Here is a 72089-nt window from a genome sequence, read left to right on the forward strand (position 1 = left end):
TCGAGCTTCACTTATATCTTTTGGTAGACAATTCAGCTCACATGTGCTTCACTTATATCTTTTGAGCTAGATACTTTTGCTCTATGTGCTTCACTTATATCTTTTAGAGCGCAGCGGTGCGTGGATTTGTAGTTGATCTATGCTTTTAAAGTAGTCTCAAAAGGGGTAGTTATCCAAAGGGATACGAAAACTTCCACCTTCATGTGCATTGAATAGTTAGAGAAGTTTGATTCATCTCAATTAGTTTTGAGTTGTGGTTTTGGTAATATTGAAGTCATGCTAGTAAGGTGTTGTGGATCTAGAAATACTTGTGTTGAAGTTAGTGATTCCCGTAGCATGCACATATGGTGAACCGATATGTGATGAAATCTGAGCATGATTAGTATATTGATGGTCATCCTTTGCGTGGCGGTCGGGATCGCGCGATGGTTTATACCTACCAATCCTTCTCCTAGGAGTATGCGTTGAATGCTTTGTTTCGATTACTAATAAAACTTTTGCAACAAGTATATGAGTTCTTCATGACTAATGATGAGTCCATGGTTTAGATGCACTTTCACCTTCCACCATCACTATCTTCTTAGTGCCGCGCAACTTTCGCCGGTGCACAAAACCCACAATTATCCTCCCTCAAAACAACCACCATACCTACCTACTATGGCTTTTTCAAAGTCATTCCGAGATATATTGCCATGCAACTACCACCATGTTATGTGCCACCAAGTCTACATTGCCTTTGCATGATCCTAAGATAGCTAGCATGATGTTTCCATTGATATCTATGTCATGCTAGATCATTGCCATGGTACACTACCGAAGGCATTCCATATAGAGTCATAATTGCTCTAAGTTTTGAGTTGAAAGTGTGATGATCATCATTATTGGAGCATTGTCCCATGTGAGGAAATAAAAGAGGCCAAAGAGCCCACCAAAAAAAAGAGAAAAAGAGAGAAGGGACAATGCTACCACTTTTTCCACACTTGTGCATATTGAGCACCATGATCTTCCTGATTGAGAGTCTCTCGTTTTGTCACCACCATATAGCTAGTGGGAAATTCTCATTATATAACTTGGCTTGTATATTCCAATGATAGGCTTCCTCAAAATTGCCTTAGGTCTTCGTGAGCAAGCAAGTTGGATGCACACCCACTAGTTTTCTTTAAGAGCTTTCACATACTTGTAGCTCTAGTGCATCATTTGTATGGCAATCCCTACTCATTCACATTGATATCTATTGATGAGCATCTCCACACCTCATTGATATGCCTAGTTAATGTGACTATCTTCTCCTTTTTGTCTTGCAACCTCCACCACATTCCACACCATCTATAGTGCTTGTCGTGGGTATAAGTCTGACAGTAGATGTATGGGGTACGAAAGGATGGGCAGAGCCTTAGCTACGGGGAGGATGTATGAGTTCAGGCCCCTCTACGGTGGAGGTAAAAGCCCTACGTCTCAGTGCTCTTGGGAGCTTAGTGTCGAGTGGAATATAGGGTTACAGTAAAAGCCAACCCCTGCACCAGTGGGGAAGGGCGGCTTATATAGAGTGCGCTGCCCTTCATAATGGCCCGGTGGACAGGGGTGGAATAATGGCGAGTAAATGCCCACGTTACAGGCAATGTAAGCCTTAAATGCTAATAATGGTGTATGGAAACGTATGACCGTTGCCCTCCTGGGAGGTTACGATGTAGAGAGTGGATTCCAGTCGGTACGTTAAATATACTCCGAGTGCTAGTCGCCGACTGGATGGTGGGGGAGTCCTTAGTTCAGTCGGAACCGTCTAAGGCTCTTGTCCTCTGTGAAGGGTAGTCCTTGGGTAGGACCTATAGGGCAGGCCTATGACCCTACCCTGGGGCTATAACCCCATCATTAGTCCCCGAATGGATCGGGGTTGGAACGATGAAGTGATGTCTAGAGTATGGATCCGACTGGTATGAAGGTGAATTTGGCGTTGTTTGCCTCGATCCATTTTATCCTTTCAACCAGTGATCCAAGTGAATATATCAGTGAAACAAACCGTCAGAGACCGAGTGCTTCCGCGGAATCTTTCGATGTGACTGGTCAAACTGAGAGCGCCGGATTTTCCGGGATCCTCAAATTTCGGTTGCCGCGCGCTCAGCGGGGATGATGACATCGCCATCGAGTAGGTTTTGCCACCTCGATTACCGCACCTTTATCTTCTCCACTAACATCGCAGCAGCCGGTTGGGGAGATAAGATTTCGGGTCCACCTATTAGTGACCCAGTCGGAAGCTTATTTAAGCCTCTCCGGCGGGATTTCTTGTTGCGCTGCTCATCTTCCTCGCATTAATCCCGCTCCTCCCGCAGCTCTCTGCATGCCTCAAGCCTCCTCCTTCCCCTCCTCCTCTGCGGATCCGTCGCCTTCACCATGACGAAGGGGCAGACCAGCAAACTTGAGTCGCAGAAGAAGAAGAAGAAGGGGGCAGCCCCTACTCAGTGGCGGCAGCGGGCGCTGTCGGCGGGTTGGATCCAGGGGGATTTCCTCCCCTCCTCGGTGACGGAGGACGACTTGCTAGAGCTGGTGGAGCACGGCATGATCGTCAACAAGTCGTAGAGGCTGCCGGAAGGCGAGACGGAGCCGGCGCCGAAAGAGGGGGAGCGCGTCCTGCTGCTCAGCCACGTGTTCAGGGGCTTTTCCTTGCCTCCCCACCCCTTCTTCCGAGGTATCATGACCTACTTCGGGGCGCAGCTCCATCATTTTCCTCCAAACGCAATAGCCCACCTTGCTGCATTCGTCACCCTTTGTGAGTGCTTTATTGGATGTCCCCCTCACCGGGGGCTCTTTAAGTACGTCTTCTCCGCTAGATCCCAAACCGTCAAAAAGCTTAGCCAGTCGGACGATAAGACCCATCTCCTCCAGCTCTGCGGGGGTTTAGGTTTCCAGAAGAAAACAAAGAGTAGCTACCCCCCCCCTCCAGTTGTCTGAGTCAGTTAGGAACTGGCAATCGACCTGGTTCCATTGCCAGGACATTGCTTGTCCGAATGCCTCGAGCGGGCTGCCACCTTTTAGCCTAGACCGTTCGGGCCCTCCCAGGAAGCCTGCGCTCTCTAAGGGGGAAAGGATCCAGATCCAGCCTTTGGTCGACGCGCTGATAGCCGTCGTCCGCAAGGGAGTCACCGGCACGGACCTGCTGGAGACTTTTCTGGGTCGGCGCATCCAGCCGCCGCAGGCCCGACACCACGCCATGTGGCACTATGCGGGGCCTTCGGACTCCACTCGGTCTCATCCAGAGTGCGTGACTGGGGAGACTGTGAGGGCGTGGGTCCGCGGCATCACAGGCGCGTGTGATAACCCCGAAGGAGCCCGGCGGGTGAAGCCCTTCCGCGCCGACAATACTCCTCCGAATGAGGTAAGCGCATCTTGTCGAGTGCTTTTAATCTTCTTAGACTTATTGCTTTTCTTGTCCTGCTGGCTGACGTTGCCGACTGTGTTTTGTGTAGGAGTGGACCAACTGGTATTCTGCTGTCTCGAATGGGAATCCGGCCGAGGAAGAGGAGGGCAGCCAGGAGGGCAGCATGGATAGCGGCGAGTACGTCTCCGACAGTGGGGAGATGGAGGAGGAGACGGAAGAGGAGGAGGAGGAGGAGGGGGGAGCAGAGCTCGCCACCTTCACCACCAGAGCACCGAACTAAGCGCCGTCATGATCCCGCTGCTCCACCGGCTCCTCCAGCGGCCCCGAGTGCTCCGCCAGCTCCTCCCGTGGCTCCGAGTGCTCGAAGTGTGAAGAGGACCAGGGACACTGCTGCCGAGCCCACGGACCAGTCGTCCAAGGTGGCCAAACCTAGCGGGCCTAAGCCTCGGAAAGCTTTGCCTCGGATGAGGATTGTTGTTCTAGTCGCCTCAGCGTAAGTGTCTTGTTCTTCCATCTTCCTTCAGTATCTGATTGAACTCATGCTTATCTGTCGAGTGGATTTCACTCAACAGAGTTGCTACCTCCGCCACCTCTCTGTCGCGCCAGGACGATGATCCCATGGACGAGATAATGCCGCCACGTCCCAGCAAAGTACATTGTCACGACTCCGAGAGTTTTTACTATTGTTTCGCGAGTGTTGTCTTTGATCTTGCCCTTTTTCTGTAATTTCATGTTGTTCAGTCGGGCTTCCTTCGGAGGTGATCCATCTGGAGGATGACGACCAAAGGGGGTCGGAGCCAGCTTTGGCGCCTGTCCTTGAGGTTGTCCCATCTACTGCTGCTCCCACCATGAACGTGTCGCCGACTGAGATGGTGTCCCTCACGGCGGAACCGACTGGAGCAGAGCTCGGGATGCCCAAGGAGTGTACTGTCGCGCCGGGTCCGTCAACCGTTCAATATGATGCCCGACGCCTCCCGGAAGACCAGGTGGGGGCCGCCAAGGACGGCATGGTGCAGGTGGAGCTGATGGTGGGTGACGCCAAGGGAGCGTATGACTCCATCACGTCTTTGTACAAGAAAAGCTTGGAACTCCGGGACGATATCCGAGTAAGTGCGCTAGTAAGTGTTTACTTTCCTCTTGTTACCCGCTGGGGGTTTCAGCGACATACTCGGATACAGTACGATGATTTTGTAGTGGGTTCACTCTGAGTGAACCCAGTGGGTGTAGTCCCCGAGACTTCTGCCGAGTGCTTGCACCGGCAGTTGTCTTTATATGTATTTTCCGTAATCTAAACAGATCAGAGCTGATCTGCCCGAGTGGTACCAGTGGGGGCACTCCGAGTGCACCCACTGGGTGTAGTCCCCGAGAGTAGTGTTACTCAGGTCAGGTAATAGTAGTCTCATAGTGTTGTTTGTTCGCTATGGAGCTCGATAGGGCCGGCCTGTTCGAGCTGCATATCAGTGGGGTCACTCTTAGTGAACCCACTGGGTGTAGTCCCCGAGACCGCTGTCGATTGCTTGCATCGACAGGGGTCTGAAGAATTTTGGACTTTGATTGTTTTGTCATATGTGTCGATACTTTTTCCTTGTTGAATGTGTCTGATCCTCCCTTTGTGCCTATTTGGCAGAAGACTTGGAAAATGGGATCTGCGTACAATGCTCTGAAGGCTGAGAAGATTCAGCTTGCTGCAGACTTGGAGGCGGTTGTGAATGACCTAGCTGGTGTGAAGGAGGCTCTTGCTGACCGAGAGAAGTCTTTGGAGGAGTCTCGGGAGACCAACAAGGCATTGGTAGCCGAAGTTAAAAAATTGAAGAGTCAGAGATCCGAATGGATGAGCCAGCTGAAGGTGATGAATACTCGGTGCATGGTGCAGGAGAATTACGTCAGCGACTCGGCAAGGAAGATGGTTGCACTGCTTGGTGGTAAGTAGTTGTCAAGTGCTTCTTGACTTTGGAGTTCACTCTGCGCTTATTTTCTGCTTGTCTTTTCTTTGCAGACTTCTGTCGGGACGTTGAGGCTGAAGCAGCCGACATTGAACGGTCGGTTGTTCCGAACGTTCCACTCGGTGACGAAGCCAACCGGGACTTGCTCCGAGCGCATATTCGCCTTAGCAGGGCGGGACCTTTCATTGGCCAGCTGAGAGAAGTCATCGGCCGGATCGACAAGGAGCTGTGGCTTGAAGACGATTCCCGGCAAGAAATAGATGGGTTGATGACTCGGCTGGAGGACGTCCCGAGTAGAGTGCAGGCATGGAAGAAGTCTGCCGCTTGTTGTGGTGCGTACGTGGCGCTACCTCTGGTCCGAGTTCACTGCAAGGAAGCTCGCGAAGAAAAACCGAAGACGTTGCAGGTCGCCAACACCAAGAAGCTTAGATTTGAAGACTTCATGGAGACCTTCCTCGACACAGCCACTCGCATTGCAGACGGAATCGACCTTGACACCTTTGTGGAGCCTGCCAGTCCTGGTGACGCTTGAAAAACTTTATGGTGAACGCACATTTACCTCGGTATGCCGAGTGGTATCTGTATTAAACTTTGGCCACTGCTATTGGCCGTCACATTCGTGGTTCGGTGTGGATAAGCTTGATTCACACCGGGCCGACTGATCGTCGATCCAACTTTGAATTCGAATCGGATATTTTGCTCCTCTTTCGCTAAGTTTTTTTTTCTGACACGATTTTGGCTCGTGGTTTTTGTTTGGCGTTTCTTGGTGAAGCCAATGGAAAACATGCGCAACATGTAGTTGTCAGTTGTCTTCACATCCACATGAGCCTCAATGAGGGTCTGCCAAGTCTCCGAGTGCGCGCTCGAAGTGAGCTTTTACTTAGGCGACTCTGGGTCGCGGCTAAGTCTCCCAGTGCGACTATTAGGGCGCACTCGGAGCGAGTTGTTACTTAGGCGACTCTGGGTCGCGGCTAAGTCCCCGAGTGTGACTGTAAGCGCGCACTCGGAGCGAGTTGTTACTCATGTGGTTGTCAGTTGTCTTCACATCCACATGAGCCTCAATGAGGGTCTGCTAAACCTTCGAGTGTATCTCGAGTACACACTCGGAGGAAGCTTTTTACTTAGGCGACTCTGACTCGCAGCTAAGTCCCCGAGTGTGACTTTTCGTGCACACTCAGAGTGAGTTGTTACTCATGTAGTTGTCAGTTGTCTTCACATCCACATGAGCCTCAATGAGGGTCTGCTAAGCCTTCGAGTGTATCTCGAGTACACACTCGGAGGAAGCTTTTTACTTAGGTGACTCTGAGTCGCAGCTAAGTCCCCGAGCGTGTCTTTTAGCGCACACTCGGAGCGAGTTTGTACTTAGGCGACTCTGGGTCGCAACTAAGTCCCCGAGTGTGACTTTTAGTGCGCACTCGGAGCGAGTTTTTTACTTAGGCGACTCTGGGTCGCAGCTAAGTCCCCGAGTGCGACTTTTAGTGCGCACTTGGAGCGACTTTTTACTTAGGCGACTCTGGGTCGCAGCTAAGTCCCCGAGTGCGACTTTTAGTGCGCACTCGGAGCGAGTTTTTACATAGGCGACTCTGGGTCGCAGCTAAGTCCCCGAGTGCGACTTTTAGTGCGCACTCGGAGCGAGTTTTTTACTTAGGCGACTCTGGGTCGCAGCTAAGTCCCCGAGTGCGACTTTTAGTGCGCACTCGGAGCGAGTTTTTACATAGGCGACTCTGGGTCGCAGCTAAGTCCCCGAGTGCGACTTTTAGTGCGCACTCGGAGCGAGTTTTTTACTTAGGCGACTCTGGGTCGCAGCTAAGTCCCCGAGTGCGACTTTTAGTGCGCACTCGGAGCGAGTTTGTACTTAGGCGACTCTGGATCGCAGCTAAGTCCCCCAGTGCGACTTTTAGTGCGCACTTGGGGAGTGTTTGTACTTAGGCGACTCTGGGTCGCAGCTAAGTCCCCGAGTGCGACTTTTAGTGCGCACTCGGAGTGAATTTTTTAGACCGGAGTCTGCAAACGCGAAAGAATTTGGAATTGGCAAGAAATCAATCTGCTTTGTATTACTTCAATGATACTTGTTCTTTACATTGCCCCCGTCGGCGGTTATGTGTAGAAGCGCTTCAGGAGATCTCCATTCCATGCTCGAGTCTCGTCCGTTTCCTTGTCGAGGTTGTAGAGTCGATATGCTCCGTTGTTCAGCACCTTAGAGATGATGAAGGGTCCTTTCCAGGCGGGAGCCAACTTGTGTGGTCTCTGCTGATCCACTCGGAGCACCAGGTCGCCTGCTTGGAATGTGCGACTCCTGACGTGCCGCGCGTGAAATCGCCGCAGATCTTGTTGATAAATTGTTGAGCGAGTCAGTGCCATCTCGCGCTCTTCTTCTAGAAGATCTACTCCGTCTTGCCTCGCTTGCTCTGCTTCGGCTTCGGAGAAGAGTTCGACTCGCGGAGAGTTGTGAAGCAAGTCACTCAGAAGGACTGCCTCTGCTCCATAAACGAGGAAGAACGGGGATCGCCCTGTAGATCTATTCGGAGTTGTGCGGAGGCCCCACAGCACCGAAGGCAACTCGGTGACCCATGCGCCGGCGGCATGTCCAACTTCTTGCAGGATTCGAGGCTTCAACCCTTGAAGAATAAGTCCATTCGCCCGCTCTGCTTGCCCGTTTGTTTGGGGGTGTGCCACGGATGCAAAATCCACTCGGATACCTTGGCCTGTGCAAAAACCTTTGAATCTGTCCGAGTCAAAGTTTGTGCCATTGTCGGTGATTATGCTGTGCGGAACCCCGAATCTGGTGATGATGTCTCTGATAAATTTGATGGCCGTAAGGGCGTCAAGCTTCTTGATGGCCTTGACTTCAATCCACTTGGTAAACTTGTCTACTGCTACCAGCAGATGAGTGAATCCTCCTTGGCCTGTTCTGAATGGTCCGACTGTATCTAATCCCCACACGGCGAATGGCCAAACAAGAGGAATTGTCTTTAGCGCAGACGTTGGCTTCTAGGACTTGTTGGAATAGAACTGGCAGCCTTCGCAACGGTCGACCATATCTTTCGCCATTTCATTTGCCTGCAACCAGAAGAAACCAACTCTGAATGCTTTGGCGACGATTGCCCTTGAGGAGGCATGATGACCGCAGGTTCCCGAGTGGATTTCTTCCAAGATTAACTGTCCCTCCTCAGGGGAGATACACCGTTGAAGGACGCCCGAAACACTTTCCTTGTACAACTGACCATCAATGACGGTGAAGGACTTCGACCTGCGGACGATCTGCCTAGCTTGGACTTCGTCTTCTGGTAACTCTTGCCTCAGGATGTACACAATGAACGGCACAGTCCATTCGGGGACGACAGCAAGAATCCCCATGATCAAATCAACCACAGCGGGGACCTCGACTTCAGTCGGATCTGTTGAACTCTTCGGTTGTACTGGTTCCTCTGTGAAAGGATCTTCTTTCACCGAGGGGAGATGTAGGTGCTCGAGGCAGACATCACTCGGGACTGGTCTCCGAGTGGATCCAAGTTTTGCCAATTCATCAGCTGCTTGGTTTTTCAGTCGGGGAACATGGTGAAGTTCCAGACCTTCAAACTTCTTCTCGAGCTTCCTTACTGCGTTGCAGTATGCAGTCATGGTGGGGTTCCTTACGTCCCATTCCTTCATCACTTGATTAACCACCAGATCTGAGTCGCCATAGACCATCAGGCGACGGACGCCGAGTGTGATGGCCATGCGCAATCCGTAAAGGAGAGCTTCGTACTCTGCCTCATTGTTGGAAGAATCAAAATGTATCTGCAACACATACTTGAGTTTATCACCTTTTGGCGATATGATCACTACGCCGGCGCCGGAGCCATTCAACATCTTGGACCCATCGAAGAACATGGTCCAATGAGCCGAGTAGATGTGAGTCGGTTGATGTTGTTCTACCCATTCAGCTATGAAGTCAGCCAGAGCTTGAGACTTTATAGCTTTCTTGGCTTCGAACTTGATGTCGCAGTATAGCATCTCCATTGCCCACTTTGCCACTCGGCCCGATGCATCCCGATTGTGGAGAATTTCCGACAACGGAGCATCAGATATGACAGACACCGAGTGGTCTTGGAAGTAATGAGCCACCTTCTTTGCAGTCATGTAGATCCCATAAATAAGCTTCTGATAATGGGGATACCTCTGCTTGGAAGGAGTCAGGACTTTGGAGACATAATATACTGGCCGCTGAACCTTGTACGCTTTGCCTTCTTCTTCGCGTTCGACTGTCAGAACGGTGCTGACAACTTGATTTGTAGCCGCGATGTACAGAAGAAGGGGTTCTTTACTGAGCGGGGCAGTAAGAACCGGCTGGGTGGAAAGCAGGGCTTTGAGGTCGTCGAATGCAATTTGGGCTTCGTCTATCCACTCGAAAGTATCTGATTTCTTCATGAGTCGGTACAGAGGTAACGCCTTCTCGCCGAGTCGAGCGAAAAACCTGCTCAAAGCCACTAGGCAACCTGTGAGCCTTTGAACATCATGTATTCTTACCGGCCACTCCATTCGGACGATGATCCCGATCTTTTCGGGGTTGACATCGATCCCTCGTTCGGAAACAAAGAAACCGAGTAACTTCCCGCTGGGAACACCGAATGAACACTTGGCTGGGTTGAGCTTGATATCATACCTACGTAGGTTGGCGAATGTTTCTGCCAAGTCAGTCAGTAGGTCGGAACCTTTGCATGACTTGACTACGATATTGTCCATATATGCCTCCACATTTCGACCGATCTGGTCTAGGAGGCATTTCTGGATCATGCGCATAAAAGTTGCTCCTGCATTCTTCAAACCGAATGGCATAGTGATGTAACAAAAACACCCGAATGGGGTGATGAAGGCTGTTTTAAATTCATCCGGACCATACAGACGGATCTGATGATAGCCCGAATAGGCATCAAGGAAGGATAAACGCTCGCAACCCACAGTCGAATCAACAATTTGATCAATGCGGGGGAGCGGGAAGTGATCTTTCGGACAGACCTTATTGAGAAGTTTGAAATCGATGCACATACGGAGAGACTTGTCCTTCTTGGGCACCATGACAACATTAACGAGCCACTCGGAGTGGTGAACCTCGTGAATGAAGTTGGCTGCCAAAAGTTTAGCCACCTCCTCTCCGATTGCCTTCCTCTTGTGCGCGGCGGACCGACGTAGGCGTTCTCGGACGGGCCGAGCAGCAGGATCCACATGCAGTCGGTGCTCAGCCAACTCCCTGGGTACACCTGGCATGTCAGCGGGCTTCCATGCAAAAATGTCCAAGTTCTCACGGAGGAATTGGATGAGCTCGGCTTCCTATTTTGGATCAAGGGCGGTGGAGATGTTTGTCGGGGCAGCGGCATCGTCCGTCGGGTGGATGCTGACTTTCTTCGTGTCTCCCGCCGACTGGAATGCGGACTCGGAAGCTGGCTTCTTCGAACGCATCAGGTCAGCGGGGTCGGCGATCTTCTTGTACTCATCCAGCTCGAGAATAGCCATCTGCTGATCGGCAATCCTCGACCCTTGCTGCAAACACTCCTCGGCTCGCTGCCGATTGCCTGTGACCGTGATCACACCTTTGGGACCTGGCATCTTCAACTTCAAATACACGTAACATGGACGGGCCATGAAACGCGCATACGCCGGACGGCCCAGAATCGCGTGGTATGCACTCTGGAAGTCCACCACCTCGAATGTTAGCTTCTCCTTGCGGAAGTTCTTGTCAGAGCCGAAGACGACATCCAACGCGATCTGGCCGAGTGACTTGGCCTTTCGTCCTAGGACGACTCCGTGGAACTGCATACTGCTCTCGCTAAGTTTGGACATCGGAATGCCCATTCCCTTGAGAGTGTCGGCGTACATGATGTTCAAACCGCTGTCGCCGTCCATGAGGACTTTGCGCAGTCGGACTCCTTCCACCACCGGGTCGACGACCAGAGCTTGCCTCCCTGGGGTGGGTACGTGTGCTGGATGGTCTGACTGATCAAAGGTGATCGCAGTCTGTGACCACTTGAGGAACGTGGGAGTGGTTGGGGTTGCCATGTTCACCTCCCTGTTCACCAGCTTCAGTCGACTTTTGCTTTCCACATCAGCAAAAATCATCAGCGTTGCATGGACTTGGGGGAACGGATCCCCCTTGTCCTCATCATCCTGCTCGGTGTCCTTTTCACTCGGCTGACCTTCACCGAACCCTTGGATCAGGAGGCGACACTGCCGAGTGGTATGCTTCGGGAATATGGCGTTGCCTTCTTCGTCCATCTTCGTGTGGATTGGACATGGCTGATCCAGGATGGAATTCCCGAACTGTTTCTTCTTGGGGGTGTACTGAGCTTTCCCCTTGCCTTTGAACTTGGCGTTTGTAACAGCAGCTGCCTCTGCCTGCGGAGTGGATTGAGCCTTCTGCTTCTGCTTCCGACTGTTTTTTCCATCTCCATCGGCGACTGTCTTATGCTTGCCGCTATTTATGCGGTCCTCCTCTTCGCCATTTGCATAGCGTGCGGCTATCTCCATCATCTTGCTCATGGAGATGTTGCCAGTCCGACCGAACTTCAAGTACAGATCTCTGTACCGCACGCCTGCCTTGAAGGCGCAGACTGCTTGATGCTCCGTGACGTTCTCTACCGTGTGGTAGAGGGTCGTCCAGCGCTGGATGAAATCACGCAAGGGCTCGTTCTGCTTCTGGACACGGTGCTGGAGCTCCACGAGACCAGCAGGGCGTTTGCACGTGCCCTCGAAGGTCCTGATGAAGATTCGGGACAGATCTACCCAGCTGTAGATGCTTGACGGAGCCAACTGGTTCAGCCAAGCTCGTGGCGAGCCGTTGAGCATCTGGGGGAGATGTTTCATGGCGACCTGGTCATCTCCGCCACCGATTTGGACCGCCACTCTGTAGTCGTCCAACCACGTTTCTGGCTTGGACTCTCCTGTGAACTTGCTGATTCCCGTCGCCAATCGGAAGTTGGGAGGGATGTCAGCTGAATGGATGGCCCGACTGAAGCACTCGGGGCCAGAGACGACGGTCCTGCTTCCACTCGGACGGTCTCTATCGTGACCATCACGGTGGGCTCGACTCCTGTCGACCTTCTTCTGGGCAATGTACCCTCTTGCGTCGGGACTTGGATCATGCGCGTCGCCGACTGAACGACGATAATCGTGATGCCGAGGTCCATAAGGCCCACCCCGCGGAGGGGTGCGTGAACGGCGATGATCTTCGGGATTCCTGGAACGGCTGCCCCCTCTGCGTCGCTGATGAGAGTTGGGGCTGAAAACCGACCGATGCGTGTTCGCGTGAACAGAACTGTTGTGGATCTTGTTGTGCGACTGGGAGACCGCTGAATTTTGCTGTTGCGCCGTATGCAACAGGGCACGGATCTGCTCGATCCCTCCGCCAGCCTCCGAATCAGTCAGCTGGAGAGAATCGGCTATCCTGGCAGCCGCAGCGAGGTTAAGGATGGGTGTGTGGAACACCTTGACGTCGCTCTCGCGAGTGCGTCGACTGGCAGAACGACGGTGTTGACGACGAGCGCCGGATGATTCTCCGACCTCATGCTCGTTCCGACCAGTCCGGAGGGGACTTTCATGGGAATCGGCCATGAGAAATTCGGCTGCAGGCCCGCGACCCAGGTACTCGGAAGGTAGCTCAGTCGAAACTGAGTCCAAGCACTGGGATGGCGGCGCGACCACAACCGATTCGAGCACCGCCACTTGAGAGGACGCGCTCTATCGCGCCTGGGCGTGTCGCACCCAACGCCGGAGCCGGGGGCGACGGGATCGCTTGTTGCGGCGCGTGACGGGGGCGAGGATCGACACCGGGGCCGATGGCTGGAGAAGAAGGATGCCACGGGAACCGGCACGGAAGTGCGTAGCCCCGCGACTGGGGAGCACCTCGACGTCGAGGGGTGCATCCCGAAGCCATGCAGAATCATTGATGACGAAGGAGAGTGCGCCGAAGAGGATCTCATGACCCATGCATAGATCTCCGCCGGACGACATGATGAAAAGATGAAATCGCAAACTCACCGGAAGTCGCTTAGACGCCTGCCCCACGGTGGGCGCCAAATGTCGTGGGTATAAGTCTGACAGTAGATGTATGGGGTACGAAAGGATGGGCAGAGCCTTAGCTACGGGGAGGATGTATGAGTTCAGGCCCCTCTACGGTGGAGGTAAAAGCCCTACGTCTCAGTGCTCTTGGGAGCTTAGTGTCGAGTGGAATATAGGGTTACAGTAAAAGCCAACCCCTGCACCAGTGGGGAAGGGCGGCTTATATAGAGTGCGCTGCCCTTCATAATGCCCGGTGGACAGGGGTGGAATAGTGGCGAGTAAATGCCCACGTTACAGGTAACGTAAGCCTTAAATGCTAATAATGGTGTATGGAAACGTATGACCGTTGCCCTCCTGGGAGGTTACGATGTACAAAGTGGATTCCAGTCGGTATGTTAAATATGCTCCGAGTGCTCGTCGCCGACTGGATGGTGGGGGAGTCCTTAGTTCAGTCGGAACCGTCTAAGGCTCTTGTCCTCTGTGAAGGGTAGTCCTTGGGTAGGACCTATAGGGCAGCCCTATGACCCTACCCTGGGGCTATAACCCCATCAGTGCTATAACCATGGCTCACGCTCATGTATTGCGTGAGAGTTGAAAATGTTTGAGAAAGTAAAGGTGTGAAACAATTACTTGGCCAATACCGGGGTTGTGCATGATTTAAACTCGTTGTGCAATGATGATAGAGCATAGCCAGACTATATGCTTCTGCATGGATAACTTTCTTTTGGCCTTGTTATTTTGAAAGTTCATGATTTCTTTGCTAGTTTGCTTGAATTATTATTGTTTCCACGTCAATAGCAAACTATTGTTTTGAATCTAATGGATCTGAACATTCACGTCACATAAGAGGAATTACAAAGGACACCTATGCTAGGTAGCATGAAAGCATAAAAAATTCATTCTTATCACTTCCCTACTCGAGGACGAGCAGGAGTTAAGCTTGGGGATGCTTGATATGTCTCAAAAGAATCTATAATTTTTGATGGTTTCACGCTGTTATCTTGCCTTCTTTGTATGTTTTATGTACCTTTTTATATCTTTTTGGGACTAACTTATTAATTCAGTGCCAAGTGCCAGTTCCTGTTTTTTTTCGTGTTTTTGACTCTTTTGAGATCTGATTTTGGAACGGAGTCCAAATGGAAGAAAAACCCCGAAATGATTTTTTTCCCGAACGGAAGAAGTCCAGGGGGCTTTTGGGCCAAGCCAGGTGGGCTCCAGGGAGCCCACAAGCCCCCACTCCGCCACTAGAGGGAGGCGGCGGTGGGTAGGCTTGTGGCCTCCCTGGCCGCCCCCTGACCTAGATCTTTGGCCTATAAATTCCCAAATATTCCGCAAAAAATCGGGGGAGCCTCGAAAATACTTTTCTGCCGCCGCAAGCTTCCGTTTCCGCGAGATCTCATCTGGAGACCCTTCCCGGCACCCTGCCGGAGGAGACTTTGGAGCTGGAGGGCTTTTTCATCATCATCATCGCCCCTCCAATGACTCGTGAGTAGTTCACTTCAGACCTACGGGTCCGTAGTTAGTAGCTAGATGGATTCTTCTCTCTCTTGGATCTTCAATACAAAGTTCTCCATGATCTTCATGGAGATCTATCCGACGTAATCTTCTTTGGCGGTGTGTTTGTCGAGATCCGATGAATTGTGGACTTCTGATCAGATTACCTATGATATATATTTGAATCTTTGCTGATTTCTTATATGCATGAGTTGATATCCTTGTAAGTCTCTTCGAGTCTTGGGTTTTATTTGGCCAACTAGATCTATGATTCTTGAAATGGGAGAAGTGCTTGGTTTTGGGTTCTGCCATGTGGTGACCTTTCCCAGTGACAGTAGGGGCAGCAAGGCACACAACAAGCAGTTGCCATCAAGGGTAAAAAGATGGGGTTTTTATCATTGGTTTGAGATTATCCCTCTACATCATGTCATCTTGCTTAAGGCGTTACTCTGTTCTTATGGACTTAATACACTAGATGCATGCTGGATAGCGGTCGACGTGTGGAGTAATAGTAGTAGATGCAGAAAGTATCGGTCTACTTATTTCGGACGTGATGCCTATAGAAATAATCATTGCATAGATATCGTCACGACTCTGCACAGTTCTATCAATTGCTCGACAGTAATTTGTTCACCCACCGTATACTTGCTTTCATGAGAGAAGCCACTAGTAAACACTACGCCCCCCGGGTCTATTCACATCCATCGTTTACAACTTCGCTTTTACTTTGCTTTATTACTTTGTTGCTTTCAGTTCTCACTTGGCAAACAATCTATAAGGGATTGACAACCCCTTAATAGCGTTGGGTGCAAGCTTTTGTGTTTGTGCAGGATCTTGAGATACTCTTCCGCCGGATTGATACCTTGGTTCTCAAACTGAGGGAAATACTTACCGTCGCTGTGCTACATCACCCTTTTCGCTTCGAGGGAACACCAACGCAAGGCTCCAAGGCCACGGGGGAAATCCTTTGCATACTTGCCTAGGAAGTCCCTTAAGGCGTAGCCGCAACTGAAAGATTCCTGGTACCGTCGACACAATTATTTCTGACGCCGTTGCAAGGGATACACAACAACCATCATCTAAATGTTTGAGAAGGATATGAGGAGTCCACGTGTAAATGCTCTTAGAACAGTTAAGACAAATGACACAAGTAAGCGAGGTGCAGACCAACAAGGTAAACTGAATACCATTATGTCGATGGCGCATAGAGCCGAGAATAAGTCTAAAGTCTTTTTTTTACGGGAAGAAAATAATTCTATAGTTGGAACACCATGGCTTCCTATTTTCAGATAGCTTTTTTAGAAGGAAGGCGCAAAAATGGGTTGGCTTTTAAATTAATAAAACACAAAATGGAATACAAATAGTCTTACAAACTAAATCTGAAATAAACATAGTGCTAGATATGGTATAGAGCTTAAACATCAAGCACACACTACTAAATAAGATAGTTACTAGGGTATATCATGGTTGGTGAAGACTTGATCTATTAGTGTTGTGAATGTACTCAATCTTGCCTAGCACATCATGGCCATCCTTATTCCTTACTATAGGTTGCCATAGCTAAAAGTAAATAGAAAGTTTGAAAATATAGCCAGTGGGGTTAGAAGGAATAACCCGTTCAGGCCTTATTTGATACTAATGTTTTTTGAGGAGATTGGTGGGGATAATCCCCCAAAGGATTGGGTGAAACCCCAACCTTCACCCAATCCCTTCAAATCCCCATTTATCCCCAATACACTAAGTAGGGGTAGTGTATTGGGTATTGAGAAAAATGCACTATAATTTAAGGATTTGAGAAAAAATGTGGGGATGAAACATGTCAAATACACTAGAACTAAATGATGTTATGAGATATATGGGGATTGAGAGATTTAATCGTAATAATCAACATAAATTTTCTAAAATACACTAGTATCAAATAAGGCCTCAGTGGGAATTTATTCCATAATGCCAAGAAGATCGCCGTGAATACCATCTATGCTATGCACCTAAATTGTCCACTAAGGCTAAAAAGGATTTTAATAGCCTCGGAACAGGAACTCCTGACCCGTTCCACCACCTAGATATTTCTTGTTTGCGTATATGCCATTGGCATGGCAATGTCGAGGCCTTTTGTGTGGCATATATTAATTTTTTTCATGTCAGCGGCAACAAACATCATTCAATAGCTCGCAACAAAAATAAATAAATAGGGGTCTGCTATGCGTCGGTCGATGGATCTTTCTAATCTTTTAAAAAGATCCGTCGTCTCGCAAGCCGTTCGATTCTGTGTGACGTGAGGTATCAGGTCCTCTTCTCTAATTTTCTACAATAATACTTTTGTTGCGGAACCTTCTTTTCTCTAATTTCCCGCAACAACATCATTGTTGCGAAACTCTCTCTTCTTTAATTTCCTGCAACAAGTCCTTTGTTGCAATTTTTTTTTATTTTCTGCAACAAAACACTTGTTGCAAGCACTGCAAACACATCTCCCAGTGCGTCTAATTTTCTGTGACAAAATCCTTATTACAAATAAAACAACATCTGGCCGCGCGCACTACTAACACATTCGTCTTTTTTGCCATTGTTCCGCAACAATGATGTTGTTGCAGAAACTTGAAGCGGACATGAACGTACGACGTGATCGAAATCAAATCCGACGGTTACGGAGGAGGTGGACGCATACACAAACATGCGCCGGTTGAATGATAACGTTTTCCAAATAAATAACCCATGCACCACTTTGTTAAACAATCGCAAGCAAATGCTGTTTTTTTAACGTGAGGCCATATCATCGAGCGTATGCAACCCATTCACATCAATAACTTTTGCATGTATGAAACATCATGAACAGATCTAGACGTGATTATTTAATTTTTGGTGTTCTTTGCACTGCCTTGATCATTTTTACTATAGAAAATTGACATAATACACTATAAAACAGCTATTGGAAATTGCCATGGTATCATGCCAAATAAATACCTAAATGAAAAAAAAGACCATTATCCAAAATGCCTAAAATGGAAGAAACCAGCAAAGACAGTACCATTGTCCAAAATGCAGACAAAGAATATCGTACATGGCAAATTCACATATTAACTAAAAATAAGTACAAGGAATTTCCCATGCTTTAAATTTTCGTTTTGAAAAACATAAAAATCACACACAGTAAATTGCCATGATAAAAATATATATGACATGACATTAATAAAACTGCCATGTTATTAAAAATAAAATTGGCATGATCTTAATAATAAAATGCTCATGTTAATTAAAATAATTTTTCATGCTATAAATAAATAAATTTCCATTTTATTATAAAAAAATTGACATGTGCGAAAGTATAAAAATATTTTCCAAAAATGCATTGCATAAAATAATAAAACTTCCCAAAGCTTGACATGGAAGCATTACAAAAAACCCTAAAATTACCATGTTTGTAAGACAAAACATATTAAGAATTTTCCATGGGGCCAGGAGAAAAAAATCTAAAAAAATCACATGTACAGAATAACTTGATATGTGAGAATTACTAAAAAAATGTTCAGTGGTACCATGTGACAAGGTCAAAAATGTATAAGTCTGCCATGTACATTTAAAAAAATCATGTAGCTAAACTTTGTTCTGCATATTTTTTCCACCTACTAAAAAGAATATGAAGGGATAAGGATTCAATCTCAAGTCTTGTGGGCCTAGTGGGCCTTCGCTTGCGTGAGGTCCAGAAACGTCCGGTATCCCTTGAAGTAAAGAAAAAAGCGTCCGGCGTCCCCGGCGACGAGGAGAAACAATTCTGCCGCATCTTCTTCTTCTTCCGGCGCTCATCCGGTTCCCACGCTTTGGCACGGCACGGCACAGACGCGGCACGGCACGGCACGGCATGCTCCGACGCGCGGCCTCCATGCTGCGCGGGCGCGCGGCCTGGATCCCTCGTCGGCCAGTGGCGGCCGCGGCAATACTGGTCCGACGCCGCCCGGAGCCGGAGGCCCGCCTCCGCGCCGCCGACGGCCGGGGCTACGCGCGCATGGCGCGGCGGATGCCGCCCACTAGACCTGACGGGTACTCCACCTCCGACGGCGAGGCCGACGCCTATGGATACGTCGAGAAGGACCCCGAGCCGGCCGCCGCGGACGGCGAGGAGGACGGCACCGATGGGGAGGGGTGGGAGGGGTTCACGTTGGACCTGGGCGCCGGATCCAACGTGGACGACGACGACGAGGAGGAGGAAGAAGAGGAGAAGTAACGCGAAGTCCGCCGGTGATGAGGAGGAAGCGCAAGCAAGGTGTTTGTTGAAATGACCAACGCCATCGTTTACATTCCCGTCGCTCCAATTCCTATGTACTCCCTAGCATGGAAAATACTACTCCGTATTTAGTTGTATTTTATTATTTGAAGATTTGAACTGTTATATAATCCGTATACTAATCCCGGTTCCTGCACATCTTTGTGCTAAGTGTGCTTGTACGCTTAATGTGACCGATAGTTGGTTAGACTCTATCCCTAGCTTCTTGATTAGCAGCCTCTTGACTGACTGCTCAGCAAATGCATTCGTATTAGAATCCAACTGTCCGGTTGTAGCTTTCCTAAACCGTGCCGACTCACATTGCTGTTTCTATTTACGGCAGACTCGTAGCTCCAAGATACAAGACGAGAGAGTCCCAGGATCGCACGCCCAGTCATCGCCTCCCTGGACGAGGAGAGAACAAGCCCCCACAATGTGGAAACGTTGGTGCAGCCGGACAGCGGCGGTGCCGTCGCCGGAGCCCCTCCCGGTGGACCTCCTTCTCGAAATCCTTGTTCGCGCCGACGTCAAAACTATCATCCGCTGCGCCGCCGCCGGCAGGATCCTTCGCCCGCGGCATCCTCGAACCGGCCTTCCGGCGCACCCTCACGACCCACAACCACGGCGGCTTCGATCCCGCCCTCCTCCTCGGCGTCTCCTACCTGGAACATAGCTGTTTCGCGACCCACCGCGTCATCCACACCCCAGGGCTAACAAAGCTCGCTGCCCACCTGGAAGACCTTATCTTCTCCGGCGGCCGCGGGTTCACGGTCGTGGCCTCGCGGGGCAGCCTGATCGTCCTCTGCTGCCCGAACCAAGGTCCTCAGCACAAGCTGTGGCTGTGCGACGCATTAACGGGCCATGTCACCACACTCCCAGCCGCCAGTCTGCCCGACGTGTACCTCCACGCCGTGCTCAGCGTCGGCGACGCCGACCACTCCTTGGAGCTGCTCGTCGCCGACAAGAGCTTACAATTCCACCAGACATTCTCATCCAAGGACAGTCAATGGAGCGTCATCCACCAGGTCTCCATCCCCCACCAAGACAAATATTTCGGTTCTTACTGCTCCGCCGTCATCGGCCGCACCGTCTACTGGCCCTGGCATTGGCATGTACACTCCATCTCTTACTGGGACCATGTCCTCGCTCTAGACCTCGACGAGCGAAAGGCGACGATGATTAAGCTCCCACGGTGTTGCTTCTCCAGAATGGCTGCTGCCAAGAGAAACGAGCACCTCCACCTGGCCTCGGTGCGCGGTCGGCTGTGCTTGCTAGTCGCCGAGATCTGCGGCATAGCGATGTGGACGTCGACATTGCCTGTGTCCGCGGCCGCGGCGGCGACATGGAGCCGGCAGCTGGTGATCAACACGATGGAGATCGGGAGGCAGGTGGGGTTCTCTCCCTACCATTATGCCCTTGTGCCGTTCGATATCGAGGGGTTCGGGGAGAGGAGCGGCGCCGTCATCCTATCCCAACGAAGATTGGATTTGAACACTGGTGAGCTACTCCGGCTCGATCTTGGAACCATGGAGGAAACGTACGCCCGTCGTCACGAGTCTCAGTGGCCCTGGAAACGTACTGCGGATCGCGCACTTGTTCTTGCACGAGGTTGATTTGCTCTCTCTACTGGATTTACTGGAAGCCATGAAGCATTTCTAAGCATGCACTGCTTTCTCCTTTGTTATGCATGATGCGTGTATTAGTTTTAGCTCTATTAATTATTACGTTGTAGAGTATTATGATACTCCCTCCGTCCGGAAAGATGTCACCACATACATTTTGCACAAAAAACCTTCTTGTTATCCCGACACAACCTGCAGTCCCCGTGCCCTTCTCCTTTCCTCGACCACGCTCGCTTGCCCACTCGCTGGCGCCTCCGCCCCGCCATGTCACAGCTCCAGCGCAGTCCGTCCTCCCTTTCGTTGCGCCGCAGGTGCCCCGTGCGGTCCCTCCTCCGTTCCCCCGCAAAGCTCAATGAATCCGCCTTCCTCCTAGCTGTAGCTTCCACGCAAAGCTAAAGGATCGGCTTTTCTACCCCATGGCGAGTCCCTCTCCTACACCATGGCGAGTCCCTCGCCATCGCTTTCCTCGAGCTCCCCTTCATCGCCACGGCGAGCTCCTCCCTGCTGCATCGGCTTGCGGACAATCCTCCTTCCTTCTCCATGGCGAGCTCCTCCCTGCTGCCCCCATCCTTGTATACCATCGAGCAGGCCATGGTGGCGGCCAGATCCGTGCTTGCTTGTCAAGGTTCCACCTTGGTGAGTGTCGGACCCATGTCAGCCCCGTCCCCGCGCTGGCGCCGCAGGATTCAAGTTTTCCTTGCTCGTCAAGGTTCCCCTGCTTGATTCAGGTTCAGAAAATTCTGTGTATTGAACATTTTGGACTACATTTTGTGCTCTGTTGCAGAATCATCACTCGCCATGGAGCTCCGATCATACACGTGCCGCACCTCGACTGAATCCCCGGAGGATGAGCGCGTGAGGATCCCACAGCTGTCGCAACTCTGTTCGAAATTCTTGATTTTTTCTTATGTTTAGAGTGAGTAGATGCTTTTGTCTTGATGTAATATCTGGATTGATTTGACTTTCACTTATGCAAATACCTCCAGATATCACGCAGATACAATTTGCCTTTCACTGAATCCTGAAGCAACAGACATGGTGGAGGAGGGCAAGGTCCTCATGGAGCTCTGGCTGCTGGCCTCGTACAACATGGTGAATCCTGAAGCAGCAGACATGGTGTAGGAGGCCAAGGTCCTCATGTGTGTGTGTGGTTGGTAGAAACCAAGAGATTGCGCATGAAAAACGACGGCTATCAGAAGCAGAACCGGACAGACTGGGGCTTTTAAATTAGCAATTCTTTTGGGCAAAATTAGTAGTCTATGTTCAGACAGTTACTTCTGAATTTGTACTCTTAACTGAATTTTGCCGAGGAGTATACTCTTAACTGAATTTAGACAACTGCTAAAAAAGATGTAATCAACAAAAACTGGAGTATTATTCATGTTTATTCTAATGTTACTGATATTTAGTCAAAATTCATCATTGTCTTCACTTTTCTTCACTTGAACACTAATTGGAACATCCTCAAGCTCATGTTCTTATTCTTATTCTGTAATATTATTTACTCACTAAATTTTCATTCTTATTCTTACTGTCAAATTCAGAGTTTGGAGTAGTTGTTGTTGACTAAAGATTATGCACCCAATGCCAAGATTGACGAAGCATCCCCCCTCGTTTTATGTCACTACTACCCTGCTAAATTGCTCGTCTCAGTTTCCACAGCAGCTTGTAGTTGCGGAGATGGAAGACCTTGACCAGGTAATCAAATGAATCCTTTCCCGTTTAATTTTGGTACGGGTAGGCATTGATATGTGTAAATAAACTTGGTTCGTTTAGATTTTAATCTAGATACAGATGACAAAATTCTGAAGATTTTAAATAAACTTGACAGTTTACACTTATAACTGGTGAAAATGCTACAGACCATGAATGATTTCAGAGATGTTTTCCTTCTCCCATTTTAGACCATAATAGTTAACTGAACTTTGTTTGTAACGTTTCTACAAAGGACATGGTCAATTGTGTTTCAAATTACAGAGCAAGCAAGGTACACGGTGCAATGTAAATGAAATTGTATTTGAAATTGGAGCTTCTGGAGTACATTTTCAAATCGGCAGCAACACAAGTAAGAGCTTGAGCAAGGTATAGGGCCGAGCCCTGTACTTCTTCTCAGAGTACTTGAAAAGGAGACACTGGGAGCAAGGTACATCTCTGGCACTGGAGATGAAAAAGCAAGACGCCCTGTATTTCTTCTCACCGGCAGGAACACAGTCAGTGGACTCCGGCAACAACACACGAGCAGGGGAGGTCCAGGCAGCAACACGAGTAGGGGAGGAGCAGCAACTTGCATAGGAGCAGCAGAACGAGCTCGAGCTTCCAGGCCCGTGAGAGAACTTAAGGTCCAGGACGAGCTTGAGGGAGCTGGAGATCCGGGCGTGGCGGCAGCTCGCGATCCATGCGCTCGTGACCCAGGCGTGCGTAGGTCCTGGGCGGTGACGGCGTAGGTCCTGGCCTCCTGGGTGGCGGAGGAGCACGTCCTGGGCGATGGCGGAGCAAGCATGCGATTTTGTGGCGCAGGTCCTGGGTGGCGGAGGAGCACGTCGTGGGCGGCGACGGAGGAAGCAATTGGGCGGTGCTGGACATGGGTGTCAGAGGAGCACGTCCTGGTCTCCTGGACGGCCGAGAAGCAAGCCCTGGACAACGCCGGCACAGGTCCTGGACGGGCAGAGGAAGAACCGAAGGAAGGAGACAACCACCTGTTTGTAACAGATTTAATGTTATGAGGGCATTTTTGTAAAAATAGATGTACACTACGCTGGTGACAATCTTTTCCAGACGGAGGGAGTAGAACTATTGTTCAAAGATTTTCCTTAATCAGTGACTTCCAAGTTGCAATAGATAATGCATTTTCCTAAACGCTGAGCGACCACGAGCGGATGTTTAGTAAACATCCATCGCCTCGACGACCGTCTGATCTACGTGTGCAGCCATCTCATCTATGCGGCGGGAGGCACCGGTCGGGCATCTAAAATCGTGAAACAACGGTCGTTTGCCATATTATTGGCAGCTAATTTCCATACAATATCCTTGTATCCTTGTATCCATCCTTTCACAACTATTATCGCTGCCTACTCCGCATGCAATGAAGGATGACCAAAAATGCATCAGAAGATGCTTGCTCGGTAGGTTGGTCAATCGACCTAGTTGCGCCTCAGTAGATCCGTAGAAGCAAAGTTAAAAAGAGAATCGAAGGAATACTGACAGAATATATGTAATGTTTAAAGATTTAAAATTTGTCACAGATTTGTGAAACATTTATGAAAAGTAAAATGAAATGTGAATACTTTTTTTTTAAAAGATTGGAAAATATGCTCGTGAATTTAAAAAATCATTCACAAAATTTGTAAAATGATTGTGAATGCAAATCTCAAAAATGTTGACAAATTTTAACAAGAATTAGTGGATTAATAAACTTCGTTAATTTAAAAACATCTCAATTTTAATAAATTTATAAATCTGAATATACTTGTAAACGTTCATGGTTTTCAAAATTATTATGTAATTTTAACATAAAACATTTTTTCCAATTTTCGAAAAAATAATGAAGAATTTCCAAAATTGTTCAGAAGTGTGAAAATGTTTCTAGATATAAAAGGATGTTCATAATTATTAAAACAGTAACAATAGAAAACAGGAAAATTTCAAGAAGAAAAGACAAAAATATGAAAACCAATAAACAAACAAAAGAAAACACAAAATAGAAAATAAAAAGAAAAACCATTTGAACCTTCTCAAAACCGTGCACCGGCCCGGTGCGGAGCATGTTTAGTAGCTAGAGTGAGCCGTGAGGAAAAGAACCTTTTTTGAAGTTTTTTTATTCATATCACAAATCAGTACGAAGAAGTTGACCCATACAAGCATACTGGAACGCTAACACAGAGGACCATGAACACCTACAGTACCTAAGACAACCATAACAAAAGATCTCTGGAGCCGTGTGTTATCATCCCTGAATATTGAGAGAACACCCCTGCAGCAGAAGGATCTCCAACCAGTCGCAAGCAGGTCATCGTCTTCGACCAGGGTACAATTGCCGCCACACTGCTTCCTCCTTTTTGGACACCAGCGCTGAGAGGGCATGGACATCAATCCAACACACCTGCAACAGCCGTCGTCATCTTTGGCTTTGAGTACCGCGAAAAGTGTCCCTTCCAAAAGGAAGAGAACTCGAGCCATCCGACCGGTCCAGCACCGCGGCCGGGCCATCCGCCCGGACAAAGCAAGATCTCCCAGCAGCATCAGCGCAGAGGAAGGAGAAGAACAGCAGCAACAAATCATACCAACAAGGAAGAAGAAGGGTCTTCGTCTCCATACATCCATCGCCCATCCGAGGACCCAAACGGCCAGTACCAATGGACCTCCAGCCATCATAGCCTGCGACCTCGACAAGATCCGGGGATCCCCAACCCCGCTGGCTCCTAGACGAAGGCAAAAGCCTCGTCTGACCGCGAAAGAAGCCCGGAGAAACTTATTCCGACGCGAAACCACCGCAACGGACTCGACAATGTCTCCCTCAACCCTAACCCTACCACACACCCACCTAGCGAACAGACACGAGGTTCCCCCTCCCTCCCGCCGCCGGAGCAGCCGACAGAGAGAGAGGGAACCGGTGGCGTCACCGGCGGCGCGCAAGGGAATGGCGAGATTCAGAAACCGTCTATTGTCGAGGCATGTGCGGCGACAATTACAAGAGTCGAGAGTGGAGACTCGAATATGAGGAAAAGAACCTTGGAAAATCCTATGTGATGCCCGCGTGCATCATAGAGGTTCGTGTTTGCAGAAAACGCGAGGCAAGATGGCCGGTTCGTTTGTCATGTGCGTTTGTTTTTTTCTTTTTCTTCTTCTTTTATTTGTATGTTTTTTTTTACTGTCAGCCGATCTTCCAAAAAAGCTATTGTCTCGCGAGCTGTCTTGTTATATATTTTTTGGGAAACGCTGTCGTCCCACCGACGGATCCTGATTTCGCGTCCACCGTCTCCTTTGTTCGCCACGTGGCCGGACGGACGAGCCGTGACCGTTTCCTGAAACAACTCCATTGTTTCTGCAACTTGGAAGTAGTTGCAGAACGAGGGACCCAGGCATGGCGACGACGGCTTCCACGGGAAGAGCTCGCCGGTCGCCCCGCCGCCGGCCGCCTCGCCGCCTAGAGCTCGCCGGCCGCCCCGCCGGCTAGAGCTCGCCGGCCACCCCGCCCCGCCGCCAAGAGCTCGCCGGCCGCCCCGCCGGCTAGAGCTCGCCGGCCGCCCCGCCCCGCCGCCAAGAGCTCGCCGGCCGCCCCGCCGGCTAGAGCTTGCCGGCCGCGTGAGGTTGCGGGGCGGCGTAGGTTTGCGGGCAGCGCCGCGGTGGTTGGAGCAGTTGCTACCGGGGCGGTGCCACGGTGGTTGGAGGCGGTGGCTGCGGCCGGCTTCGCGGTGGTTGGACGCGGTGGCTGCGGTTGGCGCAGTCTGTAGGAACCGCAGCAGGCTATCAGTTTCTGAAACTGAGCAGCAGTTTCAGGTTCTATTTGATCGGAAGATCTCAGATCGGACGGACGACAGCGGTTATATCGGACGGCTATACCGGTGGTGGATACTTCTTACGTATCCGTCGGCGGACGCGTAGCGTCTCCCATATTTATAGGGAAAAGATTATGTTCCACCGGCCGATCGCACGCGGCCGTCCGTCAGCTCCGCGGTCGTTCGATTTGATCACACAGTCGCACCACATCCTGCGTGTGCCCAAGCCGCTTTCGTTTCCTGCAACTGACCTATTGTTTCAGGACAAGTATTCTTCATACTGGATACAAGTAGGGATGTTTCGGGGGCTCATTTGACTGGGAGGACGAGTAGCTGGATTTGGGTTTTTCTTGCAACATCCTCCTTGTTGTAAAAAACAAATCTGCAACATTAACTTTGTTGAAAAAAATAATATTATGTTGCAAAAGTTCCGCAACACGGCCTGTGTCGCAAACACCGGAACTCAACATTATGCTTGTTGCAAAAGTTGTCAACTCAATTTTGTCGGTCATCCCGTATTAAATCTTTGTGGCAGAAAAAATTGCATAGCCATTTACAGCTTTATCAGGACCGAAACAAAGAGGTTGCTTCCGCAACTAGTTTGTTGTTTCAGGAATTAATATGACGACTGAGCTGCATGCCAGGAATTAGATCGGATGGTTGCGGATGACTGTGCACGTGGACATTTGACAATTATCGTGGTGGGGGACGTGTTTTAAATTTTTGTAACAAGGGTCTTGTTGCAAAAAAATTGAGAATAAGAGGTTTTGCAACACAGGACTTGTTGCAGAAAATAAGAGTTTTTTTTTGCAACAAAAGATTTGTTGTAGAAAATTAAAGAAGAGAAGTTTTCGCAACAAGAGTATTGTTGCAGGAAACTAGTGCAGAGAAACTGACGGCTCGCGTCACACAATCAACGGCTCATGAGGCGACGGATCTTTTTAAAGATCCGCCGGACGACGCGTAGCATGCCCCATATTTTTTGCAGTAAAAACCTTGCTGTAGATACTCTTCGTAGCAGACAGTAAGCAGTGAGTAGCGGCCACGTTGACCGGAAGAAAGAGAAAATAATCGTTTGGCCAAGACAAGCGACCCACATGAGATCCGCGGGTGAAAGCCAAGCGTTTTTCTTTTGATTTATGTTTTCTGTTATGTCTTTTTAAAATATCTGGGTTTTCTTTTTATTTTCTTTCGTAGTTTACATTCTCTAAAATTTGTTACAGTTTTTGCAATGTACATCGAACATTTATCTGAAACATGTTGAACATCTTTATAATATGGGGGCTGCTACCAATCCACCGGTGGATATTTACTAAAAATCCATCACCTCCACAGCCGTTCGATCTCGCCCATAGCCGTCCGATCCGCTCCTGATTTAATTCCTGAAACGACGTTCGAGTTCCAGAAACAATCGCTTTGTTGCAAAAAATAAACTTTGGATCCATTAAATCCTGAAACAACGGTCGAGTTTCAGAAACAATTGCTTGTTTCAGGAAAAAAATGTTCGTCTTTCTGCAAACATGGGTGCTGTTGCGGAAGAATTTTTTGCAACAAAGGTCATGTTTCAGGAATTTTTGCAGCGGGCTGGGACGGGGCCGGGCTACGGCGGTGCGGGGCGACGGGCGGCGAGGCGTCTAGCCCCCTGGTTGCGGGAGCTCGCCGGCGTCGAGAGCGGGCTGGGACGCCGCAGCACTCCGGCGGTGTGGGGGACGGCGGCTGGCCCTAGCCGCGTGAGGCGAGGCGGCTGCCCCGTGGTCGCGGGAGCTCGCCGACGGGGCCGGGAGCAGGGCGGGGAAGGCCATGGCAACGGCGGCAGCTCCGGCGAGGCTGAGCGGCAACAAGTAGGCGGCGGGCGAGGTCGCCGGAGCCGAGGCGGAGCCGAGGCATGGGCGGCGACGGAGGGCACGCGAGGCCGCGGGCAGGCCGACGCCGGAGGCCGAAGGCGGAGGGCGGCGAGCCGTAGCAGGCCGGCGGCGGCGAGGGTTGTCGGGCCGAGGCGGAGGCGGAGACATGGACTGGGTAGTTTTCCGAAACAACGCTCCAGTTGCGGAAACAATGCTCCAGTTTCAGAAAAGCAGGTGGTGGATGGATCGCGCAGATCCGTCGGTTGAAGGATAGAGTTTTCCTTATAATATGGAAAAAGATTACGTTCCACCAGCTGATCCGGTTGATCCATCCGCCGCCTGCTCGTCCGTTAGATCTCGCCTCGATCACGAACCATTTTTCGAAACTGGCTCGTTGTTTCAGAAACTGAAGCGTTGTTTCAGGACGGGGGCTGAAGCTGGAGCACTCCAGGTTCCTCGTCGTGGCTCCTCTGCTACCGGGGACGAGCCTGCTGTTGGGGAACGTCGCAAGGGAAACAAAAAATTTCCTACGCGCACGAAGACCTATCATGGTGATGTCCATCTACGAGAGGGGATGAGTGATCTACGTACCCTTGTAGATCGTACAGCAGAAGCGTTAGTGAACGCGGTTGATGTAGTGGAACGTCCTCACGTCCCTCGATCCGCCCCGCGAACAATCCCGCGATCAGTCCCACGATCTAGTACCGAACGGACGGCACCTCCGCGTTCAGCACACGTACAGCTCGACGATGATCTCGGCCTTCTTGATCCAGCAAGAGAGACGGAGAGGTAGAAGAGTTCTCCGGCAGCGTGACGGCGCTCCGGAGGTTGGTGATGATCTTGTCTCAGCAGGGCTCCGCCCGAGCTCCGCAGAAACGCGATCTAGAGGAAAAACTATGGAGGTATGTGGTCGGGCAGCCGTGAGAAAAGTCGTCTCAAATCAGCCCTAAAACCTCCGTATATATAGGTGGGAGGGAGGGGAGGAGGCAGCCTCAAAACCTAAAGGTTTGGCCGAAATTGGAGGTGGAGGAGTCCTACTCCAATCCTACTTGGAGTAGGATTCCACCTTCCCACTTGGAAACTCTTTCCACCTTGTGTTTTTTCCTTCTCAAACCTTATGGGCCTTAGTGGGAACTTATTCCAGCCCACTAGGGGCTGGTTTACCTCTTCCCATAGCCCATGAGACCCCTTGGGGCGTGACACCCCTCCCGATGGTCCCCGGCACCCCTCCTGGCACTCCCGGTACACTACCGATGAGCCCGAAACTTTTCCGGTAATGCACGAAAACCTTCCGGTAACCAAATGAGGTCATCCTATATATCAATCTTCGTTTCCGGACCATTCCGGAAACCCTCGTGACGTCCGTGATCTCATCCGGGACTCCGAACAACATTCGGTAACCAACCATATAACTCAAATACGCATAAAACAACGTCGAACCTTAAGTGTGCAGACCCTGCGGGTTCGAGAACTATGTAGACATGACCCGAGAGACTCCTCGGTCAATATCCAATAGCGGGACCTGGATGCCCATATTGGATCCTACATATTCTACGAAGATCTTATCGTTTGAACCTCAGTGCCAAGGATTCATATAATCCCGTATGTCATTCCCTTTGTCCTTCGGTATGTTACTTGCCCGAGATTCGATCGTCAGTATCCGTATACCTATTTCAATCTCGTTTACTGGCAAGTCTCTTTACTCGTTCCGTAATACAAGATCCCGCAACTTACACTAAGTTACATTGCTTGCAAGGCTTGTGTGTGATGTTGTATTACCGAGTGAGCCCCGAGATACCTCTCCGTTCACACGGAGTGACAAATCCCAGTCTTGATCCATACTAACTCAACTAACACCTTCGGAGATACCTGTAGAGCATCTTTATAGTCACCCAGTTACGTTGCGACGTTTGATACACACAAAGCATTCCTCCGGTGTCAGTGAGTTATATGATCTCATGGTCATAGGAATAAATACTTGACACGCAGAAAACAGTAGCAACAAAATGACACGATCAACATGCTACGTCTATTAGTTTGGGTCTAGTCCATCACATGATTCTCCTAATGATGTGATCCCGTTATCAAGTGACAACACTTGCCTATGGCCAGGAAACCTTGACCATCTTTGATTAACGAGCTAGTCAACTAGAGGCTTACTAGGGACAGTGTTTTGTCTATGTATCCACACAAGTATTGTGTTTCCAATCAATACAATTATAGCATGGATAATAAACGATTATCATGAACTAAGAAATATAATAATAACTAATTTATTATTGCCTCTAGGGCATATTTCCAACAGTCTCCCACTTGCACTAGAGTCAATAATCTAGTTCACATCACCATGTGATTCCAACGAATCCAACACCCATATAGTTATGGGGTCTGATCTTGTCTTGCTTGTGAGAGAGGTTTTAGTCAACGGTTCTGAAACTTTCAGATCCGTGCGTTCTTTACAAATCTTTATGTCATCTTATAGATGCTGCTACTACGTGCTATTCGGAAATGCTCCAAATATCTACTCTACTATACGAATCCGTTTCACTACTCATAGTTATTCGGATTAGTGTCAAAGCTTGCATCGACGTTACCCTTTACGACGAACTCTTTAACCACCTCCATAATCGAGAAAAATTCCTTAGTCCATTTGTTACTAAGGATAAATTTTGACCGCTGCTAGTGATTCAATCATGGATCACTCTCTGTACCCTCAACAGACTTTGAGTCAAGGCACACATTAGGTGCGGTACACAGCATGGCATACTTTAGATTCTACGGCTAAGGCATAGAAGACGACCTTCGTCTATTCTCTTTATTCTGCCGTGGTCGGGTTTTGAGTCTTACTCAAATTCACACCTCACAACGCAACCAAGAACTCCTTCTTTGCTGGTCTATTTTGAACTCTTTCAAAAACTTGTCAAGGCATGCATCTTGTTGAAACTTCTATTAAGCGCTTTCGATCTATCTCCATAGATCTTTGATGCTCAACGTTCAAGTAGCACAATCTAGGTATTCCTTTGAAAAACTCCTTTCAAACAACCTTGTATGCTTTACAGAAATTCTACATTACTTCTGTTCCACAATATGTCAACCACATATACTTATCAGAAATTCTATAGTGCTCCCACTCACTTCTTTGGAAATACAAGTTTCTCATAAACCTTGTACAAACCCAAAATCTTTGATCATCTCATCAAAGTATATATATTCCAACTCCGAGATGCTTGCACCAGTCCATTGAAGGATCGCTGGAGCTTGCATACTTGCTAGTATCTTTAGGATCGACAAAACCTTCTGGTTGTATCACATACAATGTTTGCTCAAGGAAACCGTCGAGAAAACAATGTTTTGACGTCCTACGTGCAATATTTCATAAATAATGCATCAACAACTAACATAATTCTGACAGACCTTTAGCATCGCTACGAGTGAGAAAGTCTCAGCATAGTCAACTGTTTGATCTTGTCGAAAACATCTTTGCGACAAGTCGAGCTTTTCTTAATAGTGACTTATCACCATCATCGTCTGTCTTCTTTTAAAGATCCATTTTACCCAATAGTCCCATGACCATCAAGTAGTTCTACCAAAGTCTACACTTTGGTTTCACACATGGATCCTCTCTCGGATTTCATGGCTTCCAGCCATTTGTCGGAATCTGGGCCCACCATCGCTTTCTCCATAACTCGTAGGTTCACTGTTGCTCAACAACATGACCTCCAAGACAGGGTTACCGTACTACTCTGCAGCAGTACGCGACCTTGTCGACCTACGAGGTTTGTAGTAACTTGATTCAAAGCTCAATGATCACCATCATCAGCTTCCACTTCAATTGGTGTAGGCGCCACAGGAACAACTTCCTACGCCCTGCTACACACTGGTTGAAGTGATGGTTCAATAACCTCATCAAGTTCTACTACCCTCCCACTCAATTCTTTCGAGATAAACCTTTTCTCGAGAAAGGATCCTTTTCTAGAAACAAACACTTTGCTTTCGGATCTGAGATAGGAGATGTACCCAACTGTTTTGGATATCCTATGAAGATGCATTTATCCGCTTTGGGTTCAAGCTTATCAGACTAAAACCTTTTTCACATAAGTTTCGAAGCCCCAAACTTTCAAGAAACGACAGTTTAGATTTCTCTAAACCTCAGTCTATATTGTGTCATCTCAACGGAAATACGCGGTGCCCTATTTAAAGTGAATGTGGTTGTCTCTAATGCATAACCCATAAACGATAGTGGTAATTCGATAAGATACATCACATCATGCACCATACTAAATAGTGCGTGGTATGACGTTCAGACACATCATCACACCATGATGTTCCAGGTGGCATGAACTGTGAAACAATTTCCACATTGTCTTAACTATGTACCAAAAACTCGTAACTCAGATATTCATTTCTATGATCATATCGTAGACAGTTCATCCTCTTGTTACGACGAACTTCACTCTGAAACAGAATTGAACTTTTCAATATTTCAGACTTGTGATTCATTAAGTAAATACTCCTGTATCTACTCAAGTCGTCAGTGAAGTAAGAACATAATGATATCCACTACGTGCCTCAGCACTCACTGGACTGCATAGATCAAAATGTATCACTTCCAACAAGTTACTATCTTGTTTCATCTCAATGAAAACAAGGCCTTGCTCATGTGGTATGATTTGCATGTCACTAGTGATTCGAAATCAGGTGAGTAAAGATCCATCAGCATGGAGCCTCTTCATGCAATTCATACTAACATGACTCAAGCGGCAGTGCCACAAGTAAGTGGTACTATCATCATTTAACTCGTATCTTTTGGCACCAACGTGTAACACTACAATCGAGATTCAATAAACCATTGAAGGTGATTATTCAAGCAAATAGAGTAACCATTATTCTCTTTGAATGAATAATCGTATTGCAATAAACACGATCCAATCATGTTCATGCCTAACGCAAGCACCAAATAACAATTATTTAGGTTCAACACCAATCCCGATGGTAGAGGGAGCGTGCGACGTTTGATCATATCAACCTTGGAAACACTTCCAACACGTATCGTCACCTTGCCTTTAGCTAGTCTCCATTTATGTCGTAGCTTTCATTTCGCGTTACTAATCATTTAGCAACCGAACCGGTATCCAATACCCTCATGCTACTAGGAGTACTAGTAAAGTACACATCAACATTATGTATATCAAATATACTTCTTTCGACTTTTGCCAGCCTTCTTATCTACCAAGTATCTAGAGTTGCTCCGCCTCAGTGACTGTTCCCCTTATTACAGAAGCACTTAGTCTCGGGTTTGGGTTTAATCTTGGGTCTCTTCATTAGCGCAGCAACTGTTTTGCCGTTTCACGAAGTATCCCTTCTAGCCCTCGCCTTTCTTGAAACTTAGTGGTTTTCCAAACCATCAACTATTGATGCTCCTTCTTGATTTCTACTTTCGCAGTGTCAAACGTCGCGAATCGCTCAAGGATCATTGTATCTATCCTTGATATGTCATAGTTCATCACGAAGCTCTCAAAGCTTGGTGGCAGTGACTTTTGGAGAACCATCACTATCTCATCTGGAAGATTAGCTCCCACTTGATTCAAGTGATTGTCGTACTCAGACAATCTGAGCACATGCTCAACGATTGAGCTTTTCTCCTTTACTTTGTGGTCAAAGAATCTTGTTGGAGGTCTAGTACCTCTTAACAAGGGCACAAGCATGAAATCACAATTGCATCTCTTCGGAACATCACTTATGTTCCGTGACGTTTTACAACGTTTTCGGCGCCTTGCTTCTAAGCCATCAAGTATCTTGCACTGAACTATCGTGTAGTCATCAGTAATGTGTATGTCGGATGTTCATAGCATCCACAGACGACGCTCGAGGTGCAGCACACCGAGTGGTGCATTAAGGACATAAGCCTTTTGCGTAGCAACGAGGACAATCCTCGGTTTTACAGACTCAGTCTGCAAAGGTTGCTACTATCAATTTTCAACTAAATTTTCTCTAGGAACATATAAAAACAGTAGAGCTATAGCGCAAGTTACATCGTAATTCGCAAAGACCATTAGACTATGTTCATGACAATTAGTTCAATTAATCATATTACTTAAGAACTCCCACTCAAAAAGTACATCTCTCTAGTCATTTGAGTGGTACATGATCCAAATCCGCTATCTCAAGTCCGATCATCACGTGAGTCGAGAATAGTTTCAGTGGTAAGCATCCCTATGCTAATCATATCAACTATACGATTCATGCTCGACCTTTCGGTCTCATGTGTTCCGAGGCCATGTCTGCACATGCTAGGCTCGTCAAGCTTAACCCGAGTGTTCCGCGTGTGCAACTGTTTTGCACCCGTTGTATGTGAACGTTGAGTCTATCACACCCGATCATCACGTGGTGTCTCGAAACGAAGAACTGTCGCAACGGTGCACAGTCGGGGAGAACACAATTTCGTCTTGAAATTTTAGTGAGAGATCACCTCATAATGCTACCGTCGTTCTAAGCAAAATAAGGTGCATAAAAGGATTAACATCACATGCAATTCACAAGTGACATGATATGGCCATCATCACGTGCTTCTTGATCTCCATCACCAAAGCACCGGCACGATCTTCTTGTCACCGGCGCCACACCATGATCATCCATCAACGTGTTGCCATCGTGGTTGTCGTGCTACTTATGCTATCACTACTAAAGCTACAGCCTAGCAAAATAGTAAACGCATCTGCAAGCACAAATGTTAGTATAAAGACAACCCTATGGCTCCTGCCGGTTGCCGTACCATCGACGTGCAAGTCGATATTTCTATTACAACATGATCATCTCATACATCCAATATATCACATCACATCGTTGGCCACATCATATCACAATCATACCCTGCAAAAACAAGTTAGACGTCCTCTAATTTTGTTGTTGCATGTTTTACGTGGTGACCAAGGGTATCTAGTAGGATCGCATCTTACTTACGCAAACACCACAACGGAGATATATGAGTTGCTATTTAACCTCATCCAAGGACCTCCTCGGTCAAATCCGATTCAACTAAAGTTGGAGAAACCGACACTTGCCAGTCATCTTTGAGCAAAGGGGGTTACTCGTAACGATGAAACCAGTCTCTCGTAAGCGTACGAGTAATGTCGGTCCAAGCCGCTTCAATCCAACAATACCGCGGAATCAAGAAAAGACTAAGGAGGGCAGCAAAACACACATCACCGCCCACAAAACCTTTTGTGTTCTACTCGAGAAGACATCTACGCATGAACCTAGCTCATGATGCCACTGTTGGGGAACGTCGCAAGGGAAACAAAAAATTTCCTACGCGCACGAAGACCTATCATGGTGATGTCCATCTACGAGAGGGGATGAGTGATCTACGTACCCTTGTAGATCGTACAGCAGAAGCGTTAGTGAACGCGGTTGATGTAGTGGAACGTCCTCACGTCCCTCGATCCGTCCCGCGAACAATCCCGCGATCAGTCCCACGATCTAGTACCGAACGGACGGCACCTCCGCGTTCAGCACACGTACAGCTCGACGATGATCTCGGCCTTCTTGATCCAGCAAGAGAGACGGAGAGGTAGAAGAGTTCTCCGGCAGCGTGACGGCGCTCCGGAGGTTGGTGATGATCTTGTCTCAGCAGGGCTCCGCCCGAGCTCCGCAGAAACGCGATCTAGAGGAAAAACTATGGAGGTATGTGGTCGGGCAGCCGTGAGAAAAGTCGTCTCAAATCAGCCCTAAAACCTCCGTATATATAGGTGGGAGGGAGGGGAGGAGGCAGCCTCAAAACCTAAAGGTTTGGCCGAAATTGGAGGTGGAGGAGTCCTACTCCAATCCTACTTGGAGTAGGATTCCACCTTCCCACTTGGAAACTCTTTCCACCTTGTGTTTTTTCCTTCTCAAACCTTATGGGCCTTAGTGGGAACTTATTCCAGCCCACTAGGGGCTGGTTTACCTCTTCCCATAGCCCATGAGACCCCTTGGGGCGTGACACCCCTCCCGATGGTCCCCGGCACCCCTCCTGGCACTCCCGGTACACTACCGATGAGCCCGAAACTTTTCCGGTAATGCACGAAAACCTTCCGGTAACCAAATGAGGTCATCCTATATATCAATCTTCGTTTCCGGACCATTCCGGAAACCCTCGTGACGTCCGTGATCTCATCCGGGACTCCGAACAACATTCGGTAACCAACCATATAACTCAAATACGCATAAAACAACGTCGAACCTTAAGTGTGCAGACCCTGCGGGTTCGAGAACTATGTAGACATGACCCGAGAGACTCCTCGGTCAATATCCAATAGCGGGACCTGGATGCCCATATTGGATCCTACATATTCTACGAAGATCTTATTGTTTGAACCTCAGTGCCAAGGATTCATATAATCCCGTATGTCATTCCCTTTGTCCTTCGGTATGTTACTTGCCCGAGATTCGGTCGTCAGTATCCGTATACCTATTTCAATCTCGTTTACTGGCAAGTCTCTTTACTCGTTCCGTAATACAAGATCCCGCAACTTACACTAAGTTACATTGCTTGCAAGGCTTGTGTGTGATGTTGTATTACCGAGTGGGCCCCGAGATACCTCTCCGTTCACACGGAGTGACAAATCCCAGTCTTGATCCATACTAACTCAACTAACACCTTCGGAGATACCTGTAGAGCATCTTTATAGTCACCCAGTTACGTTGCGACGTTTGATACACACAAAGCATTCCTCCGGTGTCAGTGAGTTATATGATCTCATGGTCATAGGAATAAATACTTGACACGCAGAAAACAGTAGCAACAAAATGACACGATCAACATGCTACGTCTATTAGTTTGGGTCTAGTCCATCACATGATTCTCCTAATGATGTGATCCCGTTATCAAGTGACAACACTTGCCTATGGCCAGGAAACCTTGACCATCTTTGATTAACGAGCTAGTCAACTAGAGGCTTACTAGGGACAGTGTTTTGTCTATGTATCCACACAAGTATTGTGTTTCCAATCAATACAATTATAGCATGGATAATAAACGATTATCATGAACTAAGAAATATAATAATAACTAATTTATTATTGCCTCTAGGGCATATTTCCAACACCTGCCAGAGTCCGGCGAACCGTCACCGCCGTCGGTCCTCGCCAGCTCGCCAGATCCCCACCTCGCCGACGAGATCCAGCCCCTCGCCGGATCCCCACCTCACCGGATCGCCGGATCCCCACCTCGCGCGGCGAACGAGGAGGTGTGCGGCGCGGATGCCGGCGAGCTCCCGCCGCCGGGAGCTTCTCTGCCTCGCTGGAGATGCGTCCCTGCTCGCGCGCTCGACTCTCCGTTGAACATGGATCCCGGTTGCAACATGACTTTCGTTGCAAAAATTTCCGAAACTCGACCGTTGTTGCAAAAAATTCTTCCGTAAAAATACTTATGTTACAGAAAGACGAAGAAAATAATAATTCTGCAACAAGCCAATTGTTTCTGAAACTCGACCGTTGTTTCAGGAATTAACGGATCCAAAAATTATTTCTTGCAACAAAGCGAAAGTTTCCGCAACTCGAGCGTTGTTTTAGGAAATTACTACTAACCATGCGGCGGGAATATGGGGCGTTAGATCGGCATCCGACGGCTAGCTAGGTGACGGATAATTTTTAAAAATCATCCGGCGAACGCGTAGCGTTCCCTTATAATATAAATTGAACATTTTTTCTATATACATTGGATTTTTAATATGTGATAAACGTTTTTTTCGTTATACCATGAACATTTTTATAGTAGACAATTAGATCAACTTCTGGTCAGTAAGTCATTGGGATTAAGGAGCTTATGAATGTTAGCGATTTTTTACCTTAGAAAATTCACCGTAGTCAGAATAGTGTTGCAGATCGTTTGGCCTATTACAACCGCTCCAAGAAAACCATGAGGCCTTGTTTGGTACTAGTGTATTTTAGGGAATTTGTGGGGATTATCCCGATCAAACCCCTCAATCCCCACACATCCCATAACTCCATTTGGTTCTAGTGTATTTGTCATGTTTCATCCCCACATTTCCCCTCAAATCCTCAAATTATAGTGCATTTTTCTCAATACCCAATACACTACCCCTACCTAGTGTATTGGGGATAAATGGGGATTTGAAGGGATTGGGTGAAGGTTGGGGTTTCACCCAATCCCTTGGGGGATTATTCCCACCAATCTCTTCAAAAACACTAGTACCAAACAAGGTCTGATTATGTTGGTACACTCCGTTCCACCTTGTATTAAAGATTTGTGGCCTCTTGATTATAACACTACGACATGCAATAAAAACTGCCTTCACCCTGCAAAACAAAACACATACTGCATTTTTTTCTAAAAATATATATTGAAGCTTTTAGTAAAAACATCTATAGGCTAAAAAGCAACAGTCGGTTTTTTGGGTGAAAACCCGACTAATAAACGGCAGAGTGGGCCGGCCCATATGCGCTGGATGGATCCCTTCGATGGCTCGTGGGCGTGCTGGGTTCCAGCCTTCTCCAGAAGCGTCTGGCGTGTCCTCGACGAGTCCAACTCCGTGACCGTCTCCCCCTCCCCCTCCCCCTCCACCGCCGCATAATATTCTTCTTCTTCTTCTTCTTCTTCTTCTTCCCCAAGATATCTTGAACCAACCAATTTCTCCTTTTCCTTGTAACGAAAAACAAACAGAAGAAATTAAAAAAAGAAACCGACCCCTCCTCCTCCTTTTCCCACTCGATTCTTTCTTGCTCCACAAGAAGAGCGCGCCTTAATCCGCAACCACCCCCCGCCCACACAGCCATCCAAACCTCGCCTTCTCCCCCGATTCCCTCCGCGAGTTCGTCGGCGTACGGGACTGCTTCGCCCTCTCCTCGCCTCGCTCGCCGCCGTCTCGCTAGAGCCATGGTACGTTCCCCTTCCGCCCCGGCCCTTCGCTCTCGCATCGTTCTAGGGAAGATCCGGCGTACGTCGCTGTCGTGCGTGCCCCGCGGCTCCGGCCTCTGTCGCTAGATAGATAGATGGGTGTAGAGAACAGGGGCAGCGGTGGCGGTCGCGCGATTCTCCGTCTCCTCGGGTACAATCCTCCCGAGCCGGGCCCGCCGGCTGGGCGCAACGTGCGGCGGGACGGCGACAGTGTCTGGGAAACTTCCTGCCGGCCCGTCTGCCCGATTCGGGATGGGGTTTCCTGTTCCGCCGACCGGGTCGGCGCTGGCTGGGCCCGGCGGCGAGCGTGGTCCGCTGGTCCGGGGAGGCGGCAGCAGTCGCTCACTGCAGCAGCCTTGACCCCCCGCGCCGCGCTGGTCCTGACGAACAGTGCCGGACAGCGATATCAGTCTTAGCCTGGCTGGGTTCATGTACCTGACATGGATTCAGTAACTTGTGGTTGGACCAAATCATTTGTTTGGGTCCAATTTGCAGTTGTGTGAAGACGAATTTCTTTTGTATTATTATGTATCTGTAACTCGGAATGCATAATTGAACCTGTACACAGTTCACAAGCTTACTCGTGTCATGTTCACAGTATGATTCTGAATTTTTAGCACCGTCATCGGTCTGATCAGTGCGCTGCAACATTCTCTGATACCACAGGCTACGCCGCTGGTAGCTGGGCTGTCGGTAGCTGCGGCTGCGATGGGAAGCAGATACATGATTCAGGCATGGCAGGCCTTTCGAATCCGCGCGGCCATGCCACGCGTGCGTAAATTCTACCCCGGCGGATTCGAGACAGAGATGAGCAAAAGAGAAGCCGCGTTGATCCTTGGCGTAAGGTGATGTTTCTTCTCCGTCCATGTCCTTGCTAATTAACCTGTATCTTCTTGAAAATGTCGCTGCTGAAATCCTATGCGACTAAATGATGTGCAGCTGTTTTTTGAGTTATATTGAGATATGCTGAAAAATACGCAACTGTCGTTGTTTCAGAGAACGTGCTGCGCTGGACAAGATAAAGGAGGCGCACAAGAGGGTGATGGTAGCCAATCACCCTGATGGTGGCGGCAGCCATTACATTGCGTCCAAGATAAACGAGGCCAAGGACATGCTCATGGGGAAGGGGAAATCCAGGTCCATTTTTTAGCCGGTGCATACGAGATGGAAGTTATTTTGCATTGTTCGCAGTGACCGGTGAGGTAGTGATTCGCTTTCCATTGACATCATTAACATCGTTGTGCTGATACCGTGCATCTGAACAAAGATGCGCGTTATGGAAGAAACAGAGTAATGTGGCTGATGTAAGTTTACCCAGAGGCTTCAGTTATCATGCTAATATAACCTTCTGTTGTGACAATTGGGCTGTCTTACTTGAAATATTGTATATTTGGGGCTTGTTCCTTACTGATGTGTTAGCAGTTTGTTTCTGATTATTCCCATTGTTCAATGTCATCGCCGATAAAAGTATTAACTTTTTATGATTGTATCGTCAGAAGATGTTTCAAACATCAGGATAATCTTTTCTCTGTTGTAACAATTGTCCAGCCTTCGGTTTCTTCTTGGACTAATAATTCATAGAAGACCATAAATCTCCTCCAAAACGTCCAATTCAGCACGCAGTGATGATTATATTGTTGCAGTGTCAAAGCTACCAATAAATGCATAGCATGGAGAGGTGCAGTGGACATTCTTTGTCGAAATGTCGAAAAGTCTGCACTGAATCTCTTTGCTGGACAATCCGCATCAAACATTTAAGCTCCAGTTGGAAGCTTCATTGGAGATTAATTTGCAGTGCTCTGATATTGTAAGCCTCACTAGGCTATAGCTTTTCTGGGCGGGAGAGTTCAGGTTATATCTTACCAAAATGACCGCCGTTTGTCAAATATTCATCCATAGCGCGACTTGTAACAGTTAAATATGCACTGTTTCACTATCTCGAACTAACTTATGTATTATCATAAATCTATCAACTCCTGCTCACACTACAGATTGATAACCCAGATTCTGTGCCCAAAAATCAACTCTTGTCATCAATCTGGCAGAAATACCTTCTGTGGATGCAGGAAGTTTGAAATTTCCAAAGAATAATTCAATTACGTGGGCATCAAAAAGGACTGTTGCATTCTGTCGAAATAATTAATGCAATTCATATTTACTGGCTTACCTTTTTCGGCACGCTGAAGAATTCATTGGCCGAAATCCTGTTTGCGCAATTGCTGACACCAAGTTTCTACCCAAAAATTCAACTCTTGTCATCAGCCTGGCGAAAATAACTGATGTGAAAGCAGGAAGTTTGAAGCTTTAGAGAACAATTCAATTCCGTGGGAATCGGGACAGATTCCCGCCTTCCTTTGGAAGGATTCATGCAATTCATAACGTCTACTCTTTTTTCTTTATGGGCACTTACGCTGTTCTAGAAAATAAAGAATGTTCAGTTGGGAGCTCTCGAGCAGTATTCCAACTAATTTTGTTGATCAGTTAGTCCATGACTGCAGAAATGGTCCAGACCTATTCATAATTGACATTGTTGCAGTGTCAAAATCTAGTGTATGAGTCATCACCATGTAGTAGCAGACATTCTTCATACAATGCAGCTTGCATCAACTCTGTTCAACTCTTCATTAAGAGCATGCTCATCATGAACCTAGAAAGACCGCAAACCATTGTGGTAAACTGGTAATGTTTGAAGTTCGTCGAACATTCAACCAGTCACTGATAATGTTTGAAGTTCGTCGAACTTTCTGACGACGGATAGACTGCAATCTGCAAAACATTGTGGTAACAGTGTAATTTTGTAATAATACCTGACGAAGATGATGAACAACGCAGCTCACTGTTCAGGCACATGCATCAAGGCAGTCCGAAATCCTAAGATAGAACTGTTATCTTAACTTCTCACTTTTGGGGTAAAATTTCTGTGATAAAAGAACCCTGAATCATGGCCTTGACATTATCCTGGGAGTAAATCAGCATGTGATTAACATGCAGCCGGCTTAAGTAATTAACTATTAGTTCAAGTAGATGACCACATCATGTGACTGGCGGGGTCGATTTTCTTGACCAAATCATAGATCTCTCTGAGGACACCTAGAAGTCACTATATGAAATATTATCTTCTGTGTCAAGTACTTACAAATTTGACAACACAAAGGGTCTTATAGTAGTACAAAATATTCAACCCTTTGCCTATTTGTCCAGTCAAAAGTAGAACTGTTGGGTGGTCATCTGCATTTGCTCCTCCTGAGTCCTGAATACTTAGCCATCATCTTGTCCGTGGGATCAGCAAAAGAACTTCCAAAAGAATGGGGCCCCTCATCTTGGTCTCTTTGCTTCCAGCCTAGTTCCTCCCGCTGTACTCGGGGATCGACGGCGGCGAAGAATTCGCAAGAAACAAGAAACATCACATGCATGCATAAAACGACTGACAGCGACGAGGATTTATGTAGCTTGAGCAGACCTGAAAACAGTCACATAGTTATCTCACATTTCCCTTGGCTCATGGAAAGATACAGCTGAACCTGAAAGGAACAATTCAGTCACCGGACATCGAACGCGATGGCTGGAATGGATTGTGGCTGCTTGGCCCTTTCCATCATATCGAATTTGCGCTGGCTTCCCGGCTATTCCTTCTGCCCAGGACTAGGTGCAATTGTTAGTTACATAGTACCGTATCACACTATCCTTATGCTGCTGCTATAATTTTGCAGCAGTTGCTCTTCTGACTTAACAGTAGGATTTGGGCTACAAGCAGGAGAGAACAAGCATAACTGCACTGAACCACTCAAGGTCATATCAATTGTAGTGAGTCAGGGCAGGGGTCATGAGATGTAGGCCTGTTGCCACATTTGACAGTATCAGCAGCATCACTGTGCAGCATTTGTGAGTCTCTTATCCACGAAGTTATGTTGCTAAGAACTACAGTCTTGAATGAACTATTAGGCGCAAAACTAGATTTTCGCCTATTGATGTTGAGTATTTCTCCAATAAGTTGGGTGGACAGAAAGGACCTAAAGGTTGACCCACTCCACTGTTTCATGACAAAACACAAGAAACTGCTGTACCGAAAGAAGTGAGCAACTGTTTCGCAGAAAGAAAAATAAGTGAGCAACTCAACTTCTACTGGTGTATACGTATGGTTCAGAGGGGCCATAATATGCCCATCTTTTTGACAAGATAGGTGACAAAGAATTCCACAAGGCATCAGAAAATAATAATAATAAAAAAATCTGAAGCCACACGTCAGAAATAGTAGCCATATATCTAATATACATTTGTGATTTTACTACTCGGCAGTCGTCTAAATATTCCTAAATATTTGTTGTTAAAGAGAGCTAGATTAGTTCTCTTCAACAATAAGTATTGTGATACAGAGGGAGTGCTAGGCTGGGATATAATTTTCGTACAGTTTATGATGCTTTGTATATGTCCATCAGTCTAAATCTCTGAAGAAAGAAGAGATAAATTTCAAAGCTCACCAGACATCTGTGGCCAGGCTAATGTAAGACCCTGTTTGGTTTCAATAAGTCAGGTGACTTATAAGTCGATCAGGTGACTTATAAATCACCTTCTCATGTAAAAGTGGGTGACTTATAAATTTTAAATTGGGATGGAGCAACTTATGACTTATAAGTTGGGATGACTTATAAGTTAGGTCTGTTTGGCAAAATAAGTCACTTTTTGTACTTTTCAACTTATAAGTTGGTGACTTATTTGAAATCAAACAGGGCCTAATAATCAGCGTGCTTAGGAAAACTTATCTCCTTAGTTGATTACATGTTTTTTGTTTGTATGGTTTCAGTCTGAAAAGCATGACAATTCTAGAGCCTCAATATTCACGTCCCAGATTCTTCTATCGGCGTCCCGGGAAATAGCTGACACTTGTCTCTGGTCAGTGCTACGTGATAGAAACAAAAGATATGCATCTTTTATTCTTACCTAGTCTTGGTTCCCAAGTGCAATCGAACTCTAACACGTTAATTAAGTATGGATTAGCACGGACGGATTAAGCTAATCTACTGTCACGGCCGACATATCCTGTCAACAAACCCACCAGTCGCTTCTCCCGAGCCATGGTTAACCTAAAAAGGGCGACAAGTGTCGCTTATCTTATGAAAAACGAAGCGGCAATATGCTGCTTGAGCTAGAATTCACACTAGCTAGTTACTACTACTCAGTCATCTCAAACTTAAAAAAATAAACACATCCACTGACTTTGCTTAAATGTGTCTATACAGACTTGCATCGTCGTGTGACTAATCTGCAGCACACCAGTAAAAAGCTCACAATGGGTATACATGACCTTTTTCTGTGTTGAGAAGTGGATCATCGATCCGACGTCGTCTCACAATGGGTATACAAGAACCGTTCAAAGGCGCCGTTTTTCTTTCTCTCCCTCGAAGCTTCACAAGGGTGACATGGGGCTTCTGGGCGCAAGTGCATGGAAAAGTGGATGATCAAACATCAGAGCAGAGGGAGGGAGAAGTATTCTTTGCTGTTGTTGGTGCGGCATAGGTGTTTTTGTTACTGGTGGACGTACGTACGCGTGGGTGGTGATGTGTATGTCCATGGGAAACGCCGAAACGGTCGAGGTTCCAAAAGCTTCCAAAGTTTCGGTTGGTTAACCGCACCTTCCGAGAAGAAACGAATCGGATTCATGTGGTCACCTTCATGTGGATGTTGTCTTCATGCATGCGTGACCATGGAAGTCAAACTGTATTTTGTTTTGCTACAGACCAACTGCACCGCACCGGACATGGCGCTACATTTCTTATAGCATCTTCAACACTAACAGATCCCGGACCCAGGCGGGGTCCTGGGCCCTAGGCGTGGAGATTAATATTGTATTTAATTAACAATAGCATGGACTTTTAGTGCTGTTGTAGCCAGCCTAGGGCCTGGGCTTGACCTAATCCTGGGTCCATCCCTGATCTTAAACACAGACGTCAAAGATGAAATGGGCGATAAGAACCATTGTTTTCATGCACCACGACACATTCCAACGGACCCGTGAAACGGTGGCGCGTTGAAAAAAAATCCCACGTACGGAGAAAAGCGGCAACCCGTGCGTCATTTTTTTGGCGCGCGTCGGCAAGTGCACATTATAAATCCCGCTCTTTTCAACCGCCCCATTCCCTCTCGCGCTTTCTGCCCACGGTGCGCCGTCGCCAATCCTTCTCCCCCGCTTTTACAGCGCCTCGTCGCCGCCGCGCCCCGGAGCAGCTCGGGGTTCCGCGGTGTTCGCCCCCGTCCGTTCGGCATGTTTTACGCGGATATCCGCTCCAGCAACACGTGCCTCGGGCTTGGCACGTTCGAGACCGCCCGCGCATACGACGCGGCGGCATGGCGCCTCAGGCGGCCTCGGGCGCAGATGAACTTTCAACGGACCCGTGAAATCTTTTTCGAGGCCAAATGAAACAATCTTATATATCAATCTTCGTTTTCGAACCATTCCGAAAACCCTCGGGACGTCCGTGATCTCATCCGGGACTCCGAACAAACCTTCGGTCACCAACACCTATAACTTAACTATACCGAAACATCACTGAACCTTAAGTGTGCAGACCCTGCGGGTTCGAGAACTATGCAGACATGATCTGAGACACTCCCCGGTTAATATCCAACGGCGGGACCTGCATGTCTATATTGGATCCTACATATTCTACGAAGATCTTATCGGTTGAACCTCTCTGTCAAGGATTCATATAATCCCGTATACCATTCCCTTTGTTCTTCGGTATGTTACTTGCCCGAGATTTGATCGTCAGTATCGCTATACCTATTTCAATCTCGTTACCGGCAAGTTTATTTACTCGTTCCGTAATATAAGATCCCGTGACTAACACATTAGCCACATTGCTTGCAAGGCTTATATGTGATGTTGCATTACCGAGTGGGCCCCAAGATACCTCTCCATCACACAGAATGACAAATCCCAGTCTTGATCCATGCTAACTCAACGGATACCTTCGAAGATACCTGTAGAGCACCTTTATAGTCACCCAGTAACGTTGCGACGTTTGATATACACAAGGTATTCCTCCGGTGTCAGTGAGTTACATGACCTCATGGTCATAGGAATGAATACTCGACACGCAAAAAACAATAGCAACAAAATGACCCGATCACATGCTACGTTTATAGTTTGGGTCTTGTCCATCACATCCTCCTCCTAATGATGTGATCCAGTCATCAAGTGACAACACATGCATATGGTCAGAAAACCTTAACCATCCTTGATCAACTGGCTAGTCAACTAGAGGCTTACTAGGGACATTGTTTTGTCTATATATCCACACATGCACTTATGTTTTAATTCAATACAATTACAACATGGATAATAAACGATTATCTCGAAACAGGAAATATAATAATAACTATTTTATCATTGCCTCTATGACATATTTCCAACAGCTCGCGCCCTATGTGGCCAAATGACCGGACGAGCCCTCATATGATTTCCTTATTTGAGATAGATATGAGGGTTCACGGACAGTCCAGACATATAAGAATGATATGAGGGGTCCGGTTGGATCACTTTTTTCCTTCTCTCCTGTCCGGTCACTGACCGGGCACGTCCGCAGACGTATGAGAGGTCATTTGACGGGTCTGGATGTAGATGCTCTAAGTGAACAGGTTGCTTAGTCAATCCCAAAATGTGATGTTGCCTCAGTATTGTAGAGGTGTCCATAGGGATAGGTTATGCATGTGTATGTTTATAATAACAAATGTATGTGTGTGTATTTCTGTGATTGTACTGTGTTAAAAACAAGATTTACCCTTTTAGCAGTTCAACTTTTTCCTCCATGAGGTCCTACATCCGTGGAATCATGCTATAGTCGGAACTTAGGGGGCGTTTGTTTCCAGGGACTTTTCGGTGCATGGACTAAAAAAAGTCTCTTTTAGTCCCATGTGAAATAAACATGAGGGACTTTTAGGGACTAAAAGGGGACATTTGGGACTAAAGGAAGAAGTCCTTATGGGGTCTTTTTGAGACTTTTTTTGCACTTTTTTCAACAGTGCCCCTACTTTTAGTATGTCATTTAATAACTTGTACTAACTAGGGGTAACATGGTCTTTTTGCATGTCATTTAATGACCTCTAATCCCTATTTAGTCCATAAAAACAAACGGATAGGGACTAAAGACTTTATAGTTGGTACTTCTGAAACAAACAGAGCCTTAATACGTTCTACTCCAATGTCCGTACATAGTCGTGATAGTCAACAAGACCTTGGAAAGGATCCGAATCTATTAATCGTACAAATGTGATGAACAACCACACACGCACTAGAATGTACAGTACGTACGAAAATCTGAATGATTTGATAATTGCTCGCTACGCCTCCCGGGGATGTACATACAAGAAAATGGAGCGGCCTATTCCCGCGATTATAATATACGGAGTGACAGCGAAAACCTTGTACTAAGCACGAACCTAATTGGTTAGGCATGGAAAAAACGCAGCCGGCTCACTCAGGATTAGCTGAAAGCTCTGCTCAGCCGCAGCACTAATCCCCGCTTAGCTTCCACGTACGGAATCAGTTGCGTGGCTAATTCATCTAACTACTGTATATTTAAATTAGCCACGCAATTGACTACTGTATATATATGTACCACATGGTATGTGTGGTGAGCAGCTTCATTTAAAATGGTGAAATTCAGTTATGATGCCTTGTGTGGTGAATAAATAAAAATATACCCCTTTATTCGGAAATATTTATCACACAAATAGATAAAAATGAATGTATATAAATCTAAAATACATCTAGATACATCTATTTACATGACAAGTATTTAAAAATAAAGGGAGTATTTCCTCCGTTTCATGATATAAAAACTTTTTGAATATTATATTAATATTAAAAAACGATCTTCTAATATGGAACAGATGGAGTATATACAATCATACGGATGAGTATTCGCATGCATATGGAATGTGGTGCATGCAAAAAGAGTGGCTGGCAGCATACTTGCCGCCCGGGCCGACCTTTTTATTAGGGGAGTGCTCTGCGCCGGCGCGTCTGATAAAACTTTTGACCGGCCGCGCGCGGGCCGCACGATTCATCAACCCCCGCGTGTCTGCATCGTTTGATCTTCATGCAACATTTTTTCTCCCAATGCAGCAAAATTCGTCGCCATGCATCAATTTTTTCAACGGTTGTAACAAAAAATAAAAATTATAGCAAAAAAAATATCTACGTGATTGTAGCAAAAAAACAAATCTGATGGTGCGTGGTAGCAAAAGTCAAACGTCGGTTGTAACAAATACCTACGTGAACGTGTATGCAATTTTTTTAGTGAACGATTGCAGCAAAAAGATGCCGGTTGTAGCAAAAATTAACACGATTGTAGCAAAAGTAAAAAAAAACATCGATTGTAACGAAAAATCCGACGAACTGAAGTTGCAACCAAACGTATATGCAGCTTTTTTACTGAACAAATATAGTAAAAAAAATGCTTGCGGCAAATATGACGCTGGTTGCAAGAAATTTAAATAAAAAATGTTGTATCCACTGACCAGCGAAGCACGCGCGTGCGAAAAATGTTGCATGAGCCCGCGCGCGCGAGGGAGCGGCCGGCGCGTCCAGAGCCGGTCCTGAGATTTCGGGGGCCCAGGGCGAAACTAAAATTTAGGACCCCTTAGTATAAATAAATAGTATAGATTAACGAAATAAATAGCAAAAAAATAAGACATAAATTTAGGCTTCATAGTAATTCTGAAAATAAATAAATACGAATCAAAATTAGGGCATAAACTACCTAAAAATTTAAAAGGAATCACTAGATCGTAGTAAAATTAAGACTTTGTGATGCATGCATGCAAAGATTAAAATTAAGACTTTGTGATGCATAACATCCTATCACAATCGCTGCTGAATCGCTGCATGCAAAGATTAAAATTAATCGTTGTAAAATAAAGAATTGTGATCGTTGCATGCAAAAATTAAAAAGGAATCAATTGCCGTCCAGATTAAGAATTATGATCGCTGCATGCAAAGATTAAGAATTATGATCGATGGCTCGCTGCATCTCACTAGCCCTGCTTGGAAGTTGGGACTCACGTGTGATACTCTGACGACCGCGGAACACCACGGAGGAACCGGAACGGAAGCTGCCGTCGAGCGGAGCGCTGGATCTCCTGCAGTCCTGCTGTGCGTTCGTGGGCTTCGTGCGTCGGTGCGTGCGGCGTGCGCTTGCGGCTGCAGCGATTCTGATCGCTAGGGATGAGGGATTGAGGGAACGCGCCGCCGCAGTGCAGGGAGACGAGAGCAGAGCATTCGTGATTCGTGGGGTTCGTGCGTGCGGCTGCAGCTAGCGATCCTGTCGTGGACTCGTGGTGATAAGAGTTTCGCTCTAGCCCATTTGTGATTTGCCTTGTCTCTTGATCCACGGAATATGCCTGGTTTTTTTCTATATTAATTATAATACCACGTATATATGCAAGGGGCCCTAAAAAATTTGGGCCCCGTACGGCCGCCCCCACGGAACCCCCCAGGGCCGGCCCTGGGCGCGTCGGTTCGGCCGCGCGCCGTATGGAAACGTTTTCCTTTTTATTATCAGCGGGGCATGGAAAACGACTGGTAGGTAAAGCTGATGCCCCTTTTCCAACGTTCTTCGTCCCTCAAAAAAGAGCTCCGTCATCGCGTACGGCCATTTCAGTCGAGACCCTGCGTTGCAAGAGCTGAAGAGCATATTGTCTTGCAGAAAATAACCTGCCTTTTTTCACCGTGGGCACATGCTTTTCGACTTTTGTCATGTCTGCTTTTGACAGCCACAGGGAGACGTGTCATGATTTTGTTTGAAACAAAACAGCCTTGTGAAGGAAATGTATAGTTTTTTTTTCTTTCTTTGAGTGAGGCAAATGTACAGCTTTGATTGTGCGGGAGCGATGGTGGTTGTCGGCATTGACGGATTCGGTGACAACTGACACGTAGGGGTAGGGCAGGAAAATCATATGAGTGTGGGAAATTTTCAGAAAATTTATGTCGGAACTGGAGAGCCGAGGTTTTAGAGGCATGCATAAGCGCGTAGGTATGAGCTCGGCTCGGCTCATTCCGCAACTCGCGGCGAGGCGTGGCGAGGCGGGCGGCGGAGGAGGAGTGCGCGAGGGCACCTTCTCTTCTCACTCTCCAATAGCATGTGGAAGAGAGACCCTTATAAAGGGGTTCAACTTCTCCTCCACTAGCGGGGTGGGACTAAACTTCCCACACCTTGTCATGCCACCACCTACATGGGCCCTTGATGATTTTTCTGAAATTTGACTTATGGGCCTAAGGCCCATCTCTAATTTCAACAATCCCCCACCAGATCTCAAGGGCACATCGTGTTCCCTGGTTCCAAACACTGTTTTAATATACCAGCGTTTCAGTGAAGACCTGTTAAGGTTGAGCTTCACCTAGAGCAAGTAGCTACACCCCTTTACAACTGAACAATGGACTATGCCTTGAATTGTCAGTTTGGCGTAAAGGAGCTTCACCACAAGTCTTACTAGTACTAGGCTGCCGAAGGTGACCCCTCAGATGGAGCATATTACTCACACTCCTGGCCTATTCATGAGTTTACTAGAGATCACCCAAATCTCATAGACTGTGACCAGCAGTCAAGCTCATATAGGTGTGTTCCTCCAAAGATCGCTCTGTAGGACAACATCTTGCTTACATATAAGCTTTAGAACACATTAAGACAGTAGTCATCCTACTATACAGTATCTAAGAGTATTGCATCTCCAACGGAGTGGCTTAGTAAAGTTACTCTCCTCAGTTCACCACTGGCTTGTTTTCCCAGGTCCTACTTCACGGGATCTCCGATCATATAGGTTGGGTTACTGCCATGGCAACTCGTGTGGGTCTCATACCCATCTCCCTTGATGCACTGTCTATCACAACACGTGATAGCCCTTTAGTAAAGGGATCTGCCAGATTCATAGCCGTTTGGATGTAATCCAACGCTATCACTCCGGAGTTTCTCAAACGTCTGACAGACTTCAATCTCATTCTTATATGTTTGTTGGACTTCATATTGTCCTTTGAACTCTTCACTTTAACAATAACGGTTTGATTATCGCAGTTCATAAGGATAGCCGGAACCGGCTTCTCAACCACAGGTAAGTCCATCAAAAGATCTCGAAGAAATTCTGCTTCGACACCAGATGTGTCTAATGATGTTAATTCTGCTTCCATTGTCGATCTTGTTAAGATCGTTTGCTTGCAAGACTTCCAGGAAACAGCACCACCCCCAAGAGTAAACATATACCCAGTAGTGGCCTTCATCTCATCAGCATCAGAGATCCAATTCGCATCACTATACCCTTCAAGTACCGATTGGAATCCCGTATAGTGAAGCCCGTGGTTGACAGTACCTTTCAAGTAGCGCATAATTCTTTCAACAGCACGCCAATGAACATCGCTCGGGTTTGCAACAAACCGGCTAAGTTTGCTCACAGCAAACGCGATGTCAGGCCTCGTTGCGCTAGGTAGGTACATAAGTGAACCGATAATTTGAGAGAATCTCAATTGATCTATAGATGTGCCTTTAAACTTTCGAATAAGAACACTAGGATCATATGGTGTTTGACAAATTTTGCAGTCTGAATATCCAAAACGACTCAAAATCTTATCAACATAGTGGGATTGCAGAAGTGTAATCCCACCCTCATCATCTCTCAACAGCTTGATGTTCAAGATAACAGCAGCCACCCCAAGGTCCTTCATCTCAAAGTTTTGAGACAGAAAAGACTTAACCTCCTCAATTACTTTGAGGTTGGTTCAAATATCAGTGTGTCATCAACATACAAGCACAATATAACTCCTTCGCCCCCACCATGACGATAGTATACACATTTGTCAGCTTCATTAACAACGAAACCAACATATGTCAGAGTTGTATTAAACTTTTCATGCCATTGCTTAGGTGCTTGTCTCAGACCATATAAAGATTTCAGCAACTTACGCACCTTTCCTTCCTGACCTTCTATCACAAAGCCATCTGGCTGTTGCATATAGATTTCCTCATTTAGCTCTCCATTCAGGAAAGCCGTCTTAACGTCCATTTGATGAACGAGAAGACCATGAGAGGCCGCCAATGAGAGTAGTACTCGAATGGTGGTCAGTCTAGCCACAGGTGAATAAGTATTAAAGAAATCTTCTTCTTCTTTCTGGGCATAGCCCTTGGCCACAAGCCTAGCCTTGTACTTTTCAATCGTACCATCGGGCCTAAGCTTCTTTTTGAACACCCACTTGCATCCCAATGGTTTGCAACCATAGGGACGATCAGTGATTTTCCATGTCCCGTTAGCCATGATGGAATCCATCTCGCTACGGACCGCAGCTTTCCAGTAATCAGCATCTGGAGAAGCATACGCTTCTGAAATAGAAGTGGGATTATCATCCACGAGGTATACGAAGAAATCATCACCAAAGGTCTTTGCAGTCCTTTGTCTCTTGCCCCTACCACGGGCTTCCTCGTCATCCTCCTCAGGATTTTCATCATGTGTTTGTTCATAGTATTCCATAGGAATGGCAGGCTCAGGAGTTATCTCAGATTCCTGTCTAGAAGTGCTTTGCATATCTCTCATGGGAAATATATCCTCAAAGAATGTAGCATCCCTCGACTCCATTATTGTACCGACCTTCACGTTAGGTACCTCAGATTTCACTACTAGAAATCTATAGCCTACGCTATTCTTAGCGTATCCCAAATTAACGCAGTCCACAGTCTTTGGTCCAAGCTTACGCTTCTTGGGGATTGGTACATTGACTTTCGCCAAGCAGCCCCAAGTACGTAAGTACGAGAGCGTCGTCCTTCTCTTCGACCACTCCTCGTAGGGAGTGACCTCATTATCTTTTGTAGGAACTTTATTCAGGACATGACACGCGGTCAATATAGCCTCCCCCCACCATGCCTTGGATAAACCCGATGTATCTAACATGGCGTTAACCAAATCAGTTAGAGTACGGTTTTTCCGCTCGGCAACCCCGTTTGACTGGGGTGAATAGGGGGGCGTCCTCTCATGAATAATGCCGTGTTCCGCACAAAATGAATCAAATTCGTTTGAGAAGTACTCTCCACCACGATCAGACCGGACTCGTTTAATTTTCTTTTCAAGTTGATTCTCAACTTCTGCCTTATAGATTTTAAAGTAGTGTAGAGCCTCATCTTTAGTATTTAACAGATACACATAGCAAAATCTAGTGGAATCATCTATCAATGTCATGAAGTATTTCTTTCCACCTTTAGTCAACACACCATTCATCTCACAAAGATCAGAATGTATGAGTTCTAATGGTGCCAAGTGTCTCTCCTCTGCAGCCTTGTGAGGCTTGCGAGGTTGCTTTGCTTGCACACACGAATGGCACTTAGAACCTTTGGCTAAAGTGAAAGTTGGGATTAAATTCAGTTTTGCTAGCCGCGACATAACACCGAAACTTATGTGACAAAGACGTGAATGCCAAACTTCAGATTCATTAACACTCGAATGAATATTGTTGACGACTTTATTACAAAAATCTGCAAGAGAAAGGCGGAACAGACCTCCGCATTCATAACCTTTTCCAACGAAAAGTCCATATTTCGTAACTACTACTTTATTAGACTCGAATACCAACTTAAACCCTTCTCTACACAGAAGGGAGCCACTAACGAGATTCTTCTTGATGGCGGGGACATGCTGCACGTTCTTCAGCTGCACGATCCTTCCCGAAGTAAACTTCAGATCGACCGTGCCAACATCAAGAACAGAAGCACTCGCGCCATTCCCCATCAATACGGACCCGCGACCGGTGGCCTGATAAGAAGAGAACAATGATAAGTCAGCACACACATGAATATTTACACCCGTGTCCATCCACCAATCGATGGACTGACAAACTGTAAATACAGTAAGTAAATTACCGTACCCAGATGCACCACTTTCATTGTTGCCCACAATCATATTGGCAGACTTGGAGTCCTGCGCCGGCTTCTTGTACTTGTTTGGGCATTTGTTCGCCCAATGTTCCTCTGAACCACAAGTATAGCAACCATCTCCCTTCTTATTCTTCTTGAAGGGCTTCTTTCCCTTCTTCTTGAAGTCGGTATTCTGTTGGACATAATTCTTTCCCTTGGGCTTGTGAGAATTGAAGTTCCTCTGATGTACCAGATTGGCAACAGAAGAGCTTTCCACCGCTTTTCCATTGGAGTCCTTTGCTCTCGAGTTCTGCTCAACACTCAGATGGCCGATGATGTCCTCTACTGAGAACTCACGCCTCTGATATTTCAGAGTAGTAGCAAAGTTCCTCCAGAAATTAGGGAGCTTAGCAATTATACAGCCCGCGACAAACTTGCCTGGCAAATTGCACTTAAGAACCTCAAGTTCCTTAGCTATGCATATTATCTCATGAGCTTGTTCCAATACAGAACGGTTGTCAACCATCTTGTAATCGTGGAACTGCTCCATAACATACATCTCACTCCCAGCATCGGTGGCCCCGAATTTAGATTCGAGCGCCTCCCACAAGTCCTTGGCAACATGCATATGTAAATATGCATCAACCAGCTTATCTCCGATCACGCTAATGACTGCTCCAAGGAATAGGACGGTGGCCTCCTTAAACATCTTCTCCTGTTCAGGAGTGATAGTTTCCGTAGGAGCGACACCGGCTACTTAGAACACGTTCATAGCTGTGAGCCATAAGGTGGTTCTCGTTTGCCAACGCTTGAAAAAAGTACCGGTAAACTTATCCGGTTTCAGTGCAGCAGCAAAACCATTACTCGAAAAATTCCTACAGACATTAGGTTTTTGGATTGTTGATTAAATAGGCAATTTTCCGAGTAGATTAATCCATGAAATAATTACTAACATGGCATTGACTAGGTTCATGACATACTGATCACGAAGTATACTAACAAGTACTACGCATATAGCAGAAACATCTACGCATATAGGCAGTATTACTAGTGCAGACAGAAACAGGAGAGAGATAAACATATCATACCCTCCGATCGGCCAAGCTCCCCAAAAACCTAATCGCCCCTCTCCCGTACAGGAACCGGAGAGGCGAGGTTTCGGAGGCCTGCTCTCCCGTCGACCGTGTACGCGGTAAACGGGACGGAGTCGCCGGCGGCAGCAGCAGCAAAAGGAACAAAAGCGTGAGGCAGATGTGATCTGATTCTCGTGACGGCTAGGGTAGGCAATAGCCTGCTTATAAAGGCGGCTGGGTGGAGAGACGTGGGCCGAACCCACGTCCGAGTCGGTAACAGCCCACGATCCGACGTCTCAGATCGTGCCGTGTCCGTTACGTATTCTCCGTTCCTGACCGGCAAAAATAAGCGCGTAGGTATGAGCTCGACACATTCCCGCAACCCGCGTCGTGGCGAGGCGCGGCGGGGCGGGCGGCGGAAGAGTGCGCGAGGGCACCTTCGCTTCTCACTCTCCAATAGCATGGGGAAGAGAGACCCTTATAAAGGGGTCCAACTTCTCCTCCACTAGCGGGGTGGGACTAAACTTCCCACCACATTGTCATGCCACCACCTACATGGGCCCTTGGTGATTTTTCTGAAATTTGTCTTATGGGCCTAAGGCCCATCTCTAATTTCAACAGTAGATGCTCTTACTTTTGATAGAAGCAACCTGATTTATTCATACTTTACACGAACCTACTTTGAACAGTTTTAACATGCTCTCTCTTATCCCTTTTTTTCACATAAGAGGCAAGAATATATGATAGATCTAAGCCATTGATTTCAATAATTAGTAACCTGATTAGCTTTTATCTTCTTAACTCATATGTAAAAACAGGAGGTCAGAGGGAGCTTGCAAAAATTTCCCACCAACGTCACATTTGTTGCTCTACTCCACCATACATGGACCTGGCCAGTGTCCCCCAAAGGTCTTTTCTGTTTTGATCTATCTCCTTATGTATGTTTTCTTTTCAGTTGTCACTTTTTGTTTGCGGGATCTTTCAGTTGACGTTTCTTTTTTTTGCAGGATCTTTTGTGTTGGCAGTTGACAGACACAAACTGTGTACAGAGCAGTTTTAACATGCTTCCTCTTGCCTTCTATTTTTACATGAAAGATAAAAATATATAATAAATCTAAACCATTGATTTCATTAATTAGTGATACGATTAATTCTTACCTTTTTTACCTCACGTGTAAAAGAAAGAAGATATGAAAAATATGTTAAAATTTGCCAACTACACAATATCATGCTAAGTGAGAGAGAGAGAGAGAGAGTATAGTCGATCCGTGCCTTAGCAGGTGGATAAGTATTTCCAGTGGATCCTCAATTTCCAATAAGTGTTTTGTATTGGAGAAGTTGAGAAAAAGAGTATTCCAGCAACACCCCTTTACTATGTAAATAATTAATGATAAATAAAAAAACAATCCATCTCCAACTGTATGAAGGAGGAATAGCCATCTGAACGAACAACCTGAAAGAGAACTAACATGTGATTGAATGACGAGGAGGACATTAGTATCTTCAGTTCATCAAGGTTCAAGTCGACTTGACACGAGAAAACACATCTTTTCGAATTTATTTTAGGCCTTCACGCAATGTGTGTTTAGTGGAAGAAGATGTTCTAGTTGACTACGAAAGCGTCTGTGATGACTTTGTTAATCTTAAAATAATATGCGTTTATAGGGTTGAGTGTATGTGCCGCTGTCCATCCACACATCTCCGGCCACCACACCACCTATCGCTGCCCTCGCGTGTCGCCCGCCCGCACCCACCCCCTGGGCCTCACGTGCCACCGCTAACTGCTTGCATGCGCCTCCTTGCTCGGGGGTTGACCTCGTGTCAGCCATGCTCGCCTCCGGCTGCATGCCCACACCTCTGCCTCCTGCCCGGAGCCCCGCCTCCTGCCGGCATAGAGCGCCTCAACTAGACTCTGCCTCCCCGCAGGCATATGCAGCTCCCCACCATTCCTTGTCGGCTATCGTCCGACTAAGAACGGCTTCCTATGGCTCTTTGCTTGTCCACACATGGTCCGAAGAAGAAGAAGATACTCATGCTTGCAAGGGTTTTGATGCAATTTTAAATAAAAATATAAAAAACAACTTATTAGAGAAGAATTATTGGGGATCCTGGAGCGTCCATCCCAATAACCAGAAGTGTTATATGGGAGCCCCAATAAATGATTATTAATTGAAGGAATTTTTTGGGGACAGTACACTGTGCCGGTGCACCGGCCCAATCGTTTCGGTCGGTCGTCGCGCAGCCGTCCGATCCAGCACGCAACAACCGTTAAATTTTTCCGCCCACGTCATCTTCTTCTTTCCTCGTTCTTCAGTTTCAGATTCGTTTGACACAGGATATCTCTGTCCCCGTCACTGCCTGCACGCACTTCGGCGAGGCATGATAACAGCCACATCCCCATCCCCCCGTCCCGGCGTTGCCGCTCCTCGCAACACCAGCTGCTCGTCCTCCCCCTCCCCCCTCGTCCTCCCGGCCACCATCCTCGCCTCCTCGTCACACATCACCGAGGTTCACCGCGGCCTGCCGCCGTCATTGAAGCAGTTCTAATGGAGGCCAGCAACTTTTTTCACTGGTTGTAGCTCGGTGTCTCGCCACCACCTCCCCCCGCCCATAGCTCGCCGGTTGCAGCTCAACGCTGTCGCATCTTGACACTGGTTGTAGCTTTTACAGGTACCTGCTGTAGCTTTTACAGGTGCCGGTTGCAGCCATTATAGAAAAAAAAATGATACCGGTTGTAGCAAAAATCGACACTGGTTGTAGCAAAAAAAATCGACGAACTCAGGCTGCAACTCTGACGAACATGGATGCAGCTTTTTTAGTGAACGGTTGTAACAGATTTGGACGTCGGTTGTAGCAAATTTGGACGCTGGTAGTAGTAAAACTCGATGATGACCATGCAACTCCACCAGACCATCATTGTAGCTCCGCTCGACTATGGTTTTAGCTCTTGTACCCATGGTTGCAGCTCCCCCCTTGCCTGGTTGTAGCAAAATCGACCTTGCCGGTTCCAGCAAACAACCTCGCCGGTTCACGCACAACCATGGGGACGACGACGCGACCATGATGAAGAGCGCGGCCATGATGACGAGCGTGACCATGAAAACAGCACATCAGCGTTTCTCAAGAGGCGCACGAACGACATAGGAGGCACGAGTTGAGGCTGTCTGGATCCATGGAGTTTGTTGCCACGAAAAGTCGTGAGGAAGAAGAAAAGGATGGACGCGGGCGTTGGGGAAAGGATTGTTGGCACTGTCCCGACGTCGACTCGTCTATTCGTTGATTACTTTCCAATGGAGTGACGAACTCGGTTGGAGATACGCACATACCAAACTAGCAAACCCTGGCGAGTTGCACACGTATGTATATGGGAAGCAGTCACACAGGTAGCTGGATCGATTCTTGACTAGCAACTCACGTGAACACGAACTCGGCGAGTTAATTGCAAAACCAGGGACGTGTCGTTCATGTTGCTTTGTATTGATCTGGTTCAATTACAAGGGGTACATAGGATTATATAGTAGCTAACCTAGCCAACTACAAGTCTTACTCGGTGATGGTTACGAGCCCAAGCCAGACACGTCGTCGTGGTTAATTTCAACAATCATCTCCCTAATCACGATGTCTTCACTTTACAGCTTGAACGCCGCATCTTCAGGAACTTCTGTCTGCCCAAAGATCTGGTTAGGATATCTGTAAGCTGGTCGTTGGTGCAAACATAGTTGACGTCAATCTTGCTTTCTTCCACGCACTTCCGTAGGTACCGATACCTCGTATCGATGTCTTTGTGTCTATCATGACACACTTGATTCTTCCACACAGAGATTGTAGACTTGTCGTCAACGTTGAGCACCACTCGTTCCCGTTCCTTACCTGTGAGGTCGTCGAGTAGTCTTCCTAGACACACACCTTGATACACCGCAGTTGCAGCTGCAATATACTCTTCTTCACGTGAGGATAATGCGACCACTTTCTGATTTTGTGATAGCCAACTCACTATATTTTCTTCCAAGAAATATATCACGCCCAAGGTACTTTTAAGGTCGTCCACATCTCCTCACATGTTGCTATCACTGTAACCCAGTAGCTCCATCATCATCTTCTTCTTCTCTCTCAAATAGACACAACCGAAGTTTATTGTCCCATTGATGTACCTAAGTATATTTTCCACAACTGCCATTGTTTTTTCGTGGATGCTTTCATGAAGCGACTCACTATGCCAACATAATAGGCCAAGTCCGGTCTTGTATTCGTGAGATACCTCAACTTTCGGACCACACTTCTATACTCCGTTGCATCAACCGCAGGTGCTTCACTTTTCTTGCTTAGTATAAGACAAGGCTTCATTGGAACATGACTTGGATTGCAATCTTTAATGCCACAACTTTCAAGTATCTTCTTTGCATATGCCTCTTGGCATAATGTGATCTCCTCCGTCTTTTGTTGTACCTCGATCCCAAGGTAGTAACACAAGAGCCCTAGATCAGTCATCTTGAATAGCTCCTTCATTTGTAGCTTGAAGTTTGCAATCACCTCTTCATCAGCTCCATTTATCAATAGATCATCGTCATAGATGCCAACTAGTAGACGATCCCTTCCTTCACCTCTCTTGTACACTGCATGCTCCAGTGGGGCTTTCTCAAATCCAAGAGAAATCATAGTCTGATCAAGTTTGATGCTCCACGCCCGAAGGTCTTGCCGTCGCCCATACAAGACTTTGCGTAGCTTCAATACCTCATGTCCTTCTCCCTCTTTGATGAAACTCGGTGGTTGATTCACAAGCACATCTCCTTCATTAAAAACCATAGATTTTACATCCATGTGATGTATCTTCCATGATTCTTGAGCCGCGAGAGCGATGAGTAATCTCACCAATTCAATCCCTGCAACAGGAACAAACACTTCTTCGAAATCCACACCTACCTCTTGTATGTACTCTTTGGCCACTAGCTTCACCTTATGCTTCACACAATTCCCTTCAGCTTCTTTCTTGATCGTAAATTCCCACTTGAGATCCATGGCTTTTTCATTGTTGGGAATATCCACGAGCTCCCATGTATTGTTGTCGTGGATGGACCCCAACTTCTCCTCCATAGCATGACGCCAACACTCCTTCGTATTTGCGCCTTCAAATTATGTCGGCTTCTCGGCAATTGCTAGACACCTTCGCCCACTTCCTTTGATCTTTACCGGATCAATCGTACGAAGAGTATCCTCCGGATATGGATGAAACATCGGCTGTAGCTTTATGGATACAGGTGGCGGTGTCCTTTCCTCCATTACTGTCGGAGACGACATGAAAATTTCTGTTGCGCGCGTTTCTTTTGGCGAAGCAAAAATGTAGCCCGAACTAGGCTTCCTAGTATTCCTAACCCTTCATTTGAATCACTTGATGCGTTGCATGTGCTCCTGTTGGAAATATGCCCTAGAGGCAATAATAAATTAGTTATTATTATATTTCTTAGTTCATGATAATCGTTTATTATCCATGCTATAATTGTATTGATTGGAAACACAATACTTGTGTGGATATATAGACAAAACACTGTCCCTAGTAAGCCTCTAGTTGACTAGCTCATTGATCAAAGATGGTCAAGGTTTCCTGGCCATAGGCAAGTGTTGTCACTTCATAACGGGATCACATCATTAGGAGAATCATGTGATGGACTAGACCCAAACTAATAGACGTAGCATGTTGATCGTGTCATTTTGTTGCTACTGTTTTCTGCGTGTCAAGTATTTATTCCTATGACCATGAGATCATATAACTCACTGACACCGGAGGAATGCTTTGTGTGTGTCAAACGTCGCAACATAACTGGGTGACTATAAAGATGCTCTACAGGTATTTCCGAAGGTGTTAGTTGAGTTAGTATGGATCAAAACTGGGATTTGTCACTCCGTGTGACGGAGAGGTATCTCTGGGCCCACTCGGTAATACAACATCACACACAAGCCTTGCAAGTAATGTGACTTAGTGTAAGTTGCGGGATCTTGTATTACGGAACGAGTAAAGAGACTTGCCGGTAAACGAGATTGAAATAGGTATGCGGATACTGACGATCGAATCTCGGGCAAGTAACATACCGAAGGACAAAGGGAATGACATACGGGATTATATGAATCCTTGGCACTGAGTTTCAAACGATAATATCTTCGTAGAATATGTAGGATCCAATATGGGCATCCAGGTCCCGCTATTGGATATTGACCGAGGAGTCTCTCGGGTCATGTCTACATAGTTCTCGAACCCGCAGGGTCTGTACACTTAAGGTTCGACGTTGTTTTATGCGTATTAGAGTTATATGGTTGGTTACCGAATGTTGTTCGGAGTCCCGGATGAGATCACGGACGTCACGAGGGTTTCCGGAATGGTCCGGAAACGAAGATTGATATATAGGATGACCTCATTTGATTACCGGAAGGTTTTCGGAGTTACCGGGAATGTACCGGGAATGACGAATGGGTTCCGGGAGTTCACCGGGGGGGGGGGGCAATCCACCCCGGGGAAGCGCATAGGTCTTGAGGGTGGCACACCTGCCCTTAGTGGGCTGGTGGGACAACCCAAAAGGCTCTATGCGCCAAGGAGAAGAAAATCAAGAGAGAAAGAAAAAAAAGGAGGAGGTGGGAAGGAAGGGGGACTCCCTCCCACCAAACCTAGTCCAACTCGGTTTGGGGGGGGGGGGAGAGTCCTCCCCCTTGGACTCGGCCGACCCCCTTGGGGCTCCTTGAGCCCCAAGGCAAGGTCCCCTCCCTCCCTCCTATATATACGGAGGTTTTAGGGCTGATTTGAGACGACTTTTCCACGGCAGCCCGACCACATACCTCCACGGTTTTTCCTCTAGATCGCGTTTCTGCGGAGCTCGGGCGGAGCCCTGCTGAGACAAGGTCATCACCAACCTCCGGAGCGCCTTCACGCTGCCGGAGAACTCTTCTACCTCTCCGTCTCTCTTGCTGGATCAAGAAGGCCGAGATCATCGTCGAGCTGTACGTGTGCTGAACGCGGAGGTGCCTTCCGTTCGGTACTAGATCATGGGACTGATCGCGGGATTGTTCGCGGGGCGGATCGAGGGACATGAGGACGTTCCACTACATCAACCGTGTTCACTAACGCTTCTGCTATACGATCTACAAGGGTACGTAGATCACTCATCCCCTCTCGTAGATGGACATCACCATGATAGGTCTTCGTGCGCGTAGGAAATTTTTTGTTTCCCATGCGAGGTTCCCCAACAGCTCCCTCGAGCCATATGAACTACTTGTAGAGCTTCTTCATGTGATGGAAAAAATCCACCACGTCCTGCTCCATATGCCCGGTCGCTGAAGACGTACTGCTACTACTACGTAGGATACTACAACCTAGTCCACATCCTTTTCTGCTGATCGGGACAGCCAGCTTCGGGTCTTCTGGCCGAGCGACCGTAGCAGACCGGACGGCTGCTTGTCCGTGAATTCACGGTCGAAAATATGGAATCTCCACATCCACAGCCGGGAGTGGATCTTTTTCCCTCGCTTTGCCATCCTCTGACACGACGCGATTCTCATCAGGTCCGAGCGGCATAGCTCGTCGTGTGCTATGGTTTTTCGTCACCATCACAGGTGTGTAGTGTACTTTTGACACCATGTCTTCGCCTGTTACTGGACAACATGACAAGGCCGGTGCGCACGTGTGTAATTTTGCATCAGCATACTTTGATTCGTGGTCTTCAGGCGCCACGTACACCAAAGTGACATTCGTATCCGTAGCATCGACACAAATTTCAGACTTATGCATCGCGTCAATAGCTTCGACACGAATTTTGGAATCACCCCTCATGTTTGTAACAAGGCCGCTTCTCCACGACGAGCGCATGCAATGAGCGCTTCCTTCGCTCCAGCAAAGATAGCATTACACCCGTAGCATTGATATAAGTTTCGGAATCACCCCCCGCATTCATAGCATCGGTACGGGTTTCCGAACCATGATGTTGATGTTGGAATTATGCCCTAGAGGCAATAATAAATGTATAGTTATTATTATAATTCCTGTATCAAGATAATAGTTTATTATCCATGCTATAATTGTATTGAATGAAGACTCATTTACATGTGTGGATACATAGACAAAACACCGTCCCTAGCATGCCTCTAGTTGGCTAGCCAGTTGATCGATGATAATCAGTGTCTTCTGATTATGAACAAGGTGTTGTTGCTTGATAACTGGATCGCGTCATTGGGAGAATCACGTGATGGACTAGACCCAAACTAATAAACGTAGCATGTTGATCGTGTCATTTTGTTGCTACTGTTTTCTGCGTGTCAAGTATTTATTCCTATGACCATGAGATCATATAACTCACTGACACCGAAGGAATGCTTTGTGTGTATCAAACGTCGCAACGTAACTGGGTGACTATAAAGATGCTCTACAGGTATTTCCGAAGGTGTTAGTTGAGTTAGTATGGATCAAGACTGGGATTTGTCACTCCGTGTGACGGAGAGGTATCTCGGGGCCCACTCGGTAATACAACATCACACACAAGCCTTGCAAGCAATGTAACTTAGTGTAAGTTGCGGGATCTTGTATTGCGGAACGAGTAAAGAGACTTGCCGGTAAACGAGATTGAAATAGGTATGCGGATACTGACGATCGAATCTCGGGCAAGTAACATACCGAAGGACAAAGGGAATGACATACGGGATTATACGAATCCTTGGCACTGAGGTTCAAACGATAAAGATCTTCGTAGAATATGTAGGATCCAATATGGGCATCCAGGTCCCGCTATTGGATATTGACCGAGGAGTCTCTCGGGTCATGTCTACATAGTTCTCGAACCCGCAGGGTCTGCACACTTTAGGTTCGACGTTGTTTTATGCGTATTTGAGTTATATGGTTGGTTACCGAATGTTGTTCGGAGTCCCGGATGAGATCACGGACGTCACGAGGGTTTCCGAAATAGTCCGGAAACGAAGATTGATATATAGGATGACCTCATTTGATTACCGGAAGGTTTTTCGGAGTTACCGGGAATGTACCGGGAATGACGAATGGGTTCCGGGAGTTCACCGGAGGGGGGCAACCCACTCCGGGGAAGCCCATAGGCATTTGGGGGGGTCACACCAGCCCTTAGTGGGCTGGTGGGACAGCCCACCAATCCCCTATGCGCCAAGGGAGAAAAAATCAAAGGAAAGGAAAAAAAAGGAAGAAGTGGGAAGGGGGAAGGACTCCCTCCCACCAAACCAAGTAGGACTCGGTTTGGGGGGGGGGGGGAGAGTCCTCCCCCCTGGCTCGGCCGACCCCTTGGGGATCCCTTGGACCCCAAGGCAAGGTCCCCCTCCCTCCTCCTATATATATGGGGCTTTTAGGGCAGATTTGAGACGACTTTCTCACGGCTGCCCGACCACATACCTCCATAGTTTTTCCTCTAGATCGTGTTTCTGCGGAGCTCGGGCGGAGCCCTGCTGAGACAAGATCATCACCAACCTCCGGAGCGCCGTCACGCTGCCGGAGAACTCTTCTACCTCTCCGTCTCTCTTGCTGGATCAAGAAGGCCGAGATCATCGTCGAGCTGTACGTGTGCTGAACGCGGAGGTGCCGTCCGTTCGGTACTAGATCGTGGGACTGATCGCGGGATTGTTCGCGGGGCGGATCGAGGGACGTGAGGACGTTCCACTACATCAACCGCGTTCTCTAACGCTTCTGCTGTACGATCTACAAGGGTACGTAGATCACTCATCCCCTCTCGTAGATGGACATCACCATGATAGGTCTTCGTGCGCGTAGGAAAATTTTTGTTTCCCATGCGACGTTCCCCAACAGTGGCATCATGAGCTAGGTTCATGCGTAGATGTCTTCTCGAGTAGAACACAAAAGGTTTTGTGGGCGGTGATGTGCGTTTTGCTACCCTCCTTAGTCTTTTCTTGATTCCGCGGTATTGTTGGATTGAAGCGGCTTGGACCGACATTACTCGTACGCTTACGAGAGACTGGTTTCATCGTTACGAGTAACCCCCTTTGCTCAAAGATGACTGGCAAGTGACGGTTTCTCCAACTTTAGTTGAATCGGATTTGACCGAGGAGGTCCTTGGATGAGGTTAAATAGCAACTCATATATCTCCGTTGTGGTGTTTGCGTAAGTAAGATGCGATCCTACTAGATACCCTTGGTCACCACGTAAAACATGCAACAACAAAATTAGAGGACGTCTAACTTGTTTTTGCAGGGTATGATTGTGATGTGATATGGCCAATGATGTGATGTGATATATTGGATGTATGAGATGATCATGTTGTAATAGAAATATCGACTTGCACGTCGATGGTACGGCAACCGGCAGGAGCCATAGGGTTGTCTTTATACTAACATATGTGCTTGCAGATGCGTTTACTATTTTGCTAGGATGTAGCTTTAGTAGTAATAGCATAAGTAGCACGACAACCCCGATGGCAACACATTGATGGATGATCATGGTGTGGCGCCGGTGACAAGAAGATCGTGCCGGTGCTTTGGTGATGGAGATCAAGAAGCACGTGATGATGGCCATATCATGTCACTTATGAATTGCATGTGATGTTAATCCTTTTATGCACCTTATTTTGCTTAGAACGACGGTAGCATTATGAGGTGATCTCTCACTAAAATTTCAAGACGAAATTGTGTTCTCCCCGACTGTGCACCGTTGCTACAGTTCGTCGTTTCGAGACACCACGTGATGATCGGGTGTGATAGACTCAACGTTCACATACAACGGGTGCAAAACAGTTGCGCACGCGGAACACTCGGGTTAAGCTTGACGAGCCTAGCATGTGCAGACATGGCCTCGGAACACATGAGACCGAAAGGTCGATCATGAATCATATAGATGATATGATTAGCATAGGGATGCTTACCACTGAAACTACTCCCGACTCACGTGATGATCGGACTTGGGATAGTGTAGGTGGATCATGAACCACTCAAATGACTAGAGAGATGTACTTTTTGAGTGGGAGTTTAGCATGTAATTTGATTAAGTTGAACTCTAATTATCTTGAACATAGTCTAAGTCCACTTTCAATATATTTTTGTTGTAGATCATGGCTCACGCAAGTGTCATCCCCAATTTTAATACGTTCCTAGAGAAAGCTAAATTGAAAGATGATGGAAGCAACTTTGTAGACTGGGCTCGTAATCTTAAGCTAATCTTACAAGCTGGAAAGAAGGATTATGTCCTTAATGCTGCGCTAGGAGATGAACCACCCGCTACGGCTGATCAGGATGTTAAGAACGCATGGTTGGCACGTAAGGAGGACTACTCAATAGTTCAATGTGCAGTCTTGTATGGCTTAGAACCGGGACTTCAACGTCGCTTTGAGCGTCATGGAGCATTTGAGATGTTCCAGGAGTTGAAGTTTATCTTTCAGAAGAACGCCCGGATCGAGAGGTATGAGACCTCCGATAAATTCTATGCTTGCAAGATGGAGGAAAACTCGTCTGTCAGTGAACATGTGCTCAAAATGTCTGGGTACTCAAACCGTCTAGCTGAACTGGGGATTGAACTCCCGCAAGAAGCTATCACTGACAGAATCCTTCAATCACTGCCGCCAAGCTACAAAGGCTTTGTGTTGAACTACAACATGCTAGGGATGAACAAGTCTCCCGGCGAGTTGTTTGCGATGCTGAAAGTCGCAGAGTCTGAACTCCGTAAAGAACATCAAGTGTTGATGGTGAGCAAGACCACTAGTTTCAAGAGAAACGGCAAAGGCAAGAAGGGCAATTCGAAGAAGAGCGGCAAGCCTGTTGCCAATCCGCCGAAGAAACCCAAGGCTGGACCTAAGCCTGAAACAGAGTGCTTCTATTGCAAGGGTATGGGTCACTGGAAGCGCAATTGCCCCAAGTATCTGGCAGATAAGAAGGCGGGCAAAGAAAAATCAGGTATATTTGATATACATGTTATTGATGTGTACTTAACCGGCTCTCGTAGTAGTGCCTGGGTATTTGATACCGGTTCTGTTGCTCACATTTGCAACTCGAAGCAGGAACTGCGGAATAGACGGAGGCTGGCGAAAGACGAAGTGACGATGCGCGTAGGAAACGGTTCCAAGGTTGATGCAATCGCCGTCGGCACCGTGTCACTTCAACTACCACCGGGATTAGTGATGAACTTAAATCATTGTTATTTAGTGCTTGCGTTGAGCATGAACATTATATCTGGATCTTGTTTATTGCGAGACGGTTACTCTTTTAAGTCTGAGAATAATGGTTGTTCTATTTCTATGAGTAACATCTTTTATGGTCATGCACCGAATGTGAGAGGATTGTTCATATTGAATCTCGATAGCGATACGCATATACATAACATCGAGACCAAAAGAGTTAGAGTAAACAATGATAGCGCCATATTTTTGTGGCACTGCCGCTTGGGTCATATTGGTGTAAAGCGCATGAAGAAACTCCATGCTGATGGACTTTTAGAGTCACTTGACTTTGATTCACTTGACACGTGCGAACCATGCCTCATGGGCAAGATGACTAAGACTCCGTTCTCCGGAACAATGGAGCGTGCAAGTGACTTGTTGGAAATCATACATACCGATGTGTGTGGTCCAATGAGCGTGGAGGCACGCGGCGGATATCATTATTTTCTCACCTTCACTGACGATTTAAGTAGATATGGTTATGTCTACTTAATGAAGCACAAGTCTGAAACATTTGAAAAGTTCAAGCAATTTCAGAGTAAAGTGGAAAATCATCGTAACAAGAAGATCAAGTTCCTACGGTCTGATCGTGGGGGTGAATATCTGAGTTTCGAGTTTGGTACTCACTTAAAACAATGTGGAATTGTTTCACAGTTAACACCGCCTGGAACACCACAGCGTAATGGTGTGTCCGAACGTCGTAATCGTACTTTGTTAGAGATGGTGCGATCTATGATGTCTCTTACTGATTTGCCGTTATCTTTTTGGGGTTATGCATTAGAAACAGCTGCATTCACTTTAAATAGGGCACCATCAAAATCCGTTGAGACGACGCCATACGAACTGTGGTATGGCAAAAGGCCAAGGTTGTCGTTTCTTAAAGTTTGGGGATGTGATGCTTATGTCAAAAAGCTTCAGCCTGAAAAGCTGGAACCCAAAGCGAAAAAGTGCGTCTTCATAGGTTACCCAAAAGAGACAGTTGGGTACACCTTCTATCTCAAATCCGAGGGCAAAGTGTTTGTTGCTAAGAACGGAACTTTTCTCGAGAAGGAGTTTCTCTCGAGAGAATTGAGTGGGAGGAAGATAGAACTTGACGAGGTTGTCGAACCTCTCATCCCTCTGGATGGTGGCGCAGGGCAAGGGGAAACCTCTGTCATTGCGACGCCGGTTGAGGAGGAAGTTAATGATGATGATCATGAAACTCCAGTTCAAGTTTCTGTTGAACCACGCAGGTCGACGAGATCACGTGCTGCTCCAGAGTGGTACGGTAATCCCGTCTTATCAATCATGTTGTTAGACAACAATGAACCTGCAAATTATGAAGAAGCAATGGTGGGCCCAGATTCCGACAAATGGCTAGAGGCCATGAAATCCGAGATAGGATCCATGTATGAGAACAAAGTGTGGACTTTGGAGATGCTGCCTGAGGGCCGCAAGGCTATTCAGAACAAATGGATTTTTAAGAAGAAGACGGACGCTGACGGTAATGTGACCGTTTATAAAGCTCGACTTGTGGCAAAGGGTTTTTCGCAAGTTCCAGGAATTGACTACGATGAGACTTTCTCTCCCGTAGCGATGCTTAAGTCCGTCAGAATCATGTTAGCGATAGCTGCATTTTTCGATTATGAAATATGGCAGATGGATGTCAAAACGGCGTTCCTTAACGGTTTCCTTAAGGAAGAGTTGTATATGATGCAACCCGAAGGTTTTGTCGATCCTGAAAATGCTAACAAGGTGTGCAAGCTCCAGCGATCCATTTATGGACTGGTGCAAGCATCTCGGAGTTGGAACAAACGCTTTGATGAGGTGATCAAAGCATTTGGGTTTATACAAGTGGTTGGAGAATCTTGTATTTACAAGAAAGTGAGTGGGAGCTCTGTGGCGTTTCTAATATTATATGTGGATGACATATTACTGATTGGAAACAACGTAGAGCTTTTGGCGAGCATAAAAGGTTACTTGAATGAAAGTTTCTCTATGAAGGACCTAGGAGAAGCTGCTTACATACTGGGCATTAAGATCTATAGGGATAGATCAAAACGCCTGATAGGACTTTCACAAGGCACGTACCTTGATAAAGTTTTGAAGAGGTTCAAAATGGAACAGTCCAAGAAAGGGTTCTTGCCAGTGTTACAAGGTACGAGATTGAGTAAGACTCAGTGCCCAGCAACTGATGAAGATAGAGAGCATATGCGCTCCGTCCCCTATGCTTCAGCCATAGGCTCTATCATGTATGCAATGCTGTGCACTAGACCGGATGTTAGCCTGGCCATAAGTATGGCAGGTAGGTTCCAGAGTAATCCAGGAGTGGATCACTGGACGGCGGTCAAGAATATCCTGAAGTACCTGAAAAGGACTAAGGAGATGTTTCTCGTGTATGGAGGTGACGAAGAGCTCGCCGTAAAAGGTTACGTCGATGCAAGCTTTGACACAGATCCGGACGACTCTAAGTCGCAAACCGGATACATATTTATTCTTAATGGGGGTGCAGTAAGCTGGTGCAGTTCCAAGCAAAGCGTCGTAGCTGATTCTACATGTGAAGCAGAGTACATGGCTGCCTCGGAGGCGGCCAAGGAGGGTGTCTGGATGAAGCAGTTCATGACGGATCTTGGAGTGGTGCCAAGTGCACTGGATCCAATAACCTTGTTCTGTGACAACACTGGTGCCATTGCCTTAGCAAAGGAACCAAGGTTTCACAAGAAGACCAGACACATCAAACGACGCTTCAACCTCATCCGCGACTACGTCGAGGAGGAGGACGTAAATATATGCAAAGTGCACACGGATCTGAATGTAGCAGACCCGCTAACTAAGCCTCTTCCACGGCCAAAACATGATCGACATCAGAACTGTATGGGTGTTAGATTTATTACAATGTAATTCACATGGTGATGTGAGGGCTAGATTATTGACTCTAGTGCAAGTGGGAGACTGTTGGAATTATGCCCTAGAGGCAATAATAAATGTATAGTTATTATTATAATTCCTGTATCAAGATAATAATTTATTATCCATGCTATAATTGTATTGAATGAAGACTCATTTACATGTGTGGATACATAGACAAAACACCGTCCCTAGCATGCCTCTAGTTGGCTAGCCAGTTGATCGATGATAATCAGTGTCTTCTGATTATGAACAAGGTGTTGTTGCTTGATAACTGGATCGCGTCATTGGGAGAATCACGTGATGGACTAGACCCAAACTAATAGACGTAGCATGTTGATCGTGTCATTTTGTTGCTACTGTTTTCTGCGTGTCAAGTATTTATTCCTATGACCATGAGATCATATAACTCACTGACACCGGAGGAATGCTTTGTGTGTATCAAACGTCGCAACGTAACTGGGTGACTATAAAGATGCTCTACAGGTATTTCCGAAGGTGTTAGTTGAGTTAGTATGGATCAAGACTGGGATTTGTCACTCCGTGTGACGGAGAGGTATCTCGGGGCCCACTCGGTAATACAACATCACACACAAGCCTTGCAAGCAATGTAACTTAGTGTAAGTTGCGGGATCTTGTATTGCGGAACGAGTAAAGAGACTTGCCGGTAAACGAGATTGAAATAGGTATGCGGATACTGACGATCGAATCTCGGGCAAGTAACATACCGAAGGACAAAGGGAATGACATACGGGATTATACGAATCCTTGACACTGAGGTTCAAACGATAAAGATCTTCGTAGAATATGTAGGATCCAATATGGGCATCCAGGTCCCGCTATTGGATATTGACCGAGGAGTCTCTCGGGTCATGTCTACATAGTTCTCGAACCCGCAGGGTCTGCACACTTTAGGTTCGACGTTGTTTTATGCGTATTTGAGTTATATGGTTGGTTACCGAATGTTGTTCGGAGCCCCGGATGAGATCACGGACGTCACGAGGGTTTCCGGAATAGTCCGGAAACGAAGATTGATATATAGGATGACCTCATTTGATTACCGGAAGGTTTTTCGGAGTTACCGGGAATGTACCGGGAATGACGAATGGGTTCCGGGAGTTCACCGGAGGGGGGCAACCCACTCCGGGGAAGCCCATAGGCATTTGGGGGGGTCACACCAGCCCTTAGTGGGCTGGTGGGACAGCCCACCAATCCCCTATGCGCCAAGGGAGAAAAAATCAAAGGAAAGGAAAAAAAAGGAAGAAGTGGGAAGGGGGAAGGACTCCCTCCCACCAAACCAAGTAGGACTCGGTTTGGGGGGGGGGGAGAGTCCTCCCCCCTAGCTCGGCCGACCCCTTGGGGATCCCTTGGACCCCAAGGCAAGGTCCCCCTCCCTCCTCCTATATATATGGGGCTTTTAGGGCAGATTTGAGACGACTTTCTCACGGCTGCCCGACCACATACCTCCATAGTTTTTCCTCTAGATCGTGTTTCTGCGGAGCTCGGGCGTAGCCCTGCTGAGACAAGATCATCACCAACCTCCGGAGCGCCGTCACGCTGCCGGAGAACTCTTCTACCTCTCCGTCTCTCTTGCTGGATCAAGAAGGCCGAGATCATCGTTGAGCTGTACGTGTGCTGAACGCGGAGGTGCCGTCCGTTCGGTACTAGATCGTGGGACTGATCGCGGGATTGTTCGCGGGGCGGATCGAGGGACGTGAGGACGTTCCACTACATCAACCGCGTTCTCTAACGCTTCTGTTGTACGATCTACAAGGGTACGTAGATCACTCATCCCCTCTCGTAGATGGACATCACCATGATAGGTCTTCGTGCGCGTAGGAAAATTTTTGTTTCCCATGCGACGTTCCCCAACAGTTGAGAGCAAACTTTTTCTTCATGGAGTGCGACAATTTCTTTAGCCGACACTTGAAGAACTGGATCCTCGTCGTCCACGAGTTCACACATCAACATCATGTCACCTTCATCTCCTTGCTGGGCCATGAGCGCCTTCTCCTTTGGGGGATTCTTGCACTCCGACTTGAAGTGCCCCATTATGCCACAATTGTGACACTTGATCTTGCGCTTGTCGAACTTCTTTTTCTTCTTCGGAGCGTCGTCGCTGGCGTTCTT

At 47.2% G+C, this 72089-nt stretch overlaps 3 protein-coding genes across 3 annotated transcripts; all 3 read left to right on the forward strand.

Annotated features, from left to right (window-relative positions):
* The first annotated feature begins 18577 nt into the window (after positions 1-18577).
* Positions 18578-19317, forward strand: LOC123398555. Its single transcript, XM_045093013.1, has one exon. The coding sequence runs from the start codon at positions 18701-18703 to the stop codon at positions 19061-19063; it is 363 nt and encodes a 120-aa protein (XP_044948948.1). The 5' UTR covers positions 18578-18700; the 3' UTR covers positions 19064-19317.
* A 1710-nt stretch (positions 19318-21027) lies between these two features.
* On the forward strand, positions 21028-22491 carry LOC123398560. Its single transcript, XM_045093018.1, has 3 exons — positions 21028-21360; positions 21509-21579; positions 21711-22491. Exons 1-3 carry the CDS (start codon positions 21265-21267, stop codon positions 21844-21846), a joined length of 303 nt encoding a protein of 100 aa, XP_044948953.1. The 5' UTR covers positions 21028-21264; the 3' UTR covers positions 21847-22491.
* A 16215-nt stretch (positions 22492-38706) lies between these two features.
* On the forward strand, positions 38707-40367 carry LOC123398562 (mitochondrial import inner membrane translocase subunit TIM14-3-like). The gene is made up of 3 exons (XM_045093019.1): positions 38707-38942; positions 39627-39805; positions 39957-40367. Exons 1-3 carry the CDS (start codon positions 38940-38942, stop codon positions 40108-40110), a joined length of 336 nt encoding a protein of 111 aa, XP_044948954.1. The 5' UTR covers positions 38707-38939; the 3' UTR covers positions 40111-40367.
* Positions 40368-72089: the final 31722 nt, after the last annotated feature.

The sequence above is a fragment of the Hordeum vulgare genome, chromosome 5H (genome assembly GCF_904849725.1).
Source record: "Hordeum vulgare subsp. vulgare chromosome 5H, MorexV3_pseudomolecules_assembly, whole genome shotgun sequence".
NCBI classification, from domain to species: domain Eukaryota; kingdom Viridiplantae; phylum Streptophyta; class Magnoliopsida; order Poales; family Poaceae; genus Hordeum; species Hordeum vulgare.

Bases quoted from the DNA above. Each gene is read 5' to 3' on its own strand.
- LOC123398560 (XM_045093018.1), top strand. From the start codon at position 21,265: ATGGCGAGCTCCTCCCTGCTGCCCCCATCCTTGTATACCATCGAGCAG. The intron at 21,361-21,508 runs GTGAGTGTCGGA...GCTCTGTTGCAG, and splicing joins CTTGTCAAGGTTCCACCTTG to AATCATCACTCGCCATGGAG. The intron at 21,580-21,710 runs GTGAGGATCCCA...AAATACCTCCAG, and splicing joins AATCCCCGGAGGATGAGCGC to ATATCACGCAGATACAATTT.
- LOC123398555 (XM_045093013.1), top strand. From the start codon at position 18,701: ATGCTCCGACGCGCGGCCTCCATGCTGCGCGGGCGCGCGGCCTGGATC.
- LOC123398562 (XM_045093019.1), top strand. The intron at 39,806-39,956 runs GTGATGTTTCTT...TCGTTGTTTCAG, and splicing joins GCGTTGATCCTTGGCGTAAG to AGAACGTGCTGCGCTGGACA.